The 72089-nt window shown below is 40.4% G+C and overlaps 2 protein-coding genes and 1 long non-coding RNA gene across 4 annotated transcripts in view; 2 read left to right on the top strand and 1 right to left on the bottom strand.

The window, feature by feature from the left end:
- Positions 1–24671: 24671 nt before the first annotated feature.
- Positions 24672–47419, bottom strand: LOC107310211. Of its 2 annotated transcripts, XR_001553517.2 has the most exons (6): positions 46198–47419; positions 44463–44517; positions 39902–39948; positions 39412–39559; positions 38114–38276; positions 24672–27514 (listed from the first exon to the last, which is right to left on the bottom strand). It is a non-coding gene; the product is annotated as an uncharacterized LOC107310211 (long non-coding RNA). The 2 variants fall into 2 exon arrangements; XR_004306227.1 differs by lacking the exon at positions 46198–47419 and having other exon boundaries at positions 44463–44929.
- Positions 47420–55026: 7607 nt separating this feature from the next.
- PENK (proenkephalin) lies at positions 55027–59260 on the top strand. The gene is made up of 3 exons (XM_015855657.2): positions 55027–55224; positions 55508–55649; positions 58084–59260. Exons 2-3 carry the CDS (start codon positions 55512–55514, stop codon positions 58747–58749), a joined length of 804 nt encoding a protein of 267 aa, XP_015711143.1. The 5' UTR covers positions 55027–55224; positions 55508–55511; the 3' UTR covers positions 58750–59260.
- An 11917-nt stretch (positions 59261–71177) lies between these two features.
- LOC107310166 (epidermal retinol dehydrogenase 2-like) overlaps positions 71178–72089 on the top strand; it is a 6233-nt gene continuing 5321 nt past the window's right edge. Inside the window, exon 1 of the mRNA XM_015855574.2 lies at positions 71178–71526. Coding sequence (XP_015711060.1) covers positions 71203–71526 — 324 coding nt within the window. The 5' untranslated portion in view covers positions 71178–71202. The remainder of the gene's footprint in view (positions 71527–72089) is intronic.

The raw sequence follows: 72089 nt of genomic DNA, 5'->3' as shown, positions 1-72089 counted from the left end.
ATAAATAAATAGACAACCGAACTCAGACCAAGAACAGGCAATAGAACTGTTTGAAGTCTCACAATAGCTGGAGAACTTCAACACACAAATATGTTCAATGTCTTTGATCTCAGCTGAGTAGGAATGCCATTTCTTTATTAAGTCTCAGAGGCCTCTTTAGAAAGTGAAATAAAGCTTACATCGATTTTAAGATCTCTGCACTTGCCCAAAGGGATAAAATTTACTTACATGTTAAGTCTACCTTGACTAGGTACTGGGATTTATTTTAAACTGTTTCTCAAGAAATGCGTACTGTATACTAACATTTTTCAGGGCACGGTGCGGAGACAAAAATACAATTCTACTCCCTTCTAATTCTAAAATGTACTCAGCCAGCGCACTTAAGGGATGTTTCCTAATCAGTAAACCATAAGAGCTATGCATGAGTCTTCAAATTGATTTTGTAACATAAGACTGAAAGCAGTCATCACAACTACAACGTAAGGCATCACTGCATAGACTTTAGTAGTTTATTGAGTATGAACAATGCATTTTATATGCACTTTTAAACATACTTTGGAAAAGGTTTTCATTTATGCAATGAATTACTTCTTTATAAGCAGTGGTACCTCTTCTATTAAAGGACAAGGAAAGAACAATTAAGAAAAAGATAATATACCTTTATGTTATTCAGAGATAAGATATAGATTAATATATAGAGATGTTTTTCCTGCTCTTCTGGAGCCTCTACTCATTTCAGATTTCCTGGGGCATTTAATGGATCATTCTGATATTTTTCTTTAGTATTTTTTCTGTTTCTCAAGAGCTGTTTGCAACCAAGCAGCCAGACAGTCATTTTTCTTTTAAGGCAATGTAATCGAAAACATTAGAGCTTCTCTCTTCTGCAAGCAAGGGAGTCTCTAAAATAGCAAATGTATTTGAGGTCTACAGATACTTTAATATCATAACTTTTTCCTTTCAAAGCAACACATTCTTCTACTTTATTCCTGATACTTAACAATTCTCCCATTCATTTCCTCTGTTTATTTAAAAAAATGTGTTTTCTAAGGAGCATCCTCCATGTTTCACTGTCCTCAAGAACCATGGAGGTTCTGCCAACCTACATCATGTTTGCACAGAAACTCTTCCCCTGCCAACCTTGACTACCTGCATAAAACGCTAACAGAAAAATAAGTGAAGTAAATTCAGCCAAGAAGTCACTGGGAAAACACTTCATAAGACACTTACACCACTCTGCTTGCTGTTATTTCTCCAAGTAAAACTGTACTTGTAAGTAAAAGCTTTTCCTTCCCCAGGAGTAATTGAAGAATACCTCTTCTTTCGTATCTTCAGATAAAGCTGTGTTTCATCACCTTTCTGTACACCTTTCCTCTATGGTGAGTGACAAAGCCTGGGAGGCAGGTAGCTCTGCCTTGTGCCTTAGCGGACAAGGCAATTAATGTCATTTATATGTTCTGAATACATGACCTGAGGACTGACTTTTCTCTCAAAATGACTCCAGATTAAGGTTACCTCCTACATTATCTACGTTTGGAAAAGAAAGCATTAAGCACTATAATCAGTAAGTGCTGTTTTTCCAATTAAAAAAAAAAAAAAAAAAAGGACTTTCTTTAAAAATCCTTCTGATTCTACAACTCGTAGAACTGATTAAAGAAATAAAAAGGTTTTTGTTCTTTTACTCTCTCTAAATAAATACGGAAAACAAATATCACGTGGCCATGTGCTTAACTAATACTAATGGAGGATAGTTTTCTTCCGTGGGAATATATTTACTATGTTAATAGGCATCAGAACTTACTGAAAATGAAGAGTAAGAAGTACAAAACACATATTTAATAAATAAATCATTTCTCATAAAAGTATTTTGAATGTCAAAATTGTAGCTTTTATTACTTTACAATTTTGCAAAATTAAAAATTATCTTTACTAGTTGAAGGATCATTCTAGCAAATGGGATATGTTTATACCTAAACAAGACATGTCACAGATCACATGTACTTATGCAAAGAATTACAGTCATAAGCCACTCATATTTTGTGCGGCCTTCTCATGAATTGACTTTAAAACCAGTACGTACTTATAAACAGTTTTCATCTCTCGGGATGATAGTCTGAAATAGAACTGTGCTGAAATAGAACATTTGCTTCATCAATTACTGTATCTGCCTTCAGCAAAAGTTTACTTTAAATTGCATCCTTTCTAAAGAAGATTCAACAATAATGAATGACCCTGAAAATCCTAATAAATCATGTGTCACAACAGCAACAAGTAAATACAGCACTAAGAGGTAAATCATCACCAATGACAAAGGTTTTTTAGGCAGTTTGCTATTTTTTGTTCATATTGTTTATCATGACAGAATGAGTCCTGTCTCATGCTGGCTAATATGGTCTTCAAATGAGCAATGTCTAAATGTGTGGGGCTGCCTTTGTTTTGGAAGGCAATGATGCAAAAACAAGGCTCACCCGGGCATAATACAGTTCCTGTATGAAGCTAAAAGATCTGATAACATCTTGTCCAAATGTCCACCCACCATCAATACTGCTCACTAAATCATGTCCCTCAGTGCTGCATCTCCACACTTACTGAACACCTTCATTGTTCCAATGCCTCACCACTCTAAGAAGTTTTTTCTAACATCCAGTCTGAGAACATCTTAATGGAACTGTAATTCTTAGTAATCAAATTTCCACACCTGGCTACTCACTCCTATGAGGTGCTGTACCATCAAGCAACACCTTGGAGCCTGCAGCTGGAGTGCATGAGACCATTTTATCACTGTCTGATGAGGAAGACTAAATACAGGCAGCAAGGGACTTTCCCAGCTGTGCTTGTAAGTAAAAGTTTTTCCTTTCCCAGGAGTAATTGAAGAATACCTCTTCTTTCATATCTTCAGATAAAGCTGTGTTTCATCACCTTGCTGTACGCCTTTCCTCTGTGCTGAGAGGCAAATTTCCAACTGTAATCCTTACAATTGGAAAAGACCTCTAAGATAATCTTGTCTAACCATCACTACTATGTTTACTAAACCATGTCCATATATACTGCAGACTGACTCTGCCTGCTGTCTGCTAATAAGCTACTTATTTCTATTTCACTTCTTTGTCAGTCCAACCAGTTGTTTCTCAGGTTTTTCTTTATTCTGTGATTTGATGCTTGATATTTTCCTTAAACATCATCTACCATTGCTGCCTTTCCTTCCTCTTCATCCCCTTAAAATGGAACAAAAGAAGAAATTAGATTTGTCTAAAAAAAATTATCTTTGAGACCAATACGAGGCTGAGTTAAGTACAGTGGAATGTAATGTACTTATGATTACTTAAATCTTTTTGTTAAACACACTTGAATGAGTATTGCAAATGTGACACTTTCTTGGGATCACAGTCTGCACAGTCACCAAAGAGCTAAATGTAATGGCACTCCTGATGAAATCTGTCATTCCACAGGAACCGTACTAGCTAGGAAAAGCTAAGAAAAATTAGATTTTCTAGCATCTAATGCGATGAAAATAGCTATGAATAAAGAAGGACATTAATTGTTTCAGCAAGACCAGGGAAAAGAAAAAAAACCAAAAAACTTTAGCTCGATGGAACCACTTTTGCATTTCACAGGAAGCCTTACAATACTTCAAGACATTTCATCTTCAGAACTGCCCTTCTGTGAAGGATAATTTTTTAATTAGAGGCTGGGATATATTATTTTCTCACAGTGTGTGGAAGGTAGATGAACCCTACATAGCAAAAAATAACTTCTGGCTAAAAGATGAAATTGGTAAATTGGGGAGGAATTTGTGGAATTTGGTTGCTAGTGTTTTCTCACTTTACTGCCTGGTTTACAGCATCATCTTGCAGAGGACTAACAAAACATTTCAGTTTCTTGGAGGCCAGATTTCTCCTGAAGTATCAAAGAAAGAAGGAAAATATCAGAGCAGTGCATTATTTCAGAAGAGCACAGCCCTATTTCCCCCTCCAGGTGCATGAAGGTAGGGAGGGGTGGCTATTGCTGGCCTTTTTGCTCACAGACAGCTTGGAGGGCCTGCTTGCTTTCCTACTCTTTCAAAAGAAAAGCTTGTGGAGTCCTGATCAGAGAGCCTGTTTCTTCAGGGTTAAAGATCAGACTGCTAATGTGAAGCTGGGCTTGACATAGAGACCAATCTACTTCGGATCTCCAGTTGCAGCCTATACCCAGCAATTGTACAGCTGGGGAGAGAAGCTTTCCTGGGCACCAGATGTCTTCATGTGAATTATCAGAATGCTCTCTATTCAAGGAAAAAAATTCTCTCTCAGCATCTGTGTTCTGATGGTTGAAGGAAGGATGGTGCCTTTCTTTTGTCCCAGTTCCCTGATTTCTTTATATTATTCTTTCAGACAGTGATGGCAACATAGACTGTTTTGCCTGGTGTTACATAGCAGGTTTTATTTTCTTCCTTTGTAAAAACTAAGAGGCAGAACTCTCAGCAGATAATCCACATACCTGATAGAGTCAAGCAAAGTCACTTTTAGATCTTCTTTAATTCAAGGCCAGGTTGGCTGCGGCCCTGAGCATGCTGATCTAGTGGGAGGCAGCCTTCTCCACAAATGTTCTTGAACATTTTGTTTCTCTTCATGTGCTGTTGTGCTCCACATGTTCAGGGGCTCAGAGCACCTGGCCTGGGTGTAATGAATACTAGAATCAGAATCATAGAATCATAGAGTGGCCTGGGTTGAAAAGGACTACAAAAATCATTTCGTTTTAACCCCCCTGCTACGTGCAGGGTCATCAACCACTAAACCAGGCTGCCCAGTACCACATCCAACCTGGCCTTGAATGCCTCTAGGGATGGGGCATCCACAACCTCCTTGGGCAACCCGGTCCAGTGTGTCACCACCCTCTGACTGAAAAACCTAAACCTCCCTTGTCTTAGTTTAAAACCATTCACCCTTGTCCTATCACTATACACCTTCATAAACCATCTTTCCCTCTCCTATTTATACACTCCCTTCAAGTACTGGTGTACTGGCTGACCTCCTTCCCTGTGCTGAGCACCTCTGTAGACTTCAAGACATCCAGAGTTTAGAAGATCCCTACACATAAAGCAGGCCAACTCTGATGTTTCATTAGCAATTGAAAAAAAGTGTATTTCATTTGTTTTCTCTCTTCCAGGCTTTGTTTCTTCATTTGTTTGTTTGCCTTTATGCTAAAATTCTTTTTTTCCCCTGAGATCTAACATGACCACTGGTTTGGCTCCATGAATGACAGCAACAGCATTAAAAAAGGAGACAAGAGACCAGCCCTGGAAGGGATTAAGAAGCGTGAAGCCCAAAACAGCTGCTTTTCCATGAGGCTTCCTCTGTCCAAGTGCTCCCCGCTGCCATGCCACCAGGGGTGGTGAAGAAACAAATAAGACAATGGGAAGAAAATGTAAAGAGAGGGGTCTGGGAAGGGGGGGATATTTGTGCAGCCTTTGCAAACATTTCCAGCATGGATCTAGAGGGGCAGGGCAGCCAAAAAAGTCATTGTGGAGACATGTTTTAAGTCACCCTAAATTCTTTGCCAAAAATCAGTGTCTTGAGTCACAAATGTACCCAAACAGTATCTGTACAAAACACCTTTCTACTTCCATCACCATCTGACTCTGGAATTTATTTATAGATCTTTAAAGAACTTGAAATGGATTTGTCTTTTGTGTGAGCAATATTCAGCCTCTCTTAATATCCAGGCTACGAGATCTTTCAACTTATTGTGCAGTAGTTTATTGTTTATGTATATTGCTTTGTTGTTTTGAGGTAATTTTAAAAAGCAGTATTTCTGACAAAATGGTGGACACCACAGTGCAAAACTCAGGGAAAGTCTGGATTTTGTTAGATTGGCTTTTATACAGCTATTATTGTGTCTTCTCTCCACCCTGCTTTTCTCAGAAATGCTGAAAGAAATTGAAGAGCTTAATGTCATGGTCAGTCTAATTTAGAATAGCAGAGCTGATAAAAGAAATTACTACTATGTTTGCTTAGCATAACCTGTATGCCGGAGAAGAGAATAAAAAAAGTAATTGACACAATAATATTACTTAGAAGAAATAATTTTGCAAATAATAATGCTTTAATACATTATATTCTGTGGCAAGTGATAAAGAGGGAGTAGGAGATACAGGTCATTGTCTGACTACTCTGCCTCTGCTGATCTCTGACACTGCAGAATCCCTCAGGAACAGGAAGCTCCCACCGACTGGGCAGGACCATGTGGTCATATAGGCCAGCTCCCCCACAACCAGTGACACAGGGACAAAATATGAGCAGCTGGTCTTCCTCTTTGGGGTCTCACCAGGTCCACCCATGTCGGCTGGTGTCCGCAGGTTGTGCTGTCTCCTTGCAAGGCGCTACCTGCTCCATGGTGACCTCAGCAGGGTTGGAATGGGAGTGGCTGGTGCACCCACCATGGCCTTGTTCAGATGTGCTCAGCATCACACTTTCATTGGAGCTGGAGTGGCTATTGGAGAGGGCTGGGCCAGGGGCAGGAGCCTCCTTTCATGGGGCAGTTGTTCTGGGGCACATCACAGGGTTGTCTTGCTGTCCCCCAGGAGCACCACAGCCATCGAGGCTCGTCAGGCTGTGAGCCTCCCTTCCAAACCTCTGCAATATAAATGAACTGGTGCACAAACAGCACCAAAAGGCTCTGGAGGTCAAATTCCAATGGTTGGATCAGGATTGCTTCCTGCAGGCCAAAGAGGCTCAGGGTGCAATGAAGGAATCCTGCAGCAGGAGTACCTCTGGACCCTCAGCCCTAAGGATGTGCCCCAGACCCCAGTGCAGCCAGGACTGCCTGAAGAGGGTGGAGGATGCATACAGGAGGTCTGGACACCAGCTCTGCAGCTCTGGGGCCTGAGAGGCTCTGTGCAGTGATAGATGCTGCTGCCGCTGGTCTGAGGGCCAGCTTCTTGAACTTGCCTCCCTGCACACAGCAGATGATGGAACACACCTCCTATTTGCAGAGCAGACACAGGGGCCTGGTGCTAGTCCACCACTGGATGCAGAGGAAGCAGAAATGGTGGTGCCATGGCACAGTGTATGCAGTACTCACTGAGTTCCCCAGGCATACTGGGCAGCAGCTGTGTAATTCCACATCCCTAAGCCACCTACCAGTGCTGCTGCATCTGTGGTTCCAGGATGTCCCAGCTGTCATCTCCAAGCAAGGTCATGGTAAACCAGAAGTTGCTCTGAGATGGGTACTGACAGCTGCCACAGCAGCTTAAGGAACTTGTCCCAGAGCCAAAGTGCACCTTGTTTGTGCTCCAGTCCTCACACAAATGCAGGCAGGGCACAAGCTAATAGGCTGAGCCACTGTACTCATCTTTTAGCAGTCACATTTTCACAGTCCCTGGCCTGTGGATGTTACAGTTCGTTGCTTGGCAACATCACAAATCATTGCCTGGTGATGCTTCTGGGCATCACCTTCAGTCAACCTTTATTCGGGACATCATTACCTATTCCATGGAGATTTCACCATCCATTACTGAGACATCACACGGAGCCATCCTCACCTGAAGCATGTGCACCAGCAGTGCTTCAGCCACAGCACACACTTCTGGAGTAGCACTGCCCAGTGGCACTGCCCACTCCATTCTTCACATTTCATGTGTTGGCATCTGTTTCACATCAGTCGCAGGGCACCGGCTGTGTCTTGCCCTGGCCCCACTGTGTCACTCCAGGACAGGGCATGTAGTGCTAGGTACATATAGAAAGGAGTTTTATTGAATAAAACCTCACGTTTATTTCTGAGGCTGCAGGACAAAGTTCTACTGGCTCTCCCCACACTCCAGCACTGCTGGCCAGCCCTCTGAATGCACAGGAACCCTTCACTGATACTCCTAGAAATATACGTAAATAAAAAGACACCTTAGTTAGTGTGGATCCCTCAGCTAGATGGTCCTAGACATATTCACAAATAAAGCAACATCTCAGTTGGTGTTCCTGGTGTGTTGTGGAAAGCTCTCATTATGAACCTATTACTGGAAGTAACATATAACTGGAAGAAGGTCTGGAAGACCCTCATCTAGATATGGCCCAAGAGTGGGTCAGGAGAGAGGGAAGGATAAGCTCTATGAAAAAAAACTTCCTCCTAACATCTAGTCTAAAGCTCTCCTCGTTCAGTTTAAAGCCATTTCCCTTGATTTATCACTACCAGAATGTGTAAAAAGTCAAGTCTTCCCCCTGTTTATCAGCTCCTTTTAAGTGCTGGAAGGCTGCAGTGAGGTCTCCCCAGAGCCTTCTCTTCTCCAAGCTGAACAAGCCCAGCTCCCTCAGCCTGTCTTCACAGGGGATGAGCTCCAGCTCTCTGATCATCTTTGTGGCCCTTCTCTGGACTCACTCCATCAGCTCTATGCTTTTCTTTTGCTGAGGGCACTTTCAGCCTTCTAAGTGTTGCTACAGAATGCTGCTTTAAGTTATTTTAAGCATTTCATGGAACGATATCTTACATATTTAATAACTATGATTTCAATTACTTGTTTTACTTTTTCATTATGGACTTTTTTTCATTAAAAAATTCTAAATTAGAAGAAAGCTTTAAAATGAGAAACTTTTTTTATGTTTGGATTTGGCCCATTAATGTAAACACATACAGGGATCTCTTCAGTAAATTGATGAAAACCTGGAATGATGTTTATTTTACCTTTTATTAAAATTCATAAATCAAGCATAGCTTTATTTCCAAACATCAATGCATTAATTTCTAGAAGATATCTGGATACTTTTATGAGCTTATAGCCTTCAGTGTGAAAACCAATTGTACTTTAAGCATATACAATTATTAGTACTAGGTATACAAGAGCTAAAAATACGTTGCTGGTATTGTTAACTTATGTAATAAAATTTCTTGTTGACTCCCACAATGGAGCAGAGAGAGACAGTAGCAAGGGAGAGTCCAAATAGTACCCATTTGGGTTATTCCTTTGCCTATTGCGGGGGTCATGATGCTGTCTGTAAAGGGCCCATCTCTACAAGCCCTGAGCAGGGGTACTGGGCCAGGTGGAAACCCAAATGAAGTACTTAGAGGAAAAGATACTCTCCCAGGGGTGTCCTAGGAGATCTCACCCTTAGTATGCGGACATGAAACCTTTCACCATTAGTCAGTCATCGAATCATGGAAGAGCTTAGGTTGGAGTAGACCCTAAAGGTAGTCCACTTCCAACACCCCTAACATGGGCAGGGTTGCTCCCCATCAAATCAGGCTGCCCAGGGTTCTATCTAGGCTTGCCTTGAATACCTCCAGAGACAGATCTCCTACAGTTTCTCTGAGCAGCCTGTGCCAGCACCTCTCCAACCTCTGAGTAAAAGATTTATTTCTAACATCTAATGTAAAACTCTCCTCTAAAAGAGGGAGTTTAAAACTAGTCCCTCTTGTCCCATCACTGTCCAACCATGAGAAAAATCAGTGCTCCTGCTTGTTTCCTCAAGTACTGCAAAGTTGCAATGAAGTCCCCTAGAGCCTTCTCCAAGCTGAACAAGCCCAGCTCCCTCAGCCTTTTCTTCACAGGGGATGTTCTCCAGCCTCTGATCATTGTTGTGGCCCTCCTCTGGACCTGCCTTAACAACTCTGCATCCTTCTTGTACTGGGGGCCCCAGTCCTGGCTGTAGTAGTCCAGATGGGGCCTCACTAGGTCAGTACACAGGGAGACAATCCTCTCCCTCTCCCTGCTGGCCACCCCTCTTTTAATGCAGCCCAGAACGTAGTAGGCATTCTGGGCTGCAAGAGCACAGTGCTGGCTGTGTGTGTCCAGCTTCTCATTCACCAGGACACCCAAGTCCTTCTCTGCAGGGCTGTGGCCAATGCCGGAGTATTTTTTGGACTTCTGAACCAGAGGGGGAGCAGGATGAGGTCACTGGTGCTGTCTGTGTTTGTGTGAGTGATGTGTCTGTCAGTGTTGATCTGTGTGGCCAACCATTTATATATGGATATATGGAATTAGTGTGGAAATATGTATTTGTGTGATATGTGCACATAGGCTTATTAAGAATACTTGGCCTTGCTGCTGGTTTGTCCTGGCAGTGTGGAGCTGTGGCAGCCTTGCCTCTACCACTCAACAAGGCCCAGTTTTCCTAACAGAGATAAGTTGGCAAACAGCTGTAATAACAGAATATAACAAAATCTGAAACTTGCTGATATTTTTCCCATATTTTTTAATTCATTTTAAATGCCTTTTATTTGGCAACCACAGATCTCCCACCCCAAAGAGACAACTTCCAGACTCTCAGAGGTAATAATCATCAAACATATATGCTATATAACATTGCAAGGCTGTTCCCTGAACTATCATTTTCTTGTAGTATGCTGAGAAATAGACTGAAAAACTTCGGTCTGGAATCATGTAGCTTTATTTTGCCTCCTTCCTTTAAATTTTATTCCACTCTGCACGTAAATCTTTTCTCTCCAGTTTGGACAATTACCTAACTAGTTTTTAAAGGTGAAAGTAGCATTCACTATAAGAACTGGAGGCATCCAGCCCTCCAGCTTTTTTACATCACGACTTTTCCCCCCAGGAAAGCCAATTGCTCTGTTTTGTTTTCAAAAATAGAAACTGAGTTCACCTTGTCTTTTTGAAATGTGTTTGGTACTCTTCATCAGCTTAATCCCCACTGGGCTACTCTCTATAAGCAACGGCGTTACGTGATTGCAGGAAAAAACAGAGCTTTCAGGTCACAGAGAATGTGATGTTTCTCCTCTCCAACCAGCTCCTGGAATGCTTATAGAGGAAGCACAAACTTGTGAAGTGTTTGAGCTCTACCCAGGTGACTGATGAACAGACTTCCAACTGCTGCGTTGACATCACTGGGACTTTGTCAGTGCACTTTAAAAGGAAAGAGGGAAGAAAAAGGAACCAGATATTTTTATCCTCTGCCAGTGCAATTGGCTTGTTTGTATGTGCAGTCCTGGAGCACCATTTTAAGATTCCTAGGACAGAAACAAAATAGTGTTTTTATGTTGGAGAACAGTCAGTACCTGAATTTGCATCACAGGCTTTTCTTCTTAGTTAGGTCTTTTTCATTCGCTATTAAATTCATCAATTTCCCCATGGGAGGAATCTAGAGAGATTTACTCCCTCCCATCCAGTATTCCAGAAAGGAAGATTAATGGCGAAAGATTAGCCAGTAACATAAAGATGTACAGTCCATCTGTTCCAAAGAAAACGGAAGTCACTTTCAACTGGCTATATTGTCATTCTGTTTTGTAATCCATCAAACTGATGCACTCACCTACAGTTTCATTTTTCAGATACAAACACTTCTCCCAAGTATGACTTCCCCAATTACTCAGAAATCAAAGTAGAGTACAGTAAACCAAAGTTACCTACGTGGGCTGATGTAACCGAATGATGTGCCTACTTGTTAAAGTAAGGAAGAGCACCAACAGGGAGACTGTATTTTGCTCACAGTATGAAAAAGGGAAATGATGAAGTCTAGCAGAATCTGATAATTGAAATGAAAGGTTTTCGGCTGTTGTCCAAGGCCCAAACCTCTCATGCGTGATTTGCGCTGACACTGGTACAGTACAGGAGCAGGTCTTCAAGGTCAGAGTCCACAGCATGCCCCCACAATGGCTGATCCCTAGAGCAAGCTGTGAGCCTGCAGTTTTCCACTGAATTGGTGTAATAACATCCATTATTATACAATATGATGGCATCTGAGACTTTGTGTATGTCATCTCTTTTGTGCTTACAGTTATAGTACAGGGCAGGTTTCATCGTCCCACGGGATTTTTGAGGTGTTGTTGTTTTCTCCTAGCCCATTTCAGAAGGAAGAACAGTTTCATGTCATTTCATCCATAATCAGTAAAAAGGAAAAAATATTGTCTTAAATCACTCTTTATTTTATTGTTTTACTATTTTTAAACTTTTCCTTAGTTGGCAGAATGGCAACCATATTGAAATCAAACTGTCTTTAAAAAAAATGCCCTGTGATTCTAAGGCATAGATGCTGTAGCAACTACAACTATAATTTTTTTATTCAACTAGGAGATTTATTAAAAACAACTTTTTTAAAGCACTCAATTTTCTTGATGGATATCCATGTATGTAGATATGTATGCGACTAAGTGGTCAGAAGCACTTGAGTCAAATGTTCTGTAACCAAGGCCTGTTTCTTAATGCTGATAACAGATTTCCATGTGACCCTAGATTCTAATTTCCATCTTCTCTGACGTGGAAGACAACACTTTGCAGAGAGTTCCTCTCACTACTTGTATTTGCTGACTGCACATTGGCTTCCTGATTACATATACCCATTTATGAATGTGAAACCATATACTTTTGGGGATAAAGGCAGTCGAAGACAGGGTGCCAACAGCTTCACAAATAGAAGTCCAGATTGGCCTACTGAAAACTCACCAAACAGTATTCCTCTTGAGATTTTCACCTTTGCAACTGCCCCTGCTTCTAAAATTGCCTGACTTTTATGATCCATCTTCTTCAGAGACAATAATCATCTTCTTTGATGCCCAAATTTCAGCCACTTCTACCTGTTCTTTATAGGCTTCAACTAATCACTTATTAAGTCAATGAAGAAAAACAACCCAGAATAATCTTTCTCCTTCCCTCCAAGTAATTCCTATACTTACATCAGCTTACATACAGCTGATACAACTTACATACAGCTGATGCATCTTATTAATTCTTTTCACCTTTTATCCACTCACAGTAACTTACATGAGAAATTGTTAAACAAAAGCATCTTCTCTTTCCCTGAGGAAGCTGTGCTAGAAATTCCCATTTAACAGATCTGATATGCAAAGGCCTTCATTTCGTGTACATGCCATCCCAAATATCCATGAGATTAAAAACACAAGTTTCACAGAAATTGATTGGTGTTGTCTCTTCTTTTTTTCTTTCCTTGCATTTTTATTTCAGAACAGGTTAATCTTCTCAGAACTTTTCATATAAACAATTTCTGAGGAGTGAAACCTGAGTAAATGAAGCAAACAATTTGTTGCAATAAGCCATTCTTGTGAGAAAAAAATTTGCTTTGAATAGATGTGAAAACAGAGTTTTTATATTTCATGGAAACAGTCTGTATCTTGAAATGAACACAAAAGGTCCAGCAGCTATCATTTCTTATGACAAAGACGAGTCAGGAAAGAGAAATAATGGTCAATCCATTTTGATTGTGGATAGTTTAAAAGAGCACACGGTCGTGTTTTCCTCCTGTATCCCTTACTATTGGTAAGGAAAGGCAAAACAGTGGAATGAGAGTCCATGCATTGGAAACTCCCTAAAATTACTCTCTCAGAGCAACCAGAGCAGCAGGCTTTCCTGCTCATCTGTGAATCACTCAGGTCCCACAGCGGCTGTTGCTCTTTGCCTCAGCAGTTCTGATCTCAACCACTGCTGCTGTAGTGCCAAAGGCAATGCCCATCTTGATTGCCTCCAGCATCAGTAAGTGAGTCTCAGTACAGCTTTTTAAGGGAGCTTTTTATCAGCATCAACATGGGAAATCCGATTTCAATATGAGACAAAGGACTGACTGAGTCAAAATCTGACTCTTCGGCATCATTTATTTCATCATCTACCTTAAAATGCAGGCAAACACCATCATACATGTCACTGCTGAGTGGCTTAGCATGGTCTCCAGGGAGCCTTTGCATGACACCCACTGATCACTATTTTATGTCCATTAACTTAATTCTGTAGCACAGTTTCTCCTTGGCTAAGATTTGGTCTGTTTGTATCTAAGCTCACTCAGAGGAAAAAATTCATGAAAAAAGAAGTTAAATTTATATCAAAGAATGAAATGTTGAGAATTTTAAAAAATCTTGATAAAAGTTTAACTTTCAGGCTTTGCACCATGTAAATCTTTCCGAAGGGGATCCTAGTGCATCTCTATGTCCATAAGCACCAGTATTTTTGTAGTTCTCTATCAATTTGAATGAGGATCACACCTAGCAACTGCTGATCTTAAGGAATCGTGACTCCAGTATTGGGAGTATAGAAAGTAATTTAAAAATACGTTCTTTCTAGATCGATTCAACATCTGCACTAATTAAATATTTTGTATGAGTTTTAAATAAGTTTATATTTATTTGCAGATGTAGTCCAAGTTGAAGAAACATCTGACTATAGACACATATACTGAGAATCATCTTCATCTGAACACATAGAGCACTGAAAGAGCTTAGCTTTCATGCTGAAGAAACAGTACTAATTTTAAATGAACTTAATAAGTAGTTGAAATTGAAGAAATTAAAATGCACTGAAGACATCTCTTCTATTGGCTATTCCAGCACCTTTGCTGCAGTGAATCACACACAGAATCACACAGAATGACCTGGGTTGGAAGGGACCTCAAGGATCATGTAGTTCCAACCCCCCTGCCTGGCAGGGCCACCAAACATACACATTTAATAGATCAGGTTGCCCAGGGCCCCGTCCAACCTGGTCTTGAACACCTCCAAGGACGGGGCATCCACAACCTCCCTGGGCAGCCTGTTCCAGGGCCTAACCACTCTGCTAGTGAAGAACTTCCCCCTAACATCCAACCTAAATCTTCCCTCTTTTAACTTAAAACCATTTCCCCATGTCCTGCTATTGCCATTTTCCTTCTGTGTCTCATTTTAACTACACATCCAAGTCTTTTTGGGGACCTGTCTTTCATTAGAAGATTATCTAAATTCTAAAGCAGCAATAGAAGAAACAAACAATCAGTATAACAATCATAGCATTTTCCTCCCCCCAAGGAATATGAAAATGACAGTGCAAGCTGTACACCCCAAGATGTTGGCTGAACTGTGGAAAGAAGCACATCTCCCTCCCTCATCCCCTCCTGTAGCCATGAGAGTAACAAGAAGGCAGCCATTCTCTGTCCCTGGACATCCCACAGGCTGTGGCAAGCTGTTCTTGGCACAGAACAGCTGCTGAGTCTTGCCTCTGTTAGTATAAGCTACAGACCAGCTGAAATGATAAAGTATCTCTGAATGCTGAGTTCCTACCTGGAATAATTCTTTAGTATGAAACCTGTAATGGTATTACAATTCTTCTATATATATGGAAATGCTATTGACATAATCTTTAATGAAGAGAGATTCTGACTTCATTGAAGCATAATTCATGCAGAAGATAGTGGGGAAGAATAAGCCTGATGTTCATGAAAGTAAATGGCTGCTTAGAAGCATCGAATTTAAGAGCTAATTTCAATCTTCTGGAGGAAAATGATACCAAGAGTTCTCCCAGCAGTTTAATATCTTTAAACAGATTGGATGACTAAATGGCAGTAGCATTTTTTAGTTTTATATGGTTGATTTAACCAGGAACAAATGGGCAAGTCAATAAATTCTGGGCAACTGAATGAAAATTATCTGCTCAGATCACTGTGGATTTGCTAGATGCAAATGAAGCTTGATGATACTCATGTTTAAATTGATGGAAAAATTAGAAAATGAATTTTTAGGCCCTTTCTTCCATATTTGTCCTGCAGCTAATCAGCGTACTCCCTGCAAGAATATAAATGACTGGGCTTCTAATTTAGGTATCAATCTTCCTATTCCCATCTACTTATCCTTTCAATGTGAAAATTCTACAGATTTTAGAAAACTACTCATTATAAATGCACTGTACTGGAAGTGATTACAGGTACAGGACTACTTAATCATTTTTATTTTAAAAGGAATTCAGTTATGCTTACCAACTACCAGGGTATGGAGCAGTACCAGCCTTCCTTGAGGAATAACCAGCTTCTCTTTTTAAGATCATAAATACACCATCTAACATTTGTTAGAAAGACACAAGATTTCTGCTTCAGAAACAACCAGCTATCTTGCTGCTCAAAAGAGAGCTAAAGAGAGGACAAGAAAGAAGTCTGTCCATCCACAGAAAGCATGAGGAATAAATCAATGGGGCTGTGAGCTTTTAGCCAGAGCAAGGATTTAACTGATGTAACAGGATATGGCAGACTAATACACACAATTAATAGACTGGTATAAATGAATAGAGATTAATGCAAATAGCCTGTTCAGGAAGAAGAGGCAAGAAAATAAAGAGGAAATCCTGGATAAACTGAAAAAGAACATCCCAGCTGCCTTGGTTGGTGTCAGTTATAAACCAGTACACCAGGTAGGACAGAATCCCTCAAAGCACAAAATGTGATCTCCTAGGGGATTCTAGCTGATAAAATGCCAGTTTTAAAAGGTATACGGCAGTACAAAGCCTGGCAGGATTCTCTGCCATGTAACCTCCATAGAACCCAGGTGGAAATCAAACCAGGTCTGAATTCAGATGCATTTCAGAAAATCCATTGTAAAGGGATTCTGAGCATGGAAATGTCTGATAGTTCTCTGCATATTCATCCTGACATTGAATATTTTCCATGAAATTCTATCCTTTTGTAAAATCAGTACGTATCAAACTGGAAGGCAAATGAGAACAAAACACAGAGTTTCTCTTAACCGAATGTAAAACTGATAATTATCGCTAATATTCATTTGTGATGTGTACCACACTGAGATGCCAAAGAAAATATTCTCGCTGCCCTGTAATGTTGAAATGCTTTCTGCCGAGATCTGAGTAATTTTACTTGTCAAGAAAACAGTTGGTATGCTTTATTCCCTAGACCAGTTCCACCATTATCTCTCATTCTTCTTCAAGGAGCAGAATACACTCTCTGTTTAACTTTCCCTGCTTAACATTTCTTTTTAATAACACACCCTCTCATTGTGTACAATTAACAATCTTTGGCTAGGTTCCTTTGTGCTTGGGAGCCTTATGCACATCTCAGATAGACTGACAGGTGACAGATTTACTTCCTACATCCATACATTAACTGTTACGAAGCATAATTCCACTGCATAAGAGTGGCAGTTGCCTCCATAAAGCCTAAGACCAGCTCAGACTGATTTGTATCAATAGACTAGGCAGGAGCAGGAAAATGTTTTCTTGTTGACTCTCAGATCCACACTGGAACTGATAAAACAAGTTAGATGTTTGCTTTATCATGCTGTCATAAGTGATTTGCCTAATTTAATATCCAGAGTTCCTAGATCACTGCTATTTCTGTAGGCTCTTTTGTATCTTTTCTAGGAAAAAGTTTAACAAAGTACTGTTGGCTATACACTGAATTGCTTCACACTCCTTCCTACCACTTCAGTCCTACAGATTTAAAGGCTTGTCTTCATGTAGAGTAGACTACATCACAAGCATTTATAGTTCAATGGCTAATTCACCAAAGCTCACTTCTTCTGAAAGACTTGCTGATAAGCTTTGTATTTTGCCTGATATGTGAAAGCCTTCCATGTGATTGAGCTAAATGAAACACAAGACTAGCTGGTGTGATGCGTAGAAATGCAATTTCATTCAACATTGGCAGGGGGTACCACAAGAGAAAGGTTTTCTGCATTGAGACCTTTATCAAGGATTTCCAGTTTTTACCTTGATTCTGATTATGTGGCCCCTTCCACTATGCTGGATGAGATCATTTAGGGCTTGAGTGAAGATCGAGGAGCTTGACGGGGGAATACTGATTTGATATATGTTTTTCAAATAAGACTGATAGTGAGATTTTTTTAATTGTAAAATGAAGGCTACATTCAAGACACTTGATGTATCTGCTTGTCCAGTGCATAGTTCTTGCCTCTGTCTTTCACACTGTTAATCACACTAAGATAAATCTGGCTCTGCAAGTAGCTTCCTTCAAGTGAATGGAAGCATCTCACAAGGTGTTCCTCACTGCCAGTAAGAGCACCAGATTTTGAAAAGCATTTCCACATTACTGACTTGTGAAAACATCCTGTTACCCAAAGGAACTCTGGCAGTTTCTCCAGGTAGAAGGGACAGTCAGTCATCTGAGGGAAGCACAATCCAGGTTCATCTGGGCGTTGATCAGCACCCCAGTGGATACAGGGGAGGGATTCCCTCTAGCTTAAGTAGATGTTCAGATTTCTTCTCCTTTCAGTGGAGGGAGGATTGTACCTTGAGTCCTGTAAATTTGGATTAAGGTTTTCCTTAAAAATTTTGGATTAAGTTTTTCCTTAATCTTCCTTGTCTTCATGTAGAATAGAATACATCACAAGCATTTATTGTTCAATGGCTAATTCACCAGATCTCATATACCTCTCTTACCTATTCACTAACTGTATAGGTAACCAGTGACTCTAAGCACAGCCACTTCACTTCTGTTTTATTTTAACAAGGAAAACCCTTACTATGCCTGGGCACCTTGAAAAATTGTTAAGCACTGACTGAGATAGAGCAGAATAATGGCTAGTTAAGAGAATTATAATGGGAAGGCACAAGACACTAAGCTGATTGAGCTAAATGTAGAAAGACGTAGAAGCTTGTTTCTGTGGACTGTGGGCTGCTTACTAAAAAAAGCCTTAGAGAAGTGTATGGGGATATCTGCTATCTGGATGCAAATCAGACAGCTTTGCTCCAAGAAATGAAGCTGTGAAGTGGCATGCAGTCTGCCTGTCTGTGCTCATATATACAGCAGAAATGTTTTTGAGGGAATTTCCCAAGAATTACCAGTGGGATTTTCAATTTCTTGAGCAAACAGAACAACTATTTAGGAAACAGGCCCACTCAGATCAGCTAATATATGCCCAGAATCTATTAAGCAACATCATTCCTTGTTTTGACAGAATTAGATTTCAGTTAAGTCATGAAATGAATGCAGAGCCTTGTGTTCCATTATCACTGAACAAATCCACAGCAAATATTTTTAATTAAATTAGAAATTTAAATTATATAAAATACCTTAGAGACTGTATAATTGTGCCTGTGTTTGCCATGTACACTTGGGGATTTAAGAAAAAGTTGAAAAAGAGCAGAAAACTTTTTGCACTGTGATGGAAAAGAATATAAACTCAAAGGTAGAGCTGAAAACTATTCAAAATTTGAGAATTAAAGTTTAGATATCCAGAATAGAGCTGAAAATCAAAATGTAATAAAGTGCTTGTGTTCTAGCAACAGATTCCATTGTTATCACCTAACTTATACCATTACATCAAGTTTTTCCTTGTTATGAGGAAAACTGAAAAACTCCTAATTACAAGCTGCTGATTTTCCAGCTATTTATACAGATCTGTACTGAAAAGATGCAGTTATGTAGGCTTCACCTCTATCAGATGAGTCTAACCCAGCTCCTGTCAGCATGGAAGGCAAGTGCAGTGGGAGTGGACCCAGTTGCTTGAAACAGAGGTTTAGTATCCTGCAAGAGTAGTTATATGGCAGTAGCAATCTACAGCATGCCCAAATATCTGGCATTTGGAAATGTTACGTTTTCTAGTGGGTCAAGAAGGAAAACAAAAGACAGAAGCTAGGGAACAGACTGCCCTGCATGAGTTCAGAAAGCTATTATTGGAGAGTCTGCACAGCTGATAACCCAGAGACATTTCCTTCACTTACAGCCAATGATGTCCCCCACTTACCTGTTAGAATGTGATTATAAAAATCAGTGAGTTGTCTTAATACAAGGCAGTGTGTCCTGGGTTGGGAAAGAGCAGGGTGTGGGTACAAGTTACCCTGGAGGACTGTTATGAGGAGTGAAGTGGAGGGTATCAACCTGTACTGCCATTTTTAAGGTTTCTGCCAACATAACATAATATCACCAGCTTGGGGTGGATGCTGAGAATTACTCTGAAAACCAAGAAAAACAGAAACGTGTGTATGGAGAGAGGGAGAAAGAGCACAGCTATGCAGTACCACGAACTATGACGGTTCCAGAGTTCATCCATATGTATGATCACAACAAAACATGAGGGAAATACACTCAGACAATGGGAAATAACCTCAACAAGATAATATCCCTGGTAAACTCTTAGGACATTCATATACTGTATAACTAAAACATTATTCATTATCAGCAGGGAGCATTAAAGATCTCTGCACGCAGCCCACTGACATACAAATGTGTTGGTCTCACCAATATTTTACTGTTTATTTCACCGATATTCCCTCTGAAGGTGGGGAAATCATAATATTCATCACTAACATAATATTTATCACTAAGGCATAGACACAGCATCAACTCTGTTCTTGCAAAGCTGAATTTTAACATAAAACGATCATCAGTAATGGCACTCAGTGGTTAATTTACTCAGCACAACTCTCACCAAAACTCCTGTGGTCAAACTTACTATGAAATAAATCCCAGAAGCTATTAGTAACGCTTTACAATTATAATCAGTGACTGATGGAATAAAAGATATCCATAGACTCTCTCTTTAGAAGAAGTTAATAGTATATTTTTGTAGAGGGGAAGACTTTCATTGTCAAACTACAAAATACAGGAACTAAGAAAAGATGTTGCATTCATCTTCTTCACTCTGAGAATGTATTTCTGTACTCGCTTTCCATCGACAAACAAAAATCAATTATCTCAATACTCATGAAAAGCAAAACCAGATAGCCACTTCTGTTTCCATAGAAATCCAAACATGCAAGTGGTCTAAGCAACAAAGGTGTATGCACACTTTGTGAGTCAATGGTTTTTTGAAAATATCAGCTGTAATAACTGGGACTGTAGATGAGAGGATATCTGGAGAGGTACAGTTTATTGTAAGAGGACTGATTAGTAGAGCATAGCTAGAAGAGATTATACGTTGTTCCCGATGAGCCTGGTATGTAGCCTTCAGAAAGCAATATTAGTTTCTAAACATCTTCAGTGAATTTGAGTTCAGACTCCCTCAGGGTTATGTGCAAGTTTCCTAACATGGTCAAAACACAGAAAATTAAAGTGCATGGCTAGAAAGCTTGAATCAAATTATCAGCAATTCTTTGATTAATACTGAAAAGCAGCAGCTTTGTCCATGAGGAAAAAATATTAGTTTCAGTTGCAGAGTTTTGCTGCCCATCAGAGATTTATTTATTTATTTATTTATTTATTTATTTATTTATTTTAATTTTACATATCTGAGAGTATTATATGATATATATAATCATATATGACTATATGATAGTGCATTTTATTCCTCAGGAACAGGAAATCAAAACGGTTTGGATGATTCTGGTGCTGGAAGTTAAAAAGTAGAATGGGATTTTTATTTTTATTTCACTACAGGGAAAGAAATTAAATGCCTAGGAATGATTTCTGTCTTGAAATAGACAAAATTCAGAATCTTGAAATTTTTTTGTAAAATTAATCTTTCCAGAATTCACATTAAACCAAACAAAATGGTGTTCTTAAAATAACATTAAGGTAGTTCATTTGGAGCATGGTGTGTTCTTTAGAAGTTTGTCATGCTTGGAACTGCAGAGTCGAAAATACAGGCTGAACAAAACACAAAACTTCTCCTTTTTGAAATATCTGAGAAATATCTGGTTATTTTGAAAGTATTCACAAGTGTGAACTGTGGGAAAGCTGAGAGTTCTTTATGAAGCGTTATGGATTAAATAAAATGATATCTTACAGCAAATGGAAATTTGCTTCAGAAAAATTCCTGAGGGTAGTTCCAAACGTAGTAATGTAGGGCAAGGAGGTTAAGAAGGGGAAGCAAATTCACTTTTCTGGAAAGTTTTTGTTTGAATCTATGTTACAGTTCCCCTACCGATATTTGGTTGCCGATGAATAATACATTTCATCTGTATCCATGATAGTGTTCCCGCCTCCGCCCCCATGCTGAATTTAAAGGCGTGTCTCAGTGCTTCTGAGACTCTAATTAGAAACACTAGATGAAAAGTAACTGCAGAAATTGCTGCCTCTGAGCTGGAGACAAACCCATTCTCCAGCAGCAAGAAAGAAAAAGGTAAGGAAATCAGAACAGCACAACTGCAGTCCAGGCTACAGCACCAAGTGATCAAATTGACTAGGAAAGCAAGAGGCAGCGAGCATGAAAGCCCCAGATTACCTCAGCTCTCTGCTAGATGGGTCTTATGTCGCTGTACAGGTTTGTGTAGACCTCAGCACAAGTCCCTGACTCCCCAGGTGGAGTCTAGGGAGGTGAGAGAAGGCTTATCTGATATTCTGGCCTACCCTGTCCTGTTCCCTACTGACCCCAATATAAAGGCAGACCCATCCAAGGGTGCATGTTCTCACACTTGTCATTGCTCTGTTCAGCAGACACAAATTCATGGTACATTTTGTCTACAAAAAAAAAAAAAAAAAAAAAAAAAAAAAAAAAAAAGCACAAATACCACATTTTCTAGTTATAAAACATAGGGAGGAAAGTACTTCCATGAGTATCAGGAGCATCCCCATAAACTGGAACAAAGGGGTTAGTACTGGTCTAAAAAGCAAGTTCCCTCAGCTTTTTATTTGATGCTAATTTAATATTTTCCCTCTCGATTTCAACATCTGCAGAACCACTATCCAGCTGAACAGTACTGAGACAACTGCTGCTTGACAGTTTATCTTCTGCAGTCAAACACAGCTTTTATTTTAACCCTGCCCAAGACTAAGCACAATAATCCACATTAGAGATGGATTTCTGACATTAGCAATCAGATTTGATAACTGTTTACAAGTCCAGCTGGGCAATTTAACAGTGTTAATTTTTGGAGCCCCACTTCATTCAGTAATATAACAGGCACTTTTCTGATTAATAAAGAATTAGACTATCCATAAACTCTCTGCTGGATGCTAAAAGCTTTGTTGTGACAAAAATCTTTCACTGTGTGACAATTAATGCATCTAATTTCCTAGTTTCCAAATCTTCCATGTAATGTTAGCCTCTTTTGTTGTCATTATGTCCACAGAAAACACATAATGTCTTCTCATAGACACGTGCTCAGTATCTGGTTCAGAAAAAGGCTCCAGGAAAAGTGTGACTAGTTAAGCTTCTTCTGGAAAAAAAAAGAAAAAAAAAAATCAATTTTTTTTTTTGCAGCAGCAATCACAGCACCCTCTTTTTTTGTTGTTGTTGTTTGTTTGTCTTCATGAGTGGTCTTGGTTATTTATCTCAGAGCTCTTTCTTATAGCAGTGAAATCTAAAAACATATTTCACTACATTCAAGAAGGTTGAGAAAAAAACATTGCACAGAAAAAAACTGTACTTTCAGAAGTGTGAGGAAATAAACACGCAGAAACAAATCCTACAAGGTTCATGAGTTTAAATGACTCTTTTTTTCTTTTTTTCATTTTTGGCCGAATATTCTCTTATAAAAATTAACTTTATCATTTCCTAAGTACTGAAAATAAGTGAATTCAAACAATGCCCCAAAATGGCATAATATTTTATTCTCACATTTTCTAGTTTTCACATTTGTAATGGATTAATTAGGATTATTCTAAATTAATGTGTAAGTCTTTCACCAGTGTGTCACAGAGCCTTGTCACAAGAATCATAGAAACAGAGAATTGTAAAAACACATGATGGTTTGGGTTAGAAGGACTCCTAAAGCCCATCCAGTTCCCACTCCCATCCATGGGCTCCGCTGCCCCCCACCAGCTCAGGCTACCTGAGGCCCTGTCCAGCCCTGGACCTCCAGGGATGGTGCACCCACCGCTTCTCTGGGCAGCCTGTGCCAGGCAATACTCTCGGTGCAGCCTACCTAAATGTGGCCCAAACAATTCCTCTTCATTCAGTGCAGCTCAGGCATGACAAAAGGTAGGACACCCACAATTAAGTGCATCCAGAGGAAGGCACCAAAGCTGGTAACAGGGTTGAAGGGATGTCCTGTGGGCAACCACTGTTGTTACCAAACTAGAATAGCAAAAGGGAAATTAAAATAAAGACCAAAGCAAATACACTCCTGATAACTTTAATATAGCTTTGTGATGAAATTGGTAGTGAAGAATGAGTAACGCATACATTAGCACAGGATTGCAGTCTCAGTTCTTACTCTGGGTCGTTTTTTTCAAGGGAAAAAAGGCCTCTGAGTACAGGCCAACAGAAGGTCTTGTTCAGAGCATGGACTTGAAGTTCTGTGTGGTTGCTCCTGTGGGCAGAGGGGGAAAGTTGGTCTCTAAAAATGTTTGTCTATTGACTGTGAAGGAAAAGCTTTTTTTCTCATCATAGTAGGGTCAAAGAACTTGTTTTCTCTCGAGCTACAAGCAGAAACAATAATGGAAGATCATCAAACTGGTGTTCAAAGGAGAAAAAAATGGAGCCAACAGACTAGTATCTTCTCAGCAGGGAAGACATTATTACAAGTCGGAACACTTGAAAATCCCTTTTCTTGTGTGATTCATTAACAGTCTTTCAGCCCTCTTTATCCTCGGAAGACAAACATATGTGTTTCTTCAGTGGCCTGTCTTTAGGGAAGTTGGGGCTAACAGTGCAAAACCTATCGTCCAATTATTTGTCTCAAATGTGGCACTTCTGTAAATGTCAGTGCTAGATGGGTATTAAAGCCATCCATCTGTGCGTGGTCTCTGAGCTTTGCTAAACAATAAAAGTAAATTGTATCACTGCACTCTGGAAAAAAAAGGAGGTTTAAAAGTTTTGGTATTTCCTTACTACCCAGAGTATAGCTAATGCAAATTCTACATACTAGCATGTCATCTCACATTAAGTTTATAGAAAAATTTCAGATGGGAAGAAAGTCCACCCACCTAGAAATTAGATTAATTTTACAGCATCATTTTATTTCTTATTGTGGAATACCTTTTTGTGACTTTGGATATATTTTATTTTCAAATAGAAATGTGTTTCTATGATCAAACTTAGATTGTATGTACTCCAAAGTGCTATCTGAATGTGTTTATCATGCACTAATAAGCCTATCATTTTCATCATCACTTTCATTAACAACTCTATTTTTTAATCTTGAGTATGCTAAAAAAAAGTTTACTCATGAGGGTGTTTATGGAATTCATTCTCTGAAACAACAAATACCTGCTCAGTATTTGTAGCAAGTTAAGACCCACAGCCGTGAAGATTCTTGCTAGCAATTTATTGTGTTACACTAACACAAATACTCATGACACACAGAGAACAGCATCATAAATACATTCAAAGGAATCATGATGCTAGTGAAACCACAGAGCTATAGAGATTACAATCACACAAGTCAATACGGACACTTCCTGTATTTGCAGTGTACTTAAAGACTGATTATATGCAATACTAAATACAATCCTTTGGAGCTGACTTGATACTAAAATCATTACTGGAGTGTTTGCCTGATGCTATATAAACTGACTAAGAAAACATTTGAAATGCGTGAATGTCTTACAATAAATAAATGAATGAATAAATCATAGAATCACCAAGGTTGGAGAAGACCTCCAAGATCATCCAGTCCAACTATCCACCTACCACCACTATTTCCCCACTAAAGTATGCCCCTTAGTACAACATCTGCAGCTCCAGGGATGGTAACTCCACCACCTCCCTGGGCTGCCCATTCCAGCATCTGACCACACTTTCAGAGAAGAAATTTTTCCTAAAATAATAATAATTAAAGCAGCAAATAAGTGAATTTTGAGTGAATGTATGGTATATGTAAATCCTTCCCCTTGCTACCTGGTACATAATGATGGCACAGTCTGTATTGCTCACGTATCCTCTGATTTTGTTTCCTATAAAAGCCAATTACTGTTAGGATCCATGCCCAGTACAGAATTTACAGTAATAAAAAAATAATACTAATTAAATGCGTAGAAGGAAATTGTAGATAAACGCTTTTGATCAGCTCATGCCATGTAATTCAATTTTAAAAATATAAGCATTATCCATTTAAACAGTCATCATTTCCATTTATTAACATTGTAGAACAAGAAATTTGCCAGCCAGTCAGGCTTTGTAGGAGTGCTACATGGTGGAGTGATTTATCTGACACCAAAGGGCCCACAGTAAATCCATTCTGGCTTTTTGACTGTGCTGAACTTCCTCATTTCATGCTGCCTTTGTAAATATTTCTGAAAATGTGCAGCTTTCTGGTACAGATGCTTGGGAGAAGACTTTTTTCATGAAGATTTTGAAATTTCCAAGCTAAAACTATATCCAAAGACTTAAATTTTCCCACAGGAAAATTTTAGAGGCAAATGCAAATTTCTGATTAATGGAAATATTTTCCTTTAATTTTATTTTGACTAATGAATTTTTATGGGATGTATTTAAGTTGACTCAACCTATCATTTCAAAGTCAAAAATTGAAATGTTTTATTCCAAAAATGACTGTATTGAGAGCATTAACATTTTCAAAACTTTTCCATAAGCTATTCTTTCACACAAACCTTCAGTGACATCAAAGCTTTATTAAAATAGGAAGTTTTCAACAACTCTATTCTACCTTAGGAGCCCCTTTATTTATGTCCTCTGAGACACATTTCCCATCTGAGATTAAAGTCATGGAAAGAGCAACAGTTGTCAACAGTTGTGCCGTTTATTCTCTTAGCCCAGGATTTCAAGCTTTGTGTTTCAAAACAGACAAGATACAGCCATTGCTTTGTTCCTAAACATGGGACAGAGTTATCAAGTGTCCGGCAGCTGCTGGCTGCATCAGGCACTGGCAGGTGGAGCAATCCCAGGCACTCAGGCAGTTGTCTTCTGCCTGTTTGCCCACCTGTCCCCAGTTGCCAGCTGGTACCAGCTGTAACTACACAGAAATCCAGAAGAAAAAATGGACAATGACTTGACATCTGGTTTTCATTCATCTAGGGAAAATGTTTACACCGTCTTGATTTCTAGAAATATGCAGTGAATAGTCCTTTTCCTAAAATTGCTAACCAAATGTTAGGCAGGTGCTCAGAGCATGTGGAACCCCAGGCAGAGCAGTGATGGAGAGGCCCCCACCTGCTCCACACCACAGTCTTTCTTTCTCCATGCAATTAAAAGGGTACCGTAAAAGCCAAGTCAGCTATATAAGTCACCCCAAAGGTCTCATGACAATTCTAAAACTACAGATTTTCAGGAGATTCCTCCAGATGTGGGAGGTAAGAGGCCACCACTGTCTCAGGAGTGGATGTGCTCACATTACATGACGAGATTATGTCCATGTGACTGCTGCTCTCTTCCCTGCCGTCAGCCTGGGTCTGTATCATACTTGACATCAATAAACAGATGCAAAATAGTAATAGAAATGGAGGATTTCATTGCAGGGGAGGAAATGGTACAGCCTCAGCACTGTTCAGTGCTTGATCTTGTTGTTGTTTAGAAGGTTTAACAACTTACCATGACTAAGCCTGAACTCATACTCCCATTAATGTGTTCACACATAAATTAAAGTAATTGCTGTTATAGTCTTACGTTTTCTCATGCCTGCACTAACAGGACACTGCACAGGGCAATGGCAAAGACATATGGTGTAAGAAAGCTTTCCTAATCACCTCTGGGCTGAGGAACAGAAGCAAACTGGGCCTCCCTGAAGAAGAAGCACAGGGGACAGTCATTCAGCAGTATGCATGTAGCTTAGCATCACAGGGAGTGATAGAGACCCTGGGTTAGGTTAAGAAAACAGTCTAGAAAAAGCAATATTGGAAAATTACATCTCATTCAATACCTACAGCAATCTCACAACCTTCCTTTCTTACAATAACAAAACAGTAGTAAAAGCACCCGCAGCTCTTTCAATTAGAAGTGCTGATGTGCAGCCAAGCCAGAAAGTCTAGGTGTCCAAGTGGGCAGGGTGCTGTCCTTGGTCCCCTTGGAGAGCAGTAAACTGGATCCAGCTGAGCTGAATCTGTAGGAAAGAAGGGAGAGCTGTGATATGGATGGAGGACCACAGGCAAAAGCAGAGCTGCATCCCTCCAGGTTCCTCTTCTGTTATTGGTATGTCTGGCTTTGACAGCAGTTTCTCTATGCATGCTCCATAGAAACAGTTACAAGCAGAGGTGAGGGATACTTACCAACACAGCCTTTCTCTCATCATAGTGCTCACAGCTGCATAAGGCTGAAGCAGACACACTGAAACAGATTCAGATTGAGATGCAGCCGATTAATTCTGCAAAGCTTGGGAGAGCTGGCTCTGTGGCATTCTTACATTGTGAAATTTGAAATGGAAGTGCAATGAGTTATGAAGTATTGACATTATGCAAATGGCGTGTGACTGTATGTGCGTGAGCATTATCCAAAAATGAAAGAGCAAACAAAGATCTATAAAATAGCAGTTATCATTAGACTGAGAGGCTGTATCTTCACTTGCTTAGAGAAGCTCACAGGAGGAGATAAAATTCACCAACTAATAATTATCACAGCAATAAACAATAATTTCTAGCGATCCTCAAGGCAGACTGAAGCGTGTGTGGGCTTTCCCTAACAAAGAAACTTCAAGGCTACTCACAATAAAAATGCCAGCTTGTGGGCCCTCTTCATATTTGTACTTGTGCTAAGTGTAAAGGAGCAAGTTACATGCACAAGGCATGAAATCTAGCTGAAATTCAAAGGGATTAAAAAACAAACACTGAAAGTATGTTTGAAAAAGGAGAAGAATCATCAGGGCAATGTTTTTTTATTTTAATAATAATCATAAAGAATGGCTTTAAAAATGTGGATTAAAATCAATCTTAATGTGACAGTAAATGTAAGAGAATTTTTCGTGTTTCATCAAAAAGAGCTTCGAGGTGAAAAAGAGCAAACTACCAGACTACTGGCAGTTTGATACACCCCCTCACAGTTCTAATGTCAATACCTATTATTAAAGCTACTGGGCATCAAATCTAGGGATTTAAACTGCTGTGATATCCCTGTATTTGTTCTGTCTGTCAGCTCTCCCTGACTGAGACCATTTGTATGGGTTGGCAAAGGATGGAAATTGATAAGAAAGGGTATGCTACACAGCCTGGTGACCTCACTCCCTCCACAGCAGTAACATTGTCATAGATGCTGCAGGATGTGACAATGTCACATAGCCATAGCACGTCTGGGTAGTTGAGGCTTTGGCTGATGCATCTGACCCTGGAACAGATGAGAGATAAAGAGGTTACCAAAGATTTTAAATACAGCAGTCATGAAGTAAACCCTTCATTGTAGAGGGTTCTATCAGCTCCTCTTCTAATCATAAGAATCATTTGAGTTGAAAAGGACCTTTAAAGTCATCTGGTCCAACTCTACTGCACTGAACAGGGACACCTACAGCTGGATCATGTTGCTCCAAGCCCTCTGCACCTGACCGGGGATGTCTCCAAGTGCCTCACCACCTTTACCATAAAAAAACGTTTTCCTTGTGTCCATTCTAAATGTTCCCACTTTCAGTTTGAAACAGTTTCTCCTTGTCCTGTCACAACTGACCCTGTTAATAAATGATAGCTTTCCTTCACTCAAGAAACCAAGCCAAGATTGGCAGAACTGAAATACTTTATATCTCTCTCTCTTTGAGAGTGTTCTGATGTTAACTTTTCAAGCTCTTTGTCACTAAGATGGCTAGAACAATACCCTTCTTCTTGTAGCATGTAAGCTGGAAGTCTCGTTTTTACATGGAAGCACAAACCAGAACTTCACTGAACAACACTGTGAGATTGCTGATAAAATTGCACATGTTGGCAACATTTCTGTGGAGCAGAACGGGACCATACCTGCTGAAGAACACTAACAGGGGAGTAATATTGTAGTGATGCTGGGTACTATAAAAAGTACAAAATAGGAGTCTTAATACATGAAATGAGTTCAGGAAAAGTTGCATGTGCATTTATACAAGCATTTGTGAAAGAAAGTAATTTATGTAAATATATGCAAACTATGCAGCAGGAGCACAGCACAACAGAAATTAAGGAGAAAGTGGAAAGATCTCCAGCTAAAAACTGAGGTCTGCACAACAAAGCAAAGAGCTTTTGACCTTCACTACCCATGGCTCAGCCTGGAAATGCAGTGAGTGCTCTGTAACAGCAGCTGCACTTGTGAGTGATCAGCTGTCCTTAGAAGGAAAGAAAAAGGGTAAAGAGTGCAGGAATCCTTGGCGCTCCAACTTACTTGTTGGAGTGGCCATGAGGTTTGGGGGCACCTGTGCAACCTGAAACTACCACTAAGTCATTTTCCAACAGACAAGCAATGCTTCACGTGTATCTTTCTAATTGTAAACCATTTACCCTGTCTGTAATAGACGTATATGATATGACCTGCAGTACAAAGATATGCAAGAAGAGAACAGACACAACTGTAGTGCTGTCATTCATGTGGTGCTTCACACTAACATCCCTTGGCTCTTATGTCCTGTAATTATCTATCTTGCTGGCAGAACTTACCCAATGCTTGTGTTCCCTTGTGTGTCCTCCTTTTTTTAACATTTAAGAGCTGAAATAAACAAAGAAATCTAAACAAATTGGAACGTTTTCAAGTGCATTTGGACAAAAGCACTGCTGCTGTAGTCTTGTCTGGCTGCTGTCTGTGGTAAACAGGCAGCCAATCTCTTTGTGCTGGTCACTGCTCAGTTATCTTCTTTCATTTCACGTATTTGGATTACGCTGTGTTACAATAATTCCTGGCAGTTTATACAGATCTTGAAAAGCTGTAGCATAAAAGCTGCATGGTACCACTGTTAGCAGAGACTCTCATCTCTGTGTATCTACAAATAATAACAGAAACAGAGGTGCAAGATGAGTTTATAAGAAGGATTAAAACACTGTTGGAAACAGTGGAAAGATCATAAAGCAGCAGCTTCTGGGAATTCCTTCATCACTGAACCTGTCCTACAAGTAGTTCAGATTTGTGTGGGCATTTTATCCACTACCTCAAGAAAATTCTGTTTTGTGCTGGTTCGTTATTGGTAAAAAGATCCAGAGGCAGTTCTACAGAGAGAAGGAGATGAGATTAAGCACATAGATGTTTCCTTGCCCTTTCCCCAGTGGACTTATCCCTTGTCATGGTGCAAAATGTGGGCACCCACTGGGGTGCCAAAAAAGCTGAGAAAAGAGAAGAGGCAGTTCTGGTCTTGCTGGGGTGAGAAGAGATCAGCAGACCAGCATGGGAGCAGGACTTATGTGGGAGGATAGAACTCCATTACCTTCCCCATCAGTGCTGGGCCCTGAAGACACCTCAGCAGCATTGTATTTCAGTTTTTAAAGCAAACTATAAAATTTTAAAAAATAAATAAATTACCACTGCTACAATTATGCCTAGAAAAACTTAGCAATGCTATGAAGAGTAAGTCTTGTATTTATGTGGCATCAGCACTGCAGAGTACAGTGGCCAACTTCTAGAGGTGCATGTAGAAAAGAAGCTGCATAGTGTGTATGGTCAGGAACCGAACTGTGCAGTGATGCCCTGGAGGAACTGCTGGCTGGATGAGACTGCAACCTCAGTTACAACCCAGTGACAACAGACACTGATTTTAATCAGCTCTGCAAAGGATGCTACACAATGAGGACACTCAGACCAGGAAATACTGACACTGAAGAGAAGTTTGTGCTGCCCAGTATTAGTCTGATGGTTGAGCACATGAACAAAGCAGTTCACCCACAAGGGAACACAAGTTAGGCACATTATTACCTGCAGCAATAAACTAGCATGGGATGTGATGTACTAAGCACAAGGAGAGCAAAAGAGAGACTTCCATTCCAAAATGGTCAGTAGATCTCCCCAGACTTCAGTCTCTGCACACTGTTGCACAGTGTAGCATTGCTGAGCAACCCAAGCAAAGAACTGAGCAGGGGGCAGATCACCAGGATGAGAAGCACAGCATCTGCTCCCAGTAAGGCAGCAGGTTTGGGAAGCCACATCCAACAGTCACTTCAGGGTCTGTTTGGCGGTGTTACGTGCATGACTGAAGAAACGTGGAAGGGTTTGAATTGAATTAAAATACTTGTGGTTTTTTTTTTTGTGCTGATGTGTTTGTTTCACGGCACCTTAGGTATTTCACAACACTCTGCATAAGGCTGGTTACTTTATATAGTATAGGGTTTATATTATGCTTCACTAGACTTTAAAGTGCTGAGATATTACAAAATCTGAGTGCATCTCAGTAAACAATTATAACATCTCTTGGAGGATGAATAATTAATAATATATTTTACTGAGGATTTAATACAGATCAAAACAAAAAATCATGATTGGTACAGAAATGGAACAACTTAATTTAAGTATGAAAAACAAACTGTATGTCACCTTTCCAGAGACTTATTAGAAAGAGAAATGGATGAGCCAAACATGAAAATGGCAATAATACTACTGAACTTCAAGAAAATGTCAGGTCACAGTAGGCCTGGATGTTGTTTCACAGGCCATTCACTCTGCAGCTTTTCCCACACTGCAGTGGGGAAGTGTACAATCCAGTGTTAGATAATACCACATACCCACAAGCCCTCAGGGAATAACTGGTTGTAACTGCCAGCGTCCACATCCCAAAACCAAGTAGACCTTTCAATTACACAGACGTGTAGTAAACATGTAATTGTTTTCACACTGCAATCTAAGAAGCATTCACCCATATTCTGTAGGGATCTGGCTGACCTTCTTTTTCTCCAGCTGCCAAACTGCATGAATGAATTAAAAAATATACAAGACAGACATTCCTGACAGTATTTGTCAGTAAACAACAGCAGTCATACCACAGAGATGTTATGCAACTGAGAGTGCAAGCCATGGTATATTTTTCCATATTAACAGGAGGCCAATAATATGGAAAGGTTCGTTACCACAGAAAGAAAAAAAAGGGGAAGGCTTTGTCAGCTAACATAGTTGCCCCTTGTTTCTTAGACTATTGTAAAGTTATAAAACAGCAGAGGTAGACAACAGTAGTGCTGACATTGCTATTTAGTAGTTAAGTTAAAATGTATAGTTTAACCATAAGACAGATGGAATGGACTGGTCTAGCTCAGATGGCTCAGATGAAAGAAGATAATGAATTTTTGGACAAGTTCAAAAGAAGAATAACACGTGAAGCATGAAGTCTGGGCCTGAGATGGAACACAGCGTTTTGGGAAAGAAGAACTGAAGATAGATTGATTAATCATGAGAATGAATAACATAAGTCATGTAATGTTTTCCTGATCATATAAATATAGGACCTTTGTAAAGATTGATTGTCAGTCACTAGGAGTGACCCAAGCTCTGTATGCATGTTGCACTGAGCACTGAGCTTGTTAATAAAATCAACCCTGGAGTACCCACAAGTTCGTGTCTTGACCTGGTTCCTTTCTGCAACATTACTATAAGGAGCCTGACACAATCATATGTACACAGTTCTGACTGCAGAAATCTAGGTATAAGCAAATAGGAGTTATGAACTATGGCTGTGAAAGTAAGACATACTTTGAAGCAAAGGTGGGAAAAGAAAGCATCACAAGGGAGGTAAAAAGAAGCTCAACAGCACAAGCAATGATCCTTCTGCTGAGAAGTAACTATGAGAGTGCCTGCCATGGCAAGCCATTTACAATACCCTCTTGGGGTTACACACCATGACCATGTTATATCCCATTTCATTTTGCTTAGTTTTGTAATAAAGATCATGAGAGCTCCTGAAGTATATAATGTATTTCACATGTTCTACTGCAGTATGTTTTGAAGCAATAAACGTAACAGTAGTGCAAAAAGAAAAGAAAGCAGCAGCACCCTATCAGCAATGACAGGTACATAAATCTGCCATGTTTCACTATGATGAACAGAGACCACAGAAAGCCTTGCTGATTTTGTCAATTTAGTTGCAGAGGGTAAAGCTGGCATGTAAAATAGTTTTGGATGGAGTTATATACGTATATAAATATATGTATACAGCAAGTCACACTGAAATGTAATATGCCTTTTTCTCATTGTCTCACTGCTTTCTGAAATAAAATCCTGCTTTTTCACAGAATAATGTGCTTGTGAGCTGCAGACCAAAAAAAAAAGATGCTTATTTGATGAAAAGGAAATTTACAGAATGTGAATCAAGGCAATAATTCATCTTTCTTTCCATTGTTCTTACACATTAGTCACTACCACAAGGTTTTTGTCCCTCCATATTGCATCCTCCCGACTCACTACTCTGAATCACAGACCTTTCTGATTAGCTGCCTTTATTTAGCCACACCAGAATCATTCGACTCTCTCCATGCAAGTCAAAAGCAGAGCTGCGATCCATCTGTTAAGTTATAGACCATAAGCCCCCATCTGTCATCTGTGGGCCAGTGGCAGTCCCTTGAGCACTCTTTGCCTGTCTGCAGAGAGCTGGCTGCTCTCATGGTGCTGCCTCCTCCTCATCTCCAGCTGTTAAATCACATTATAAGATGGGTGAAAAGCAGAGGAGAAAACAATGGGCATAGCATTGATTTTCCATGCAAACAAATGCTTTAGCTGCAAGAGGGATGTTACACAATTGCAGATGCACGGGGAGGAACCTCGCAGCCATGTGCCTCTCTGGGCAGAGCTGTGTGAGCACTGGGCCCCAGCTCACGGCAGCAACAAGGCCTCATCAAGGCAGCAGGGTGTTCCTGCAAAACCAGAGCCTCAGTTGTCCTACTTTGGCCATACAAACAAGGCAGCACCATCTGGTCCCTACTCCTGTCTGAGCTCATGGCTGGTCAGCAGCAGCAGTTTTCATTCCCTCCTCCCCACCTGCCCCAGGCTACCTACCCACCAGCAGCACATACCCCCTAACACCTCACTCGCAGCCCAGCATGCAAGAGGAAGTGCCATCAGGTCTCATTTATTCCAAATGCTGAGCTACTGCCTACATCACCACAGCCCTCTGCATTGCATGTCCCTGTCAGATGGTCTGGTGGAATACATTCAGCCAATACATCGTAATCTGACTGGGATCGTGAACCCTATACCATGTGAAGATGTCTGACAGATACCTGAACCCACCAAACTGCCCTTCAGCCAGCACCCTGCAGGCACTGCACACGAAATTGCCATTACAGATCAATCTGAAAACTAAGGATGAAAAAGAACATAAGCAAACAGTGGCCTAAACAGCATAAGGCCTCTGTGACCTTACAGTACTTGAGGGGAACTTAGAAGGGGCACTGACATTTAACATGGTACGATAGTGACAGGGTAATAGAGTTTAAGCTAAAAGAGGGGAGATTTAGGTCAGATGTTAGGAGGAATAATTTTTTCACACAGAGAGTGATGAGACACTGGCACAGCTGCCCAGAGAAGCTGTGGGTGCCCCATCCCTGGAGGCACTCAAGGCCAAGTTGGATGAGGCCCTGGGCAGCCTTGAGCTGCTGAGAGACAGCCGTGACCACAGCAGGATTTTGAAACTGGATGACCTTTAATGTCCCTTCCAAGCCAAGCCATTCTATAATTCTGTGATTCTAGTGGTTAGTCCCCTTTTTTTTTGTGCCTAACTCCAGGTTTATGGGGGTACAGAATACCCCACATACTAAGCTTGTTAAACAACTGACAATCAGGGCCCTCCATGTCTCAATTACTCATTTGGAACAAAATGAGCTTTTCCTGGCTCTTATGCTTTGCTAGTTTGGAAACAGCATTTTTTCATCCCCTGAAGTCCAAATCTGAGTTCATGCAAACTTTGAGAAGGATGGGTCTGGTTCCAAGAGCTTAATTTCAATTCCATCTTTAATCAACAGTGTTAGCAAGGGGGAGTTTTATGCTAATGCCCCAGTTTTCATCAACTAATGTAACAAAAAGTAGAAAAACTATCTCAGTCCTTGGGATATCATCCTCTCTTTCTTTTGGGAATGCATACATGATGAACTAATCAGTCTGTGAATGATAAACAACTGCTTTAAATAGATAGGAAGCAAATAGGCAAAGAGACAATAAGGTTAGCGAGGGATAACACTGGGAAACTGAGTGACATGATTATCTGAAATCCATTTAACTTCAAATTTAGCATTTCTTTTTATGTTCATTTCTACAATTTTCCTTTTCCCTCTTGTTCACATTCACTTTCAAATATTTGAGTTTTACAAAGTCATTCTGAAAGAAAAAAAAAAAATGTGTGTGGGGGGGGGGTATATTCAAAACCCAGAATGTGCCATTACCTAAAGAAAAAACTAAACTGGCCAAAAACATTCAGCATTTTACTGAATGTCTCCAGGGTCACACATAAAGATTTTCACGCAGGTCACGCCTGATTCTCCACTCTTGCACTTCAGACAGAAGCCAGCATTGGCTACAGTCAGTCGTTCCTGCCTTGCTATCCTGCAGCATGGGCAGAGAAGCCATGTGTCTTTCCACCTCTGATTATGCAGGTATCACTTCAAAAACTTCTATTGAAAAATACAAATGTAGAGATCAAAAGTCTTACTTTGATTTCTAGTTTTTCTAACTGACGAAGAAAGGCAAAACCTATTTGTAAGCCATCAGGTAGTTCTGTTGTCCATTTCCATCAAAATAAATAGGAAACTTGATAAAATGAGGTAGTCTGTATAGTCCTGATGAGTGATGTTCTCTTTTTCTCACATACATGGAAAGGGTATTATGCTCTTCCAAGCAGTCTTGCTAGTTTCTGTTGCACACAGAGAGATGGAAGACAGGAATAATTGTGCACCAAAATCATCTCATAGGAGGAACGGCAATGTCTCACTCCTGCTGAAGTTGTCTCACTTTAAACCTGCAGCTCAACAGCTCCATAGTGGAAACGGCATCAAATCTTTGCCAAAACATACAAAAACCTTCATCAAAACAAAAAGTTTCTTCTTCATTCAGAGAGCCATCTTCACAGTCTCCAAACAAGTAGCTTCCATCCATTAACACAGTTGTTTCTCTTTCTGCACTATATCTCACCCTCTTAATCCTCTTTTCTTCTCTGTCCTCATCTTCCACCATGTTTGGCTATTCAGGGTCAAGTATCTTACAACTTCTCTGAAAAAAACAGCAGCAATTTTCTTCTGCATACTTTCATTGATTTGGAAATGTTACATTTTTTACCAGTGTGAGTAACATCCTTTTGAATAATGCCTACAAATAACGTAGTTTTACCATATAAAATAGCTTAGTTATGTGTCTGCATTGGTTTGAACACAAATATGCCATCCTTGAAGCAGAAGGATTCACTAAATTGTTTGGAATGCTTTTTTAATTGTTGCTAACTTTAAAGTATCAAAAATCCTGCTTTTATACTAACTTAAGGCCAACAGCTCCTGTAATGTATCTCTGACTTCATGTGCATAGGGCATACAACATGATATAATAAGCAGGACTATAGTGCTGATGTTTTTCATCAAAAGAATAATTCAGGATGGAATGAAATCAGCATTCTTACTTATACTTCTTCATCGGTTTAAGGCAAAAGATCAAAGAAATGTTGTGAACTGACTTTTCATTATATTTAGGTTAAGGTACCCAAGGGATATTTAATGGTTGCTCAGAGTAGACACTCACTCATGGGAAATGTTGAATAGAAATTGATAAACTAAAAAGTCATTCCCTAATTCCATGGAAATCAGGTTTTCTTCTGTAAAAAGATACAAAGTACTCATATTGCTTGTAAGGACTCAACCGATTGGGTTCTAAAAGCCTTCTGCAGGGTTTTATTTAAACTACAAATAAATACCTTTTTGTTGCAGGGTTCATTGGGAACGGGGTGAGAAGGATGCATCCGGCAGAGATATTTTATTAAACCATACTTGACTTTTTTTTTTTAATCATAGTATCATAGAATCATAAAATCACAAGGTTGGAAAGGACCAATAAGATCATCTAGTCCAGCCGTCCTCCCTTTACCATGCCTACAGAAAACCCCTAAACCATATCTCCGAGCTTCCTATCCAGACGCCTATGTGAAACAGCTCTCAGATTTGTCCAAATACTGCATTACTGTGCACATATAATCCCTACTGTGAAACTGGAGGGCACCAAAAATAGTGGAACTGGGAGCCTTGGAGGAGCACTCCCGCAAGTCAGGAGAAATACTTTTTGCTTGCTATGTGTTTTAACTCCATGAGTTTAAATACTAATTAAATTCCAACAAAATCTTAACTGGTCAGAGTTATATACAGAGATAACAAAGATCTTTTCTAGTCAAAAGCTGCTTCATCCTAGCATCCCTTGGGAGTGACAAGTGCTCTGGAATTTTACTGGAATCACTTTGTAGATTTTGTTCATAGAAAATACAAAGGAAGCCAAATATAACTTCATTTGCCTTCTAGAAAGTGTGATAGCTGTGGTCCTTGCAGGACCTTCTTCCTTAACGCCAAATTATTTGGAAATCAGAATGAGAGAAAGACAGTTTCCACATCCTTAAAGTGGGAGAATAGAAATGAATTTGGATCTGAGCCTGTGTCCTTCTACAGTGAAGAAAAGAAATGGACTACTGCCACAGCAAGTGAGATGAGACACCAAAACGGAGCAGAACAGCAGCTTCAGCAGCAGTAAGGTAAAACAAATAAAATCTGTTGTGAATACAGAAAACTTAAAAAAAGAAAGAAAAAAAACCAAACTGACAAGAACAGCTTACCATTCATTATCCTCTTGAGAAATGTGCTGAGCACATCATACAGCCAGTGATATTGAAGAATCAGTAATGGTTTGATGTTCTTCTGCAGCATACTGCTTAGGAAACAAGCTCTGTTCTTCCAGACAGTGAAGCCTGGAATTACATGTCCAATTATTCATTTTGTCTACCAATAAGGAAAATAAGGTGAAAGCTTATTAGTATAAAGCTTGCATGGAATTAAATCTAGTGTAAAATTAAATCATATAACTGTATAACGTAGATTACATTACTATCTGCTCTACACTGAACTAATTAAGGAAAGAAAAGAAGTTTGCATTAATCTGTATTTGATAGCTGTGTTCCCAAGAAAAGAACCACAGTATGGAAGAGGAGCACTGCACATACATGATCTTACACATCTTTATGTAGCTGGAAAGCAATAGAGTTGATAGCGACAATAGCATACAGCAGAAGAAATATTGATGAGGCTGAATGGTGTTTTCACATGTACATAAAATGTGTTTGTTTGTCTTTAAAAATATCTCATCTCAAAACAAAGATCTCTTCAGCTCCTGATCTTACCTGTAGCAGGTATTTTAGAGAACAAAGCAGATAAAAGAAAGTAGATAAAAGTTGCTTATTGCATATTGTAAAATATGCAAGACTTTGCGCAATTTCCCCTCCTTCCCCAAAAAACAGTTGTTGTACTTCACAGTATCACAGTCTGGTGTGGGTTGGAAGGGACCTTAGAGATCATCAAGTCCAACTGCCGGGATTCGAGCCTCCTGTGTAGCAGAGCGGCACTTCTACCACTTGCGCCACAGGGGGGATTCGAACGCGGTATCAGAACTTCCTATCAGTATTCATTCCTATTCTTTCTAAAGGCCAGTAAAATAAAAACCTAATGAAAATGCCCTCATAAATAAGATTACAATAAGTAAATAAGATGACAGTTTCACTACATGAAGCCAATTGGAAGCCAGTATGAAGCCAATTTCACTATATGGTTCACAAGCGTTATTAACATGACGTACACTTCTTATCGTTTCATCTTTAAAATATGCATATAGCAGAACTTCCAGAGAAGGTCAGGAAGTGGAATCAAGTCATAGACAAGCTTCTGTCTGCAGAACCACTTCATGATCCAGAGTATTTCAATCTGAGTCTCATGGAGAATACAAAAGAGCTGCAAAGTCATTAAAGATATGGAAAAGACATATAGGAGTCAACAGCTCAGTGTCTCTTCTCATACCAAAACTACAAATGAAACTATGCAGAGGCAGCTTGAAAAAAGCACTAGGAGGATGTTAGTCTCATACCTATGGAGTAGAATTGCAGAGCTCCACAAGAGATGACCACATGGATGCTGAAAATGGACAAGGTTTGCAATGATACCTGCTCATGTGAATGACATCCTCTGAAGTGGTGCACTCAACAAAAACAAATCCAACTCATGAGGTACCTGTGCTGAAAATTACAGAGATAAGAAAATTGAGGGAAGTATTCCCCACAAATTCTTGGTCTGTTCTTGTGTTTTCCTAGGCTGTGATGTAACAAGGAACTTATGAACAGCATGGGATTCTGGATGTTGAACTGATAGCTATTTTGAGCCAGGATGGCTCCATGAAAAAAGAAAGCAAACAAAAAATCACACACATAAGTAGTTTTATGATCATGAATTCTTGCACTTCACCTTACCAATGACAAAATGCACTTATCTCCAGTCAGGCTTCTGCCTTTTTTACCACTAAAATATCACCAGCATTCACATTAAAGACAGTAAACCATCATTTCATGACAACGTTTTACCTTCAGCTGCCACTGACTTCAAGGGCTCCTCAGTCATGAAAATCTGCCTGCAGGTTTGTTGAGGAAGGAAGGCAAACAAGTTATTTTCTACAAATGTATTAGGAAAAAAAAAAAATAAATAAATCATCACAAAGTAGGAAGCTCAAAAATCTTCACGTGCTTTTTGGATACTCTCTTTCAAAGAACATGTGATCCTGCAATCCTCTATGGGATTTATGAAACACATTCTCCAAAACTAATTCCTATCAGTCAAAGAGGAGTTTAATAAGCACATGGGTCTCTGCATGTCCCAGGCTATGAGACAACTTTAACAATCAGATCAGATCAATGAAGATTATATCCTGCAGGAGTGTTTTTCAATACAGTGAAGTATTTATAAGCTTTCTGCTTTCAGTAAATACTATAAAAATATTTTGCTTAATATATAAATAATTAATTAAAACAGCAAAACTTTATATAAGTTCTTTTAGTTTGAGTATTGCATCTGAGAGATGTGGGGAGTAACAACTACTTGGAAGGAAAACATAAATCCTCTTGTTAACAAGATAGCTATCAGCTATGGTGTTGCCTGTAGGTTGGCATAAAATAAAGCTCTTGGTGGCTGGGGAGAAAGAAACCTGAGATATAGTCAGGCTTGCTTCTAATTACTTCATTATTAAAATATCTGCGAAGGAAGACTAGCATGAGTCATTTTCTTTGGGGACAATTTTTTCTTATTCTCAATCATGCTGAGCAACACCTTGCTGCATGCGTGGTTCTGCAGAAACCAATGCGACTCTCATGAAATATTATTCAGTGTTAGTCAGAATAGCTGCAGGTCATTTCTAGAGCCTGGGAATTTTGAAAGAGTGATTCCTCCTTCTGCCCTGAAAATAAAATAAAATAAAATAAAATAAAATAAAATAAAATAAAATAAAATAAAATAAAATAAAATAAAATAAAATAAAATAAAGATTCTGATATGCCAGATTTTAAGAAACTGGCAGGGAAAAAGGAGGAGATTAATCAGTTTTTAAGGAAAATCTGAAATCTGCAAATTGTTAAGCACTTTTAACTACATGGTGGGAGGCGGGGGGGGAGGGGAAGTAAAATGCTAGTTATTTGGCTTCATATCATATTTTATTGAAGTTCCTTTTTTTATTAGCAATGGTGAGACTATTTCTCCAGGCTAGAGCCTAAGTAATTTCACAGCATTTTAAAAGGAAAATGCATATATAATCACATGGCATTTAAAATGGAAAAGTCAATTAACATTTGTCAGTATGGCAAAGAGGTCTCATTTCCTTCTTTTATATTATCATATTTTTAAAGATCTGTGCTGAATCGTCCACTATTGGATTCAATATTCCTTAAAGGCACTGGGAAAATAGAGATTCAGCTTGGAAGGTTGAAGAAAATTCTTTGCAGTGAGAGACAAAGCAAAACAGACCTTGGTAGTTCATTTGAAAAAGTACATTTAGAAAGAAAATCTGATTCCATTACATAAATACTGCCCTGGAAAGAAAACATCAGATAGAAAAGTTTGTGTAATGCTGCAGGATTATGACAATCAAGAGCTGAATCCTAAGCAAAACCAGTTTCAATTAAAAAATAGAGATCACTGCCTAATTATGGGAAATAAGTTAATTACTGGGGAAAAAAAATAAAAGCTATATGCAGAAGCTCAGCATTCTCCATCTCTGAATATCCACAGGAGAACACGCGTCTTCTAAAGCCAAGAAATTGGCTTTGTAACAATAACTAGATGAAGTGACCTATGATAACAAGAGGATAAGACTAGCCTTATTAGTCAATTCTGGTCTTAAAATCAGTGGAAAGTAACACAGTTCAAAACTTAGAAAGCTGAAAAATGTAGCAAATATTTATTCTGCAGACTTGATGGAATTGAGCCTAAGCTAAGTCAAGCACAACAGGAACACAACGGAAATAAGGAGTAAAGTCTTTGCCTGAGGAACTATCTACTACAGTAATACCACTTGGAAAAAAATAAGCAAAAACGGTTTGTTATCTTGGTACCTGAAGAAAAGGCAAACAGCATTCAAATATTGCAGGACTACCCTACTGAATAGCAAATATAAAATGAAACATCTTACATCTTAAATTGCTTTTGATGGATTAATGTATCCGAGCTAGTAGATCACGATGGAACGATGCATGTGAGAATGAAGCAGAATTTTAAATGGAATCTGAATCTTTCAAAAACTCTAGGAACTAGAGGAGGAAGTTTAAGTAGACTTTTTGTCCACGAGTGACAAGATGCATGATAGAAACTCATTTCATGAACCCCCGCTTTAGCATTTGAGGTTCTTAATGAGAAATAAAGAATGGTAGGAAATAGCAAATGTAATGCTGGAAATGTATGTTGATATTTATGTCATTTGACATTTAATGACAGATACTCTCCATTGTATTCTGCCTTCCACATTTAACTCTACTGTCTTAAACTCTGAAATATGGAAACTAACACCTTCGCTTTAAATGTGAAGTTCTAAGAGGCTTTACTTGTGAAGTGTCAACCATATGGCAGAACAGTTTAATCAAATATAACCGTTTTTAGTCTTTACACATCCATAATCATATCAAAAGTGCTAATCTTTTTAGTTTTAATGTTAAATTGCATACTTTTTTCAGGTTGCTAAAGTGGTTCATTAAGGCAAAACCTTAAAGAAAGAGAGAGAAGTAACAGATGAATTCTAACATGACTTTTCTCCCTATGTAAAACTTAATGAGTTTGCGTCCAACTCAATTTTAACAACACATTATATATGCAGTATTTTCATGAAAATACTGAAGGGAAATGTCTCAAGAGATGTTTTAGAACTTAGCATTAATTTATATTTATAATTTATATTTAGATTATGTGATTTTTTTTTCTATGCTAGTGAAAGGTTGGAATCTCATAAATGTGACTTTCTTATTATTCTTTAGATGCATCTTTCCTGATATCAGTGGTAAATTACATTAGGTGGTGAATTTCTTCTTCATTTATTGATATTATTTCTCATTAAAGTCTTATTTTCACTCTTCAGCTGACAACAAAAACAGGGATACTTTTGCTTTTCAGAGCATCGAGGGCTGGACTTGAAGGAAAAACTGACATTATCATTTTGCAATGATAAGGACATACTAAGCAGGGCTTTTTTTTATTTGCCAACTGCAAACGTTCTACCTCTTTAAAAGCCATTTTGTCTGAGGTCATTCTTGGGTACATAGTGTTCAAATAGAAGCATAAGAACTTATTATGTATTTTATTTCCCATTACAGAATATGAAATATCTTTATGAATATTGAACAAAGATAACAATTGTAAAAAGCATTAGCTGAACCTGGGGACACATGCACTATTTCTTCAGGGAGCAGTATGCCCCATACAGCAATAGATTAAATGCACACACAGCCACACCACACCACCTGTGTACCTCATTTCTGCAGAAAGGAGTAGAAAGAGATGCTTCTGAGCTGTGGAACTCCTTGCAAGAACAAAAATAAACATTACAAGTGCCTTAACCTACTGCTGTACCCACATTTCCTTGGTGTCTGCAAGCTGCTGTGTGCAGGTCAGCATCACTTGGCAGACATCTCCTTCATAGCTAATTTTTATTAGCTTTTATTAATTTTAATTATTAACTTTTATTAGCATTATCCTTTGCCATTTCAGCACTGCAGCTTGGCCAGAAGGTTCATTGGTACTGGCTTGTTACTGGTGTGAAACACATAGCAGCCCTAGTGAGATGTAACCGCTATGCCTCCTGTCAGTGCCCCATTACTCCAGCACTCTATATGCCACAAGGATGAGCAACTGGTTTATTCCCCTGAATTTTAGATGTGACAGGCAGGGTTATGTTGAAGACTTCCAGTCCTATGTTTTGTTTAAAAACCCACAGATGATGAATAAATGCAGGTTGTTACCCCCTTGAAAATCTCTGATGAAATAAGGAATATAAATATCACTCTGCTGCCAGCACCTTCATGGGATGCTAATTTTTTAGCATGAGCCAGATATTTGTAACATACAACTCCAAGACACTCAAAAAAGAATCCAACACTGCTCCTCTGTGACTTTGTTCATTGGAGGCAAACCATCCCTAGCTGCTTCTTAATCACCTTGATTAATCCTAGAGGAGAGGATTATATTTTATATCTAAAGTGGTAGGATGGAAGCAGTGGCATGTAGACTCCTTTCTAAACTCTGCAAAATAAATGGTAGCAGTGGTTTCTTACAGGTGAGATTTCAATTATTAGGCAAAGCTTACCAAGATTTCCCTGCTAGGAAAAACTCATTTTCAATATTAGGGGTTGCATATAACAGGCTGTGTGACATGATCTGAAATGAAAGAAAACTATCCTTTGTGCAAGTAACCCTATCGTACCAAATCTGTCTTGCAATAAATCAAGATGGAAGGCGTGATGGATGAGAATTTACTGCTAACACAATCATATTCTGAAGGAGCCTCAGCAAGTGCAGCTCCAAACTATTTATCAGAGTTTACAGAGTTCATGTTGAACTTGAAAAATGTAGATAAGGCTCAGATTGTTCTAACTGTAATCCATAATCACATACCTTTATTCTTTACTTCGTCTCTGTTCTGCATCCTGCTGCCTCTCCACAGCGCCTGCTGAAATGGAAAAGGCAAATTTCTTCCATTTAAGATGTATTTTATGAAAAGTTGATATTTTCTGTCTCCTGTCCTTGAATAGTAAAAGACATCATTGTCAAATCAATGGAAACAAAATTTCATATCCATGGCACTACCAACAGCTTCCTAGACAAAGCTCTCTTGTTTTCATAAACAATTCCTATGACAGGCAGTTAACATTTTCTGATCATTAGCTGTTCCTTCCTACATTTTAAAAACTTGTTTACAGCATTGATTTGAAAACTTCAAGAAATTGAACTAGTGTTTTTTTTTTCCCTATCAACATCAAGCACGAGAAGATATCTGCAGTAGAATCAGTAAATCTATCGAATGATCTAGAATTGTTTTACTTGTTTACATGTGTGCATTTACATGATAAACAGGTAGCTGCAAATTACATTAGTTATAATAACTAACTAGAATCTATAATTACATCAATGTTGTGAGTGAGACGAAAAGAAATCCTGGATAAATTGGTGAAACAAAGCCAGAAAAGTTCGAAGCACAAAGGATCACAAAGAAGTGAATGACATGCACAAAAATGAATAAAGGTTGATTGAGGAGGGAGAAATTCAGCATACTTGGGATCCTTAGAAAATTGCATGGGTTAATGCTTTCTTCCCTAAAGCATGCAAAAAGCATGTCCTTGCAGGGATGAGACTGACTGGCATGAACAGTGGGCATAAACAGTGCAAATGCTTTGAAATGCTTGGATGCTTGGATGGGAAGTGCTATAGAATTGATTAAAAAAAAAAAAAGAAAGAAAAAAAAGAAAACGTATCCAAAATTTAAAAGAAATCTAATTTTTCTTGATTCTTTTGTGATAAGCTTGTCATTGCAAATAGTAATAGAGTTACCAAAAACTGCAAGGCCTATCTTGAGTATATAGATATTTATGGGCTTATAGGTGCATTCACATTGAAATACGCTGTGCATCAAAGCACTGCAATAGGAGTTGGAGTGACCTTTCCTAAACATCACTGCTGTACCAATATAGTTCCCTATCCTACTGCACAACTACATCAACCTGATGTAACTAAATCAACCAATAGGGGAACCACTACTTCCCATGCGTCTTAATTTGGAGAAGTCCAAGCACCTCGTTGTGTTTAGAGGCTTTCCTGAAAAGTGCATGAAATGTTAGTCCAGTTTAATGGCACTGCTCACAATCATGCATCCGTATTCTTCCATTTTGACTGTTTTTCTTAATAATGAAGCAGTTATAAATCACTGCCTGTAGTGGTATTAAATCAAATGATGCATTGCAACTAAGAAGATCAGTGCCATAAAAACTGGCAGACTGGAAAAATATTAACATGAGAACATGACATGCAGACAAGGAAAAGCAGTGTTGAACTTCATCAGAATACATAATGTGGCATCAGTGTAGCGACACGAATTTGGAGTGGCAAGATACTGGCACTAAATTTCCAAATGGTGACACTTTGTACTCCCCAAACACTGAACTATTCCTCATGTGACTGAGACGTGGGATTTTAATTTTCAGATAGATTAGGTAATATTAGGCAAAAACACTGCTCTGAATAAGCAGGGAAAAGTAGAGCACTGAAAATCTCTCCTGATTTCATGGTCTGTTTTACCAAAGAGACAGGTAAATGCTGGTATTTCCAAGCTACTCAACCAGACCGGATTACTCACCGCAGCAAACTGCACGCAGTCCTTTCCTCCATCTCAGAAAAGGTGGAACAAAAAGGAAGAGTTACTCGGAGGGTAAATATTAGCATGAGTACTAATGCCATGATCTTTTCTGTAAAATATTGTAATTGCTTTCTATCTTTAGTTGATGTTAAAGAAGCAATGAGCCATAAAAGCATCAATTATTTCACTCTTAGATCAGTGCATTTCAGATACTGTCCCCCCACAACTTTCTATTTTCTAATGTGCACCTCTGCTAACTGCTCAGTAGCTACTAATCACAATTCAAACCAGGGGAAGAGTTGTGTCTTCACGCAATCAAAGAGGGAGTACATGATTAAAACCAAAACTCTGCTTTAAGTCATCCTCTGGAATGGAATATCACGCAGCCACAGAGAAATCAGCTACAAACTTCTGCAAAGTTAAGTGATGTTTTACACAATTGCATTATTTCTCTCTCCTACTGTCTGTAAATGCTGTTAAAAAACACCAGATTTGATTAAATTGAGATAAAAATGATAACAAGAAGGTTCTCACCCTGCAAAAACATATTGACTGCTGACTTCTGCACATGATCTGGTGGACATTACTGGATTCTGCACACTCACAGCAGCAAAACTGTGCAGATGAATCAAATAAAAATGTAAACAAACTTCCAACTTCAGATATTCTTCAGAGGTAAAGCAAGCACTTTCCTTTGAAATTCATATTGCTTCAGAGTACTTGTATTTGATTTAGTACTTTTATTGCAATATATAATAAATGAAATCAATATTTAATCTATATCTGATAAATTAAACATGTACTCATGCTTTAAAAAAAAATAAAATAAAACTTTGATCTTTCTTCATTACATTCAACCCATTTTTTCCGAAAAAATAAATAAATGAATAGCAAGCTATTTGCAGTGTCCCATGTTACAGTTGCCTTTCTTTGAGAGGTTATGAAACAATACAATTAGTGTACTGTACTACAAAATATTCTCGTAAATACCTAAGTCATGTATGTCAAAGAAATTCAAACTGCATAGCCTTATCTTTTGCTTTCATTTTTTTCTCCTTGTTTGCCTACTATGATAACCCAGTAAGGGCCTCCCGGTCATTAGTCTGCACCCTGTTGTCTAACTTCTGATGGAAAATCCTGTAAGTGTAAGATGGAAAATATACCTTACCCACAAATATCAACAGAGAATGCAGATAACATATAGCAGAAAGCAAGATGAGATTTCAACTCCAGTGCTGAGATTCAGAAGGAATGGGTGGGATTCACCACAGTTAAGCGGCCAAACCAGGCCCAAGGCCCCAACCCTGAATTTCAAACTGAGTTATCTCTGCATATAACACACTGTTATTAAAACAGACTGATATTTAGACAAAGTTGCACATTTGGAATGTGCAAAAAAGAAAGCAACCATTTCTCCCCTCCAACGCAACCTCCAGCTGCCCACAACAAAGGGTAACACTAACAGGGGTATCAGATAAGACCTGACCACAGATGGGAGAGTTTCACCATAAAATAAAACAACTGGCAAAACTGAAACACATGGTGTGCCTTATGCTTTCTCCAGTCTCTGTTTTCAGTTGTCACAGCTCTATCCTTTGTAAGAGCTAAGAAGAGAAGATGTGCTTTAGACCATGGCCCACTGCACACAAAGACAGGGAGCTCCAGCACGGACACTGAGAGCTCAGACACCAACAAACAGCCAGGAGAAATTGTGACTGCAGGCATGATAGAGCAGAATGATATGGGAACTGTATCTAATAATCGATCTACAAATGATAAAATTATCATATAATCACAGAATTGCTTGAGTTGGAAGGAGCCTTTCAAGGCCATCTAGGCCAGGCTACCTCCAGAGTCACTTAATTGTGAAAAACTTGGAAATGACATGAACATTTTTGTCTGATGTTTTTCCTCATGAAAGCTTCGAGCTTCACAACTACAGTTAACTGATGAATAGCTATGCTTATGTATTTACTCATATTTAGTTAGTTTACCTTACAGACCCTCTGTTCTTGAGTTTAGATATAGTTTTCACAGAAAGAGAATCAGAAGCTCAGCTGCAAGGTGCACCAAGAAAACCCATTTTTGTCACATCAAAAACAGAAATCTATCATGGAAAAGAAAACTGACATCTCAAAGATACTCAGAAGGCAACCAGCCTGCCCATTCTGTCAGTGAAGAAACCTGGCACAGGCCCCCTGGGGATCCCTACACCTGCAGCAGGTGTTCCTGTACGCTCCTGTTCTGCCCAAACAGGGGTAACAACAACAGCTAAGGCTTAAAATGATAGTCAGGTCCCAGAGGTGGGAATTCCTTGGTACACCCCACCATTGATGGGAAGCAAACTTCTGGCATCACTCCACTGGCACACACACTACAACCAGTCTTAGTATTTGTATATACAAGGCTGATACCAAACATTCTGGAAATGGTATAAAAAACAAGATGGTTAGACAAATAAGTCATTTATATATTGCCCTGAGAAAACAGCAGAACACTCTGGCTAATTTCTCAGCACAGAAAGTTCACTGCAGCACTTTCTTAAAAGAGCAGTCCTCATTTCAGTGAATAATTTAACTCTACACATCCTGTCAATCACAAAGTCAGCTCATCCTGAAAATCTAAGCAAGGTGACAAGGCAGTTAGAGAAATGCCTTCACCACTGCTGCCTGTAGGGAAAGGAGGAATACGTGCCAGACAACAGCTGAAAAGGCAGAGGAAGACAACTTGAGGAATGTTTAAAGCCCACCCAGTTCCACCCCCTGCTGCGGGCAGGGCTGCTCCCCAGCAGGGCCACAACCAACCTGGCCCTCATTACCAGGGATGGGGCACCCACAGCTCTTCTGGGCAGCCTGCACCAGTGCCTCATCACCCTCTAAGTGAAAATTTCCTCTTAATATCTGACCTAAATCTCCCCTCTTTTAGTTTAAAGCCATTCCCCCTTACCCTCTCATCCAGTATCCTACCTGATACTTTGATTAAGCTTGATGGAAGGCCATGGAGTTTTCTTATAAGCATCACAACTTTGTCTAGAACAACGCTGCGAAGAAAGGTATTATCCGATGGTAACTGACAGCATTTACATTGTGTTAGAAGGAAATGGTTAATTCAGAGTATCATGTGAGGTGACACAGAAAGGTGTTGTCAGAACCACTGCTGGGCTGCTGTGTGACAATGCCATTCTGACCACTTTCACTTTCACATTGTAAACAACCTTTGTCACACATGCACACTAGCAGTGGCTACCATTGTGATTTTATCCACTTTCAAACTGATAAAGAAAAGAACCAGGTATTGTCATATAGCGATCAAACTGTGAGATGCATCTTTGGGACAGTGGAAGGAGTCAGGCACGAAGCAATCTTGTGTGATCGATGTATGCCCTCCCAAAGTAATCAGACCATCTTACCACATCTCTCATTGTCCTTTACCATGCACTGTCACTACACAGCGTTTTCACTCAACATGGTAATTCTTTGCCCTCCAAAATCATGCAGGATATGCTCAGCTTTTGCATAAATTCAGTCCTCAAGTTAAAAAACCTGATATAACCTTAATAAACCTTGGCCTCAGGCAGATCCACAGCTTTCCTGAAATATTTTTGGTAGTTCTTTACGGGAAAAGCAATAAAGGCGCAGCTGGCTGAGGTGGCTTGTTAGTTTTTGGAGTGTTCAATTATGCAGCAGGAGAAATGAAATGGTTTTCAAGCATAAATCAAGCAGCTTCAAAGGAAAGGCATGTAGACTGGTAAGCTGAAAAGGGGAAGGTCAGAGTTCCAGGTTTTTTTAATAGCAATACAGAGAGCAAAGAGATACAAACAATGGGCAATAGAACGGTTCAAATACATGTCAAACAAAAAACTGTGATGGTGAAATTGTTCCTTATTTCGTTTTCTAATAATGGCATCTTCTTCCCTGTCCTAGCCATATACATTAACTAAACATCCTTCCTTCCTTCCTGCAGACAACGCCTGTAGAAACATAACTGAAGGCCTAATCCCTGCAAAGCAAATGGAACGGTCTACCTCAAAAGAAAAATGGTGCAACTTCAATGTGGTGCTTCTAAGAACTCCATGCTTTATGCAACTTAACCGCTTTAGTTTTTTGCAAGGACATCACCTGCTGAGCATTTTCAGTTCTGCGGGGATTACAGCTGTGGCTACAGCTATTCTAGGGCAAGCTCTACTGTAAATGAACAAAGTTGGTTTTGCATCTGGGGACTTGAGTTTAGCCAATCATTAGATGAAGGGATTTGCACTTGGTGCTGCATGGAAGACAGATTCCCAGTGTGGGTGAGGGAATTTCAAGCAGAGGTGTATCAAAATAAAGTATGAGCCTCTTTGCTATCAGCATCATCTTTAGGGAACCCTGTCAGTGCAGAAGCAGATGACGGAGAGTACACATGGACCTCACTGTTCCCTTTGTAGCCCCTGGCAAGGTGCAGCAGGCTGCAGGCAGGCCGCAGCTGGATCAGGACAGCACTCACTGCCCTGCTCTAAGATGCTCCCTATTGGGCTGCTAGCAATCAGAGAAACCACTGACATCATTGTAAATGGTGTTTGTGAGCTGCCCAGAATGCTAGAATTCCAAGCCAACTTTGCCTTCCCTGCAGGACCAAGTGAGGAGGAATCCAGCCAGCGCTCAGCCGGTTTGCATGCAAAGCACCGGGCTCTCGTTACAACATGAGTCTACAAAAGCAACTTGTTCAGAACATTGTTCTAAAGTGTGAACACAGCACGCCCCAGCTGGGCAATGAAATACTAGCAAGGAGAATATGAGACTGGGAATGGGGGAAAAGCTCCAAAATTCTACTGTCTGAATGAGAATGATAGGAAAAATAGTTCATGCTCAAACTCCTAATACGTTATTTAGAATCTGTTCTTCTTAATATTACTAAGGTGATCAAGATCTCTTTTACAGTTCCACCTAATCCTTCCTCATCTGCACTAGGTACCATAATTCTTTCCATGGATGGAATCTAATCCTTCCTCAGTAATTCAGAGATGTGTTTTCTTAATTTAAAATGAATGAGGATAAATCATCCCACTCATGTGGAGTACTTATTGTTTTAAGTAATAATCACTGTGCCTGGATTCCATCACGATGTATTTTGCTGCTGAGCACACTCTTCCTTCTTTATTGCAAATCTCCCTCCCGTGACCCCTGTGGAAATGAGCAGCATAATGCCTTTCTAACAATACAGACTTTGCACAGTTTGTTCTGCTCACCCTGCAGCACATGTATTTTACCGCAGTTCAGGCCAAATTCAGGGATCTACGAGTGCATATACTCATTGTGCCCATGAGAAACATTACAAAGCAAACCTCTGAATGCCTCCACTGAACAGTATGAAAGTCTCTGCTTTGTTCTTTTCTTGTCTTGTACCACTGCAGGTAAACAAATGCAGCAGAAGTTGTATTTGCTGGATGCTTACAGTGAATGCATGTCATCCTCCTCATTTCACTCTGATAGAAGTAGCGTGAAACCTCCTTACCCCTTAGAAGTCTGAGTATCATCAGCCAGGAGAAAGGGCCAGAAACTGCCCACACTACTTCAGCAAAAGCATCTCATTGCAACTACACCAGTGCACGTGTTTGCCGTCTAAAAAAAGGTGTCATTTTTAAAGTGGTAAAAACATTACTAAGAAGATCCAGCCCTGTCCAAGGTAAAACATCAACCCAGTTTTTCATAGAAGATTAATAGCTATGAGTAGAATTGGTTTAGTGGGCATGGTGGTGATGGCTTGGTGGTTGGACTAGACTGTCTTCATTGTCTTTTCCAACCTTTATGATTCCATGATTCTGTTCTATGATTCTGTCTGCATCACTGATATCTTGAGTTCTGCATATCTCACATGATACACATACTTGTCTATTAAGTTATATGGAGAGGTATAGAAAGTCATCACAGTCTTATAAGGGTGCATTTTGGGCAACGTCATTCTGGCTGTATATTATCACTGCATTACAGTTCCTCTCTTCTTAATTTAGACATGCTTTAATAATGATATTGCAAAAGTATCAGCGCGTGCCTTATGTCTACATACTAATAATTCTGCTCTGAAAACTACTTTGGTGACGTTTGTTTGGTATAGGAGAGTTGACCTGCAATGCCTTTCTCAACTCTGATATCAGTTACCCATATTCCCATTAAAAATAAAGTTAATTTAAAAGAACTAAATAGAACCTGACTGTTTGATCTTAAGAAGCATTGTGACCTTTTGCACTGAGCCGAAGAAAATAATCAACACAGCCCGCTGGTTTATGTTCCCCAGTTCTCATTTTGATTCTATCAGAAAGGCTTTGCATTAAATGGAGGGCTGCTGGGGGTGCTGGCATTGTGCTTAGCTGCTATCATCTCCATAAATCTATCTTCATTCAGTGATTTTTGAAGCAGCTCGATTAGCACAAGGAGCGCAGTTTGGGAAGGAAAGCTGTTCCCATAGTAAAGATACCAGTGTGAAATTCAAGAGTTCCTTCTAGTTTTGCTGTTCACTTTTGGCATAGTTTTGTTAAGTCGTTCAAATTATTTTCCTCAGTTCTCTGCCATTAAGATTAGGATTTCATCTTCCTAGCTGAAGTCTGGCTGTCTGAACAAGCCTTAGGACAACGGGGCCCTTGGGGCCTCAAGAACTACTGCAGCACAAACAGTTTGTCTTTGCATGGTATATTTAGATGACAGACAAAAAGCAGTTGGTGTCTGAGGCAGTTCTGGATGTTATAAACGCCAAAGCTTTTATCAGCACCAGGACTCTGTTATTACCCAGTTAGTAGGGAGCAACAAGTTATCATCGTTACTGCTGTGAAAAGTGTTCTCTTTCTCTTTATGCCTCTTTATTTCTTTGTTCCTCAAACCTCCATTGCTGAGGAAATATTACTCCCCACTCCTGCAGTAAGTAATTTTTATGGAGCTTTTGCTCTTTTTTCTTTTGCCCAAACAGTCCAAATTCTCTCCTGCTTTCATCCTCGCTCTGCAAAGAGGACTCATGCAAAACTGCACCCATACGGACTCAGGATGAGCAGCAGCAGACTCCACCAGCAGAGTACAGAGAGAAGCAGATGAACCAAAGAGCACTGGGTACAGAATTAAAGAACCATAGAACCATTTGAGTTAGAAGGGACATTTAGAGATCCTCTACCCAGCTCCCCTGCAATGAACAGGGACATCTACCTGCCTTTTTCTTGGACCAGGTATATGCTTTACTCCTTCCTCACCACGTCTCTTCTGCTCTTGAGGTCTGCACACTTCCTGCAGGGCTTACCTGCCCCTCTGCACACAATAAGATGCCAGCCCTGGCTGGCTTTTGTCACAACCAGACTGCACACATCTGTGGCATTAAAAGTGTAGCGAATGAAGATGCAGACGGAGCAGCTGAGTGGGCAGCCTGAGCACAGATGCCTGCTTGCAGAACTGTGGCAGCAGGAGCCAGTCAGCCCCAGAATGTGGGTAGGGGAATAATCATGACCCTAGTGGTCTATCTGTCCCACCACAGCATGCTGTTAGAGCAGGAGCCAATAAATGATGACAGGACTGAGGGTCAGAAAGGGAGGGTCAGTACTTGACCCAGAGGATTCATCTGATGATGTCCAAAAGAACGGGGGAAAAAAAAGTCTATTTTTTAAAGAGCATCCTAACAGCAAAAGAGGCACTGAATGTGTCAGCTCTGGAGTTAGTCAGAGCCTCCCCAGCCACCCTACCCAGGCAGAGCCAGGAGGCCACAGTGTGCTTGCCCAAAGCCCTGCAGCACACATGCTGACTCAGTGGCACAGCAATTAGTCTGTTACTCCAAGTGCTGAAACAAGCACACCCACGGGTGTGTAAAAGGCTACCCCATCTCCTGAGGGTTCACTAACTAAGTCTGGCTGATACTACTGGGGAACAAAGGGCCTGGTTCTCTTTTCACATAGACTGATTTTATACAAGAGCTATCTTTGATATATTTCTGCCACTCCCAGAATCCACTTGAGCCTCCTTAATCTGAGTATCTGATGCACAGGTCAACAGGTGGCAGAAGGCACCACGTCCATACAGTGACAGCACTGGGGTCCACGTTGGTCTTGTCTTCCTCTTACTGAGCTGGAGAGAACCCTTATAGGTCACCTGGTCCAACTCCCTGCAATGAGCAGGGACACCAATAGCTACATCAGGTTGCTCAGAGCCCCATCCAGCCCAGCCTTGAGTCTCTCCAGGGATGGGTCATCCAACACATCTCTGCGAAACCTGTTCCAGTGCCTCATTAACCTTAGCATAAATAACTGTCCTTATATCCAGCCTAAATCTCTCCTATACCCATTCTAAATCTCCCTCTTCCCCTCGGGATAACTATGCACTCGTACCCTTAAGGAATTTTGTTCAGCAGACTGTGTTAAGTCCCTTCACTCAGAAGCCCAGAAATGATGAACCCAAAGGACAGCAAACGAAGAGAAGAACATTTCCACTGTGAGGGTCTACCTCGAGCCACGGAGCTGCAGAACAGCACATCTTTGCTTTGGCAAAAAGAGGTTTGGGAAGGAAAACGGTCACACACAGAAACACTAAGAGAAGGGGGGGGAAAAAAAAGAAGAAAAAGCATTTCAAACTGCTCCGCACGGCCGCGCTGCCCCTGACTCACGCCGACGCTGCACGCTTCCCCCCACGGAGCCCGCTCTCCCGACGGCCGGGGCACTCGCCCACCCCTCCGAAGCCACCCGTAGAGGGGAGCAGCGGTGCCGGGGGGGGTCGGAGGGGGATGTCGTAGGTGCTGCGTCAGCGGGAGCCCGGCGGCGATTGGGGGAGGCCGCGTTCTGCCCGCGTTCCCTAATTATAAAGTGCCCGCTCCTCACACATCGCACCCGCTCCGCTCGGCTCGGTGCGCCTCGGTTCGGCCGGTAGCAGCCGCGGGCTGTCCGACCTTCCTCCCCCCACCCTCTGGAGACGCTCCGGAGGCGCTGGCTGCTCAGCCCCGCTACAAACACTCGCGGCTCGACGCCGAGGCTCCAGCAACGAGGCGCTGCCCAGCGACCGCCTCGAGTCCCGAGGGGAGCGCCGTGTGAGTGCCCCGCGGCGTCGGGGCGGCTCCGACGGGGGTTCAGCGCCGGGCTCGGGCGGCAGCCGAGGCTCGGGCTGAGCGGGGGGTTCGGTGAGGGGTTTGGGACGAGCGCTTTCCTGGACAGCAGCCGTTGGTTGCCGTGCTCTCGCTCTTGTTCGAAGCGCCGTTGCCGAGAGTCGCACGCGGAACGCGGTTGAAACAACGTCGGTCGAGCTTTATTCCAGCCCCGGGGCGGGGGGGTGTCGGGGTGCCGCGGCCACCGTCTGACTTCTCCTTCTTGCAGCCCCATGGCGTTGCTGCTGCGGCTCGGCTGCTCGCTGCTGGCTCTCAGCACCTGCCTGCTGCCGCGGGCGCGGGCGGACTGCGGGAGGGACTGCGCGACCTGCGCCTACCGCATGGGACCCCGAGCAGACATCCACCCGCTGGTAAGCGGCCGGGAGGGGATGGGGAGGGCAGGGGATGGGGTAGGGAACGGAGCGGGACGGGTTGGGTTGGAAGGAAATAGCGCGGGGTCCCCTCGCCGGGCAGCCTCCAGCAGCGGGGGAACAGCCGAGTTGGGGCTGAAGGGAACGGGATCTCGCGGCGTACTCCTCATCGCTGTCTCCTATTGCGCTGGTGATGGAACTAGCGGCCTGCCTGTAACCATCCCTCTGACATTTCAGCTTCTCCCGAAGTAAATCACGTTACAGAGCTCCAGAATGTTTTTATTAATAATATTTCATTCTATAGTGATGTTGAAATTAATCAGTAGTGCAGACAAAGAGACAGCGCAACTTGCAATGTAAGCACAGACTTAAGACAGACCGGTGGTACCGCAGCTCCCGGCCCCACATTGCCGCACTCAGCTCCTCTCAGCGCTCAGGAAACTTTTCCTCTTAAGGTCTTATCAGCTGTTTGGGAGTGTAAAAAGGAAGGACTGGGGCTGTTCTATGCAGAGTTCAGAGCACTGAGCGCTTCTGCCGCACTTGCTCTGAAAGGAAGGACTTGCTGGTAACCACAGCGGGTTTATTGTATTAGGATGGTTCTGAAGAAGTTCAGTTTACACTGTATATATTGCTCTGCATACAATCAAATGTTCAAGATTGCAATGAAGCTCTGGCTTTAGTGCTAACCAGGAAGAAGAGGCAGCTTGCCCTTTTGGAAGGAGGGCTGTGTGTTTGTTGTGGGTGTCTATATGGACATTCTCCTTTGGATACTTTCAGCAGTTATACAATAATTAAATTTCCACCCGTTAACAACACTTCTTTGTTTAAATGGGAGAAGAAGCAACATGGCATAACATGTATTTCTTATCCAGGTACAGTTTCCAGAGACAAATGTTTCTGGATACTGGTGCTTGGTAGCATAAGAACTGATCTTATCATATTGTGTCTGAAAGATATGTAACCTGGTCATTCATATACTTGAGATTGCATACATTCATTTGGCAATAGGCTGTTTAAACTAATTGAGAAGGGACAGATTTATTCTTTATTCTTTGATTTAAATCAATTTCAAAGCCAGGCTGAAGCTGAGATCACTTTACTGCACAAATACAGTATATAGAAATAAGCATGTAGTGTGTGATAAAATAAATCATTGTGTTGCAAAGTACAGAACCCCATTTCATTTTCTTGTGATCATATCGACAACTGTGTGCCAGTTTCTGAGGATAAAACAGAGCTCAGCAGACAGGTAAGACCAGAAGTGGTGAGTTGGTCAGATGGATGTTATGAGAAAACTGCACTGAGGTTTAGTTTCACACTTTTCAAGCAGTTTGAGATCATTAGAGAACATCATCCAGACAAAATAACTGTTTCCATTACTGAAAAACCTAATGATTTCTTCTTTTTGCAGCTGAAGAGTTTGGTTTAAACTGCCCAACACAACAGAGATGGGAGCTAATGTGACTGTTACTATTTACTGGTTACCTGATATGAGTGCAAGTGCTGAAAACTTTTGTAACTTTTACCCTGAAAAATTTTCTTCACAGTCAAACACAGCTCAGGATGTTTTCCCTCTTTCTGATGATCACTGCTTTCTAAGTCAGGCCAGCAAAACCAGATGTATGATTATGCCTAAGAAAGTCTGTACTTTGTCATTGGAATTGGTACACATTTGAAAGATCTGCTCTAGAAATTAAAACAAATAGATCTATTCAAAAATACAGCCTTTAGAGCCATGCAGAACAGCCTGATACAGCTGGTGTCTTTGCAACAGTGATGCCATTTTATTTATTCCAGGTATCATGGAATCAGAGAATGGTTTGGGTTGGAAGGGACCTTTAAGATCACATAGTTCCAACCCCCTGCTGTAGGTAGGGACACCTCCCTCTAGACCAGGTTGCTCACAGCCCCATCCAGCCTGGCGTGCTTCCAGGGAGGGGGCATTCACAACCTCAAAGCATCAGAGAATCATTTGAGTTGGAAAGGTCCTTTAAAGATCATCTAGTCCCACCCTCCTGCTTCATTTGTAACATTTCTGAGTGTTCCTTTTAATGATGCACATTCATTATGCAGTGAACTACAACTGGTTTATAAATTCCCACTGTTAAACACAGAAGCCCATAAGAATTCACCCTGGTGTACTGGAGAGGCTGTACTGATGAGAGCTGTTTGCTCTCTTTGAAACAGAATCATAGGGATGGCCTCTTGGCATGCAGGAGCAAGAACCCAGCTTGTACAACATCCCCTTCCTTAGAGGGGGTACTGCAAAGTCCTTCTTGAAAGGATATGAAAAACTTCAGACAGTAACACACAGTAGTTCTTCCAAGGTGCTCATAAACAAAAGCTCACTTATGGCCTTTTAAAAAGAAGAGAAGCTAAGGCAAGGTGTTTGTTAATATTGAATCACCCTTAGTAAACCACATCCATTTTTCAGGCATGTACACTAGAATGTGAAGGAAAGCTGCCTTCTGCCAAGGCCTGGGAGACCTGCAAGGAGCTGCTGCAGCTGACAAAGCTGGACCTGTCTGAGGATGGAAACACTGCTCCAGGAGACAAAAAAGAGTTGGATGAGAACCATCTGCTTGCCAAGAAATATGGGGGCTTCATGAAGAGATACGGAGGATTCATGAAGAAAATGGATGAGCTCTACCACCCAGAGTCAGAGGATGAAGCTAATGGAGGAGAGATCCTGGCTAAGAGGTACGGAGGGTTCATGAAGAAGGACTCAGATGACGATGCCCTGGCTAATTCCTCTGATCTACTGAAAGAGCTTTTAGGAGCAGGGGATAACCCTGAAGCGGCGCATTACCGAGGAATAAATGAAAATGATGGAGACGTCAGCAAAAGATACGGCGGTTTCATGAGAAGCATAAAGCGCAGTCCAGAACTGGAAGATGAAGCCAAAGAGCTGCAAAAGAGATACGGTGGTTTCATGAGAAGAGTGGGCAGGCCAGAGTGGTGGCTGGATTACCAGAAACGGTACGGCGGGTTTCTCAAGCGCTTCGCCGATTCCATTCTCCCTTCAGAAGAAGATGGGGAAACTTATTCCAAAGAGGTCCCAGAGATGGAAAAGAGATACGGTGGATTTATGAGATTTTAATACCTTTCCCTTTGTCCCTTTTGTCCTAAATGAGAGAGACTGCCTTATTGGTCATAACTTATTGTAATGTGTTGCTTGTACTGTACAGTTTTTTTACTGTCCTGGTTAATGATGCAACCTATGATCTGTTGTTCCAGGTCCTGTGTTCTTTCAAGTCAAATAACTAATTTCTGGTTTAGTCAAGTTTCGGTCTGTGCTGTAGTTTCCATGCTAAAATGATTTTGATTACTGTATTCATTTTCTTTAAACAGGAAGTACATCTACAGTAGAATTGCTTTACTGTATATACAATAAATTCTTCATCCTAACTGCATCAATTCTGAAATTATTTTTTTCTCTGTTACTTAATCAAACATATCATTTTTTTCTTAACACTGAGCATAGTAATGCTAACCTCTGTTCTGTAATTACAGCATTTGTACTGCACACACAACACCTGAAATAAATTTCTGTCTTTAGTTTCCTCAACCACTTAGTATACCAGAATAATAAATATGTGCTCTAAAGAGGATATTATTGTATTTGCTCTATATGCTCTCATGTTAACCAGTTAGCTGAATTCACTGTCCTTAACCAGTTCACGTGAAAACAGTTCATAAACATCTTCTACTTAAAGCCCTAAAAGCATTTCTCTAGTTCACAATACACTGCCACAATTGTTTGGTGACAGCTGTTGCATTCATCGCATGTAGGACCTTATGTTTGGCCTTGAAGTTACACTGGCTCCAAGAAGCGGTAAGTGAATTGGTGCACAATAAACATGACATAAAAAACTTCATTAAAAAAATCAAAAGGCTGAATTCCTATTCCCTTAGCTTCCTAGACCAGGTGTCAGCACTTTTCTCCTACCTATAGCTGCTCGTGACCTCCCACACACATTAATGTGATAAAAATCTCTTTGTCCTCTCACACTGACCCACCATACAGTCAAGATATTTAAAACCACAGGTCTTACACTTAACGTTCATACAGAGAAAATTCTCAAATCTGCTTAAGTATCTGATTATTATTGGAATAGTTTATGGGGAGTCTAAAACCACCCCTGGCTATGGGCTCGATGTCTGTACCTTAGATTTGCACATTAATTCTTACTGACATAGAGAGAAGTTTAAGGCTCTGATTTTAACTTCAGAACAGCAGGGTTTTCTTGGTACTCAGTACTTTTAAACACTCGTCAGTAGTGAAGTGTTCGAGTACACACTTATAAGCCTAATCACATACAACTAGTTTCAATAATTTTTGTCTTGTCCTTCAGAGGATTCTCTGCCAGGGTATGGGAGGCATGCATCAGCAGGTGTGCTTGGAAATCACACCCCATAAAGAAATAAAATCACAATGCAGTTGCTCTCTCATCTATCAACATTTACTTACTTATCCCTAAATCTCACTCCCAATTTAGTCGAAGAGAGGCCCATGCCAGCCTTCTAACTGAAATGAGCACTGTTGCTTATTCGGCAGTGGCAAAGGGTTTATCAGCTGTTGTCACCCATCCCTCACAGTTAATGATTTTATGTTTTAAGGAGAAATGAAACTCCCAAAAATGAAGTGATCTAGCACATACCTTGCAGAATGAAGTATTTTAATCAATATCTTCCCATTTTACATAGTAAAAAAGTACTTGATATCAAGTACATCTAAGTGGATATGAGTGCAGCCCAAAGGAGGAGACAGCATCAGTGAGCAATGAGTCTTATCCAAGGTTTGAACTGGTAGATGGCAATGCTCATGGAAGGAGGGCCAGCCTCTTAATTCTCTGAGTAAAATAAGGCTGAATAGTCCTCATTCCTTCTATTATAATTTAAACCCCTCCCATTCAGATGATGTATTTCTTTAATAATTAAAATTAAAAAGATACAAAATTAGAATAAGGTCTAAATTGTTCTGTTGCCATGGACTTTCCTATCTTACAACTTCCAAAGTTTGGCCACCACTTAGGGGTTCTCAGCAATTAGCTTTTCAGATGAAATCATCTCAAAACACTTTGGTGAATCAAGCAAGGTTTCCTAAAGTCCACTTTACTAAATCATGAGGCTTAATAAGGGCCAAAGACAGGGTCTACAGGGCCAGGATATGAAAAAGGGCTTCTTACTCTCACTCCATCTTCTGTAAGGATCTCATAATTTTCCTCTTGTAGAACATCCCCGGGACTGTCACTTCTCCAGATGATTATTGAGACAGCTGTATAGCTTTACTTAAATGAAAGTAGAAAAGAGGAAAGAAAGCCTAGTATCTGGAAAGAACAGTAATTACAAGGATATTCTCAAGGAAGAAATGTCACCCTGAAACCAAAAACCAGATTCTACATTTCCTTTCCCTGGCTTTCATCGTTGTTCTTGGCATTTTTACATGACAGTCAGTATTCCAGAGTTAAGCCACATATGATATCACTGGTTTGAATACTAAGTATAAGAAAAACTGAACATGAACAACAATATGTGGAAGGATCCAGTCCTGCCAAAGGGCTTAATGCTTCTGCATTAGGATTTAAAAAAAAAACAAAAAACAAAAAACTGAAAGAAAAAGATAGTCTAGTTGAGGCCAGGCAAGGATGAGCTGGGCTTTTAACTAGGAACTAACTAAAGCAAGGAGGCAAAGAAAGGATTTCCCGAACCAAATGGAATTCACGGGGGGGGGGGGGGCACATCATGACTGAGAGAGAAGCTAATGTGTAGAATGGTTTCTGAATGCTACACTGTGTGTAGCTGGAGCTGTGCCTTAAAGCTTAAGCTGAAATCTTGAGATAATGAGGAAAGGTCAGTGTGTTATTCCCACATCTTTCTTTGTGCATTCTCAGATGAGCCTGGCAGATTCTATCAGATGAAACGTGCAGAGCACAACTTTGAATTGCCTATATTTTTACTGTTAAATGATATTTAATATGTAGTACAATACACAATAAATATAAATAACTATAAAAATGTTATTACAACAATTACTTCATAATTATTTGTGGGTATAATACTTTATAATTGTTTATAAGCATTTCAGAAATACAAGAAATTATAAATGTTCACTGTTTCAGATAACGCTTCCCCAGATAGAATATTTGTGACACAAATATGTTCTAATTCAGTATGCTGAAATAATTACTATTAAACTATTAAGTATTATCAAAAAAGACAGGGATCTCCTAGAATGAGTCCAGTGGAGGGACACAAAGATGAAAAAAGGCCTGGACCATCTCCTGTATGAGGGAAGGCTGGGTAACCTGGGTCTGCTCAGCCTGGGGAAAAGAAGATTGTATCACAAGTGTATTGCAGTTATAGCCCACTACTCCCCCTGCCTGCTCAGGCTGGGGAGCTATCCTGAACCCCGCCGTAAACAACAAACAGGGCAGCAAAGCCAGCTGTAAGTCATTAATCCAAGCATTCAATTACTAATCCCATCAGCCTCATTTAAAGCACACTGACAGTTACATATCCAATTAACTGTTGCTATAGAAAACAAAATTGCTTAGAGATATTTGACAGACAAATCTTAAACAGCCCAGCAGGGATACAGAGTGAATTTGTTTAATTAGATTGTGACTTTACCTAAATTGAGCATTTACTGTAAAGCCCTGCTGAAACCACACAATGAAATCTCTCAGAGTTAACAGGTCATCGCAAAAGAACATCAATGTGCTAAATGTTTTGTTAAAAGCACTGCACTATATTGCTTCCCCAGGGAGAAGTCTGGCATACCCTTGTATGAGGATTGTCAATGCTAAACATTCTCTTAGATACCCATGTTTTTTTGTGTATGAATCATAGAATGGCCTGGGTTGAAAGAGACCACAATGACCATCTGCTTTCATCCCCCCTGCTATGTGCAGGGTCGCCAACCACCAGACCAGGCTGCCCAGAGCCACATCCAGCCTGGCCTTGAATGCCTCCAGGGATGGGGCATCCACAACCTCCTTGGGCAACCTGCTCCAGTGCGTCACCACCTTCTGAGTGAAAAACTTCCTCCTGATATCTAATCTAAACTTTCCCTATCTTAGTTTAAAACCATTCCCCCTTGTCCTATCACTATCTGTCTTCATAAACAGTTATTCCCCTTGTGTTTATATGCTCCCTTCAAGTATTAGAAGGCCACAATGAGGTCTCCCCAGAGCCTTCTCTTCTCCAAGCTAAACAAGTCAAGTTCCCTCAACCTTTCTTCATAAGCAAAGCTCTTATGCGTGTATGAGCATACATGATCTTTGCCTCTTGCCTTTCTGCCATTCCTTTTTCTTGCCACAGTATTTTCCAGATGCTCATTGAGTGTTTCTAAAGGATTGTGCAACAGTTTATTTTCCAGGAGCATTACAATGTCTGCATTGTTGTGCACCCAGGCTTGCACTGGGGTCTACGTGCCGACCTCTGACCAGAGATCACTGTGACTACAATCTATTGAAAATTACAGCATACTGAATTATGAAAGCTGTTCCTATACTCCAATGCGGATCTTTGATTTAATGCCTCTGAAAACATTCTAAAACAGTTATTTAGGTAATGTTTTGGTTTTTTTTCACTCTCGTGAAAAGGCAATGGCAACAGAAGCCTAAATGACAGGTGAATCTCATAAAAGCAGTTGAGTCAGATAAGTCACATAAGAATTTCTTAAAATATAGATAGTTGCATTTTTCTGTCATGATCTGCAGTATAAGAAGGTTTTCCAGTGGGCCTTGCACGTTTCTCCAAATTTCCGTTTTCATCTCTGTGAATAACTAGCTGAGAAGTATGCAAAATGGGGCTGAAATTTCCACTGCATTGCATTTCCTCATCTAGAAAAATACTTGGAAGAGGAATGCAGTTTTATTGTACTTTTCATTAATACAGTATGCTGTGACAGCTAATGACACAGTTAATGTGACAAAGTCATTCTTAGAAGGCAATTAACTCATTCTTTTCCTGTCAGTCAGAAAAAAAAGCTGTCAGCCTCCATTTGAACTGAAGTAGTGGAAACTAGCCAAAGTAAAGAACCATTATGGGAACCCACGCATAACTTAAAATTTGGATCAGCAGCTTCAGGACACAGGAGATATTTTGCTCACAGATATGTACCATACTGAGTTTTTCCATAGCAGAAAAGAGAAGAATTCCTTGAATGGGGCTCTTGGACTAGATGAGGAATAGTACCAGTTTCTCCCTCTGAATTACCCAGTAATCCCTTAGAGATAAGAAATTTCACCAGCACTATGTAAAATAAGTCTGTTCATTGCATCGTGACTGTTCACAGCATGTAGATCTCACCAACAGCTTTTAAACATACAGCTCCAACTTTTGCTGTTCTAGCATCAACTCTTGTCTATCCTCAAGAGGTTAAATTCACTGATGAGGCCTGGACAAGAGAGACAGGACATGCTGTTGTAGCTGCTCTTCTGCCTTGTTCAAGGAAACCTGAACACCATCATCAGTTTTCTCGACATCTTAATGAAAAGAGCAATTAAATCACTGATGTTAATCTGAGGCAAAATAGGTAAGCACAGCAGTAGGTAAATAGAAATACTTCCCAGAAAATAATTTTCGGAGTAATAGCCCTCACTGCTGAAGATACCTGTCCCTTAAATTACTGTATAGTTTTGAGGTGATCTGTGGATCATTGTTAGTACACTCCAGTTGTCCTGGTTTCCTGGTTTCACTGCTTCCTTGCATCATTATTTTTTGTTTGGTGTTTTTCAGACTATTTGGTAGTTAAAGGTCATGCCTTGAGAAAGCTCCAGCTCCTATAAAACACAGCAATGTTTTCCTAAGTGCCCAGACATCCATCAGCACATCCCTTTTGCCTTTTGTTCTGTACTGTCTCACTGTTGTTTGAGTCCAGAATCCGGTTCAGAGATCCCAGTCTCAAAACTGAAGTCCTTCCTGTGCAGCAATACTGACTTTCCCCTCCTTCTGCCCTCACTGTTCTACAGAAGAACAGATCCACTGGGTACAATCACACTCAAAAAAATAAAATAAAAATCAACAAACACACTTCTGTATTCCTCAACCAGAGTGTCATTAACATAAGAACTAATTTTTCAGTATACAAAAGGAAAGACAAATTTTTCAGGAGTACATTCAATTGTCCATTGTATTCATACATAAAGAAACAAGCAATATTGAAATAATCAAGTCAGTTACTATTCAAGATACAAAGATTTAAAGAAAAAAGATCATCCCACAGTCATAAATAATACCAGTCTTTTCACTTAATCACGGGGCAGTGAATACTATTTGAAAAAGTTATAGAATCGTTGAATCACAGAATGGCCTGGGCTGAAAAGGATCACAATGATCATCCAGTTTCAACCCCCCTGCTATGTGCAGGGTCACCAACCACCAGACCAGGCTGCCCAGAGCCACATCCAGCCTGGCCTTGAATACCTCCAGGGATGGGGCATCCACAGCCTCCTTGGGCAACCTGTTCCAGTGTGTCACCACCTTCTGAGTGAAAAACTTCCTCCTAATATCTAACCTAAACCTCCCCTGTTTTAGTTTAAAGCCCTAAATCTGTCCCCTAAGTCTCCCATCTTAGTTTAAAACCATTCCCCCTTGTCCTATCTCTATCCACCCTCAGACGTATCCCCTCCTGCGTATACTCCCTTCAAATACTGGAAGGCCACAATGAGGTCTCTCCAGAGGCTTCTCTTTTTCAAGGCAAACAAGCCCAGTTCCCTCAACCTTTTACTAGCCAGAGCTAGCCAAACTACATGAGAAAGGAATCTGTATGTCTGAATAACTTATAAAAGACACCATTCTCCTCCCCAGCTACTACTTCCGGAGAATGTGATCATTTCAACCTGGGAAGTAAAGCCACCTTTCTTTTTCACCTGCCAGTATACATGAGAAAACGTTATAATTTTGTCCTCTGCCCAGTCCTGTTGGAAAGATTTCTGTTCATTTCTTCTTGTGAAGAGCACAGTGAACAGAAGCTCTTTTTCAAATGGCATACATTTCTAGGGATTTGGGGTTCTGTAGCTTAAATCCTTTAAGAGCCTTCAGGGACAACAGTGACTAGCTTTATGCTTTGTGCCCTCTTCTTCAGGAAGAGTACTATCAGCTGGATATTTTCCCTGAGGGTAAGTGGCTGACAAGCCTTGGCGCCCAGGTTAACTTGCGCCAGATGCACTGATACTATCATAGATACCACATATGGGTAGCACCATGTCATCAGGAGCACAGCCTAGGTGCTGGGTAGGGATATACTGCAGCAGTTTGGAAGATGCTTGTGGCGTACATGGGTCTGCCAAGGCATGCCTACAGTGCTGTAGATGTCTGAGAAACAAAATCTCTGTAGGCTCATAGTAGGATGGCTGAAATTCATCTTTACAATAGTAAAAGCCTTGTTTTGTTGCCTAGGAGAAACATAAATCTTTCCATAACCACAGTAGCCCATAATTAACCCATCTTCTGGATCATGCCCCAGCAGTACTGCAACAGCAATTTCATACAGCATCTCATGGTTTTCACTTCAACATATGGATTAGAAATTAATTCAGTTTGGCTATCTGTGTGATGAAGTATATTGAAACTATTAGTGGGGAAAAAAAAAGGTAGGAAAGGAGATCCTGATCCAGTAGTTTCCTATTGCTGTTGGAAGGATCATGCTTAGATCCAGAATAAAATAAAAAAGTTCTGTGAGCTTTGTCTTAATGTTTATAAGGTATGGAGACACCTCCCTCCTATCCCTATCAGCTTCATCTTGAGTCAAAAATGACTGGCTTCACTGTGGATCTTAGTCCCCCCTGGGTGCTCTCTTGTAGTCTTGGGTTTTGGTCAAAGTTGTTAGAAAAAAAATACTTACCTGCCATATATTAAGTTTGTGATGAAGCACTAATTTCATTCTGATGAATTAATAACGCCACCACTTTGATTTCTTTTAGGATACGTTTTAGATGTCTGGTGAAATTTAAGGACACCTGTTACCTCTATGGATCAAAAGCATGTTTTGATGCAGCTACTGGGGAGACAACTTGAGTCTTCTCTACCCTACTAAAGGCTAAAATGTGTAGAGAAGACCTACAGAGTTAAGGTTGTTGCATATTCTCTGTAATAAGGGATTCCCATATTTTACGTTGTATGCATTCGTGAGTTACTCTTAAATCAGTCACAGATCAATGTTATATACTTTTTGTCCAAGTCCTCACAAACCTGGACTTATTTGAACTTCGTTTCACAAACATCACTGAACACTAGTAGCTTGCTGAAACAAACTTTTCCTTTTCCCAGAAGGCCAGCTGTGTTCTTGGATGCATTAAAAAAGAAGTGGCCAGCAGGAAGAGGGAGGTGATTGTCCCCTTCTACTCAGCTCTTGTGGGGCCCCATCTGTAGTACAGGAAGTATGTGGAGCTCTTGGAGCAGGTCCTAAGGGTCCTCTTGGAGGGTCACTAAGATGATCAGAGGGCTGGAGCACCTCTACTATGAAGAAAGGTTGAGAGAACTGGGATTGCTTAGCATGAAGGGAAGGCTCCAGGGAGACCTCACTGTTGTCTTCCAGTACTAGAAGGCAGCATGTGAACAGGAAGGGGAATGGTTGTTTATGAGGATGGATAGAGATAGGACAAGGGGGAATGGTTTTAAACTGAGACAGGGGAGGTTTAGGTTAGATATTAGGAGGAAGTTTTTCACTCAGAGGGTGGTGATGCACTGGAACAGGTTGCCCAAGGAGGCTGTGAATGCCCCATCCCTGGAGGCATTCAAGGCCAGGCTGGATGTGGCTCTGGGCAGCCTGGTCTGGTGGTTGGTGACCCTGCACATAGCAGGGGGGTTGAAACCAGATGATCACTGTGGTCCTTTGCACTTTGCAGCATGTGAATAGTTACGTTCTAAAAAGACAAATGCAAGTCATCCAGCTGTCCAGTAAAATAGCTATTCATCAACCACTTTAATAAAGTAATTTCATCCTACTAAATCCTTTTCTTTTAAAATTTATTTTTGGCAGTACTTTTTAAAGTTTTAAATACTGATAATATATGAATGCTTTATTAATATGCTCATACATAATTAATAACCAGGCATTAATGGCTGCAGAATAAAATAATCATTATTACTGATTAATATTAATTAGAATATATGTTGCAGCTCAGAGGTCAAGATACATCTTGATACCATTCACCTCACCTGTTTACAAATAAACACCTTCACCTTCTCAGTAACACAAAGATTAAAAAAAATAATAAGGCAGAACTTCAGCCTTCTGAAGTTTCATTACAGGAAAATCAATAAGAAAAATACCTCTCATAGAACTATGCACTTGGCTACACCGGCTGTAGCATTATTTGCTTTGTTTTGTTTTGTTAATGCACTCAAATACTGTAGAAATTTTAATTATTGCATTTTTAAAACCATTTATGAGCTGGAGTTTTTGGTATAAGCCATTCGAAGTTCATGGTACAGAAAGGGAAGTCTGAGACTATAGAGAAGTTGCCATGCATACAGCAGCCAGAAGAATAAGTTTCTGTTTGACAATAGATGGAGAAAAAAACCCTTACATGTTCATGGTTTCCAGATGTTTAATCAGTTTCTAAAAAAGCAATCAAATCTACCTGGTGGTGAGCAGAATGCAACCTATCCTAAGAACACAGGTTATCCTCAAACTTCCTTGTCACTTGTTGAACCCTCCCTCACTGCACTTAAGCCTCTAATTTAGATATTAAGTTATTAATCATCAAATGACAGAGTATTAGAACAGGCTGCCCAGAGAGGCTGTGGAGTCTCCTTCTATGGAGATATTCAAGACCCTTCTAGACTCCTACCTACATGACCTACTGTAGGGTACCTGCTTTAGTAGGGGTTTGGGCTCAATGATCTCTTGGGATCCCTTCCAACCCCTGCAATTCTGTGATTTCATGATCATTCTAGTCTTGACTATGTATGGAATGACATCTGGATGGTCAGTGTTAAGAGCAGGAAAGCTGTGTGTTTGCATACTTGTGTGAGCACATGCTTTCTAAAAGGTATGCTGCAGTTACCTTAAGGCTTGCAAAGCTCTGGTTGAAACACAAGTCCTTAATGACAGTTTGCTTTGAAGCCTTGTCCTAGTAAACAAGTCTCTCCACTGGTTTGTTTCATAACCAGGAATTCAGCTCTGAATCATTTCACCTTCCTGTCCCATAACCAGTTGCGTTTCTTTTGTAATTGCTGGTTACAGCAGAACATGTGCTCCAAGTTAGCTTAGCCACTTACGTTGCACACATTATCTTCTCGCTGGGAACTATGCTGCACTGAGCCTTTGAGATTCTGTCTTCAGCGCTGAAGACTGTACATCAGTTTCACCTTTTGGGGGAATCTAAACAGAATATGCAGCAACTAATTGTGCATTGAAGTACAAACCTCCTATACAAACGGTGTTAGAAATGACAGTGTAGGATTTTCTACTTTACTTACAAGCGTGACTTCAAATCACATTAATTTCTGTTACCCTTAGTGGCAGAAATGAAGAATGTCCACTGACTACTCATAAACTGTAATCCAAGATCTCAATTGCTTTTGCAACAGAAGTATCTGAATGAGAGCACACCTTGACTCCCTTCAAATCCATTTGAACAGCTTCCCTGTGAGCAAGACCTGTAGTATCACTTACTCAAAATGCAAAGTACAAAGAGTACTGCCCTCTTTATTTGCTTTTTTATATAACCAGTGTGTGGAAAATGTCACAGTGGTCATGACAGACTGAGAAGATAACAGAAAAAAGCACGAGTGTGAAAGCTCAGTAAAAATGCTGATTTTTATTCAGTCTTTCTCTTCTTGCAAAAATAAATATATGCGTGTGTGTGTGTGTGTGTGTGTGTGTGTGTATACTGACATGACAGCAGTGCAGGCTTGTGGGCTTAAAGCTGGCTAACATCTGTGTGAAAAACTAAGGAACCACAACTCTCATCTTGAATGTGTGAAGCAATGACAGTCAGTTTTACTGTTTTATATGGAGACATTTATGATTAGTGCCTCCCTTTTTATTCCCATTCCCATTCCAACAAATGAACAAGCTGGAGATTAGTTGTTTGTGTTACAAAAGAAGCAGCATTTCATTTCGTGCCTACAGCCAGTCCACAGCAGAGTGAGGAAAGGCAGCACGTGGAGAGCAATCTCCAAGCTCTTGGCCAGGACTGTTGTAAGCCCTGAGCAAGATGCCATGACTCAGGGCCATCCATTGCATTTTGGGCCAGGAAGGCTGTGTGACAGCATGCTTGTGTATCATTAGGACAGGATGAGAGATATTCATCCTCACTGCAAGCACCAGGCCAGACTGCCCCGGGCTCATCCATCCCAATCCACCAAGCCAAGCCCAGGAAGGCAGGACTTGACTGGGTCGTGGGTCTGAGGGCACAACAGGCAGAGGGTGTAAGCAAGGCAGCTGGGCAGCAACGGTGAGCATGGGGCATGGGGATGGGGCCTGGCAAGCAGAGGGGTGCAGGGTACATGGGGCTACACCCCAGCAGACAGGGCCACTCTGGGGTGGTGGAAGACAGGCGGGAGGCTGGTGAAGGGCCTGGGGATGAGCTTTGTTGTTCCAGTTGAAAATACAGCGTGCTGTCTGAGGCAGCTGTCCTCTTAATAAGTTGAGCCTCAGTAGTGCTGGCACACTGAGTATCACTCACTCAGCAGCCCATGGGTTGTGGAAGGTGGCATGGCGTGTGCCTGGGAAAGGCCTGAGCCATTCACCCTTCCTGATCCTGGATGATTCCTAGAAGTGACTCTCTGGGGAGGCAAAAGCTTTTGGTTTTCTTGGTTGCTGCTCTGTTCAGTCTGGAAAATCTTTTTCTTTTCACTGTTTTGAGCAATACTTGTGCAAAAAAACCAAAATTCAACATGGATCTTTGACCTTTTTTGCCTATTTGACAGCATGCAACCAATACGTGTCAGTAAATCAAACATTACCATGAAAAAGCTGCTGGGTACAGTACAGGAGAAGGTCTGGTCAAAATATGAGATAAAATACCAAGATTCTAACCTGTATGGTCATGCTTTTCAGCATATTGGTCATTTGCTCACAAATAAAAATATGCTATGTCATTTTGAAAGCATATGCCTCACGGATACCTTGCCTACTTTCTGAAACAGCAAATCTCATTTTATGCTGAAGAGCAAAATTATACTTTCTAAGGCTGAAATCATCCCAGTATTTTCAGTCTTTTTTTTCTTCAGTTAAATCAACTCACTATGAAAGCAAACTACTCTAGAGATGTTGCCACAGCATACATGTATAAGATGCATGCTCATAAGCCTAAAAATCTGAAATAATATTGAGGGCTCTGGAATGAAGCATCTGGATTGTAGGATCTAGCAGATGATACTTGCCTTAATCCTACAGGTAAGAAGCTGCCAGCTTTCACAAAACAAGTCTTTAGATATATTCTGTACTTATGCAAAAGAACAGTGTAAATAAAATAGCTCTTTGAAACTCAGTCTCTTTAACTAGGTGATATCTCAGTGCTTTTAAGTGCCGATGTGATGTTGTATTTCTAGGTTTTTAAAACAGAAGAGCAATCTTTGTGCCTGAATAATCATGTTCAGATGCATCCTGAAGACTCTGAAGTTCCTGACATTATCCGTGTTTATACTCTTCAAAAGTTTCTTCCAGTTCATATTTCCTCCATGTAAAAAATCTTTTGCTGGGGAAATAGTGCTTATTACTGGAGCTGCAAATGGGATTGGAAGGCAGATTGCCCTACATTTTGCTCCTTTGGAAGCAACCTTGGTTCTCTGGGACATTGATGAAGAAGGTAACAGAGAAACAGTCAGATTAGCCAAAGAAAAAGGAGCTAAACAAGTGTTTGCCTACTACTGTGACTGCAGCAATAGGGAGGAGGTCTATGAACAGGCAGACAAGGTAAGTTGCAGCTTCTGGATGCTGGTTTTCCTTCTTGCTTGTGATTTTCTGCTTTTTTTAGACCTGGAATCTTAGAAACTATTTATTCAGTAAAAGGAGGTGATGGTTGTTCTCTTATTGACAAGTAACTTCTAGATGGAGCTTAAACTATTTTTGTTGTGAAGTAACTGGGTTTAGTCTGTTCTACTGAGACTTACACATCTCCCATATTCCTTTTGAAGTGTCAACTTCTTTTATATTAGAAGTGTGGTATATGGCAGAGATTGACCTTATGAATTAATTTGCTGGGCTTCTAAATTTCTGTAAGATATCAAGAAACAACAACAAAAAAAGCAATGGAACATTGTAAGGGGAGAGGTCCCTTTGTAGCAGACTACAAACACCTTGCCCCATTCAACCCCTTCTGTCTCTTCCCCTGAGCAGCACAGGGGATGGAATGTGAGCTGTGATCAGTCCCTAATGCTTTGTTTCCACTATTCCTTCATGGTCACTCCCTTCCCCTGCCCTGTATGTATCCGGAACTGCAGTTCTCATGCTCAAGGTATTTTACTACTTGTACCTGC

The sequence above is a fragment of the Coturnix japonica genome, chromosome 2 (genome assembly GCF_001577835.2).
Source record: "Coturnix japonica isolate 7356 chromosome 2, Coturnix japonica 2.1, whole genome shotgun sequence".
In the NCBI taxonomy this organism is placed as follows: Eukaryota; Metazoa; Chordata; class Aves; order Galliformes; family Phasianidae; genus Coturnix; species Coturnix japonica.
The sequence above is the reverse complement of the archived record's forward strand: the minus strand, read 5'-3'. Positions and strand labels throughout refer to the sequence as shown.

Excerpts from the sequence above, each read along its gene's own strand:
- PENK (XM_015855657.2), top strand. The coding sequence starts at position 55,512 with ATGGCGTTGCTGCTGCGGCTCGGCTGCTCGCTGCTGGCTCTCAGCACC. Across the intron at positions 55,650-58,083 it reads GAGCAGACATCCACCCGCTG|GCATGTACACTAGAATGTGA; the intron begins GTAAGCGGCCGG and ends TCCATTTTTCAG.